This window comes from Acanthochromis polyacanthus, chromosome 12, assembly GCF_021347895.1.
Source record: "Acanthochromis polyacanthus isolate Apoly-LR-REF ecotype Palm Island chromosome 12, KAUST_Apoly_ChrSc, whole genome shotgun sequence".
In the NCBI taxonomy this organism is placed as follows: Eukaryota; Metazoa; Chordata; class Actinopteri; family Pomacentridae; genus Acanthochromis; species Acanthochromis polyacanthus.
In genome coordinates this window covers 18,292,828-18,352,229 of record NC_067124.1, presented here as the reverse complement: position 1 = coordinate 18,352,229, position 59,402 = coordinate 18,292,828, and the positions used below count along the sequence as shown (strand labels likewise).

Sequence of the window (59,402 nt, the reverse complement as noted above, 5' to 3'; positions counted from 1 at the left end):
TGAGCACTTCTCCTTTGCAGAGATAATCCATCCCACCTCACAGGTGTGCCATATCAAGATGCTGATTAGACACCATGATTAGTGCACAGGTGTGCCTTAGACTGCCCACAATAAAAGGTCACTCTGAAAGGTGCAGTTTTATCACACAGCACAATGCCACAGATATGGCAAGATTTGAGGGAGTGTGCAATTGGCATGCTGACAGCAGGAATGTCAACCAGAGCTGTTGCTGGTGTATTGAATGTTCATTTCTCTACCATAAGCCGTCTCCAAAGGCGTTTCAGAGAATTTGGCAGTACATCCAACCAGCCTCACAACCGCAGATCACATGTGAACCAGTTAATAAGTTAATTTGATAGACACGTTCACTTACTTTAAAGCCCTACATTTATTTGTCGTCATCTTCGCCTTTTACCACCAACATCAGTGGAGCACCACATCACCTTTAGATGAAGCTCATAGAACTTCAATGCAGACTGAGAACAGAGTTTTGGGATGCTGCAATTGCGACTTTTACCACCTCTTCCCAACTGCTTTGATGCTAACAAGTATTTTCAATCATGAATCTGAACAGGATCAGGCACAAATACTGCATCAGTTATGACAGTATCCATTCTGTTTTACGTGTTTCTACTGCACAGTATCTTAAGGATCAATGGACTGACTTCTGGAAAACGGTATCCATCAATCTGGCTCAAAAATCAAGTAGATGAGCATTTTAGGTATACATAATATGAAATATATTTCAGCTGGGGATAGGTACAAAGAAATACATGTGCATTTTAATAGATGTGCTTGCTTTTGTATTTGTTTTTTGCAGAGATTCATCAATGCAGGAGGATGGTGAGTTCAGGGTAAGTAGGGATCTACATAATGTGTGCAGGGCCCGACAGCATCACCTCAATAACTTCAACCAGCCACATGTTTATGATAAAGCCATTCTGTTTAAAGTATTTTTAAACAATACGTTACAGGTTTCACTTCAATGTTTCTTGCTTTACATGAAACCATAATAGGAAATGATTTGTTGGTTTTTCTATGTGTAATTTTGTCAGACACCAACTTTTAAATTAGTCAGGCAAATTCCCGTAATAATAGTGTTGGGTTTTTACCTTGCTATTTAATTTTATTCGGTGAATTAGTATTTTAGATATATTTGTAGGGTTTGAATCATAATATTTAAATTACTCTGGTAGTTTTGAAGATTCAATAATACTTGGTAATTGGTAATGGTAATTTATTTTTCCACTAAAAAGCACTTTGGTTTATTATTTATCAAAGGTTGTTAATGAACATGGAAGGTGAAGATTAGTTGCTGCGATTGCTGCTCCAGTCCCTGATAAAGTTGGCTTCAAAGTCTGCCACAGATTAAGGATTTCATTTTAAATTACAAAATATTACATTAAAAATTCCATTGCTCATTTTGACTGGAGCATTGGTCTGAGAAACTTCCAAGTATTTGAAAGAAATTCAGGGTTGTAATGTTTTAATCCAGTTGCGATAGTCCTGATAAAAGGCCAAGAACTTTATGAAATACACAGGTATATTTGTTTTTTGTTGAATCTGACTTTTTTGTTAAATTTTTAGATTGTGGTTTGTGGTGCGGTTGGTGGATTGCATTACACCTACAACTGTGGATCAGTCAACAAAATTTGAGAAGTTTACTTAAAGACAGAATTTATTAACAAGCTGTTGAATTGCAAACAATAGTAATTCAGGGATTTTAACAAATGCCCCAACATCTACCTTTGTCACGTTGCTGCCTTGTGTAGATATCAACACTTGCTTATCAAGCCTATTACTGAACAAGTAGATTATCTTTCCACCAACATCTACCTCAGTTTCTGTTCAATCTCATTTTGCTGGTCCACCACGAAACCCAAACTCTGCAGGTCCCATCCTGACACTACCTCAGCCCATTTCCTGTTAGTCATTTGTCTTGTCTCAGAGTCTTCCAGGGTAGTGATGAATGTCACCACAGCAGAATGACTGGGGCTGTCTTGCTGCATTTGCTCTGAACCAACAGAACCAGAGCTAATACTATGTGTTCTTGTGGGACCAAAAATGTCTTCCTCCGTCTGTACTTTTCCAGTAAACTGACTCAGATGAAGAGCTTCACTTTTTTCACTTCCAGAGTCAAAATCTGACTTACCAAGTAGCCCAGCACAGATTAGGTCCCTGCATCTAGCTGGATGAGCAGACCTGTCTGATTCTGACCCTCTGATGTGTTCAACATGATCTCTTTCTGATCCTTTACCGTTAACAGAACCACCTACTTGCGCTAGTGTCTTCTCTGACATGGCGTCCACTGCTACTGATTCATTAACACGGTTAATCTGTTCTGACCAAAACGCAGCGTCTAACTTATCCAACTGTAGCCGGCTCTTTCTGGACTTTACAACACCAGGAAAACCAGGGGAGTCACTTTCAACGATAGTGGAGCCAGAATCTATCCCAGCTAATGTCTCCCATCCGCTGCTATACAGACTATCATGGGCATTTGAATCCCAAACAGAACCAAGTCTTGCGATACTAGACGCACTTCTAGCATTATCGGGGGAAAAGCTGTCTTCACTAACTGCAATATACCTGGTGCCATGTCTAACACCATCGCTGCTCTTCTCATGCTGGACTGCACTGTTGGCAGCACTGCAACTAATTTTCTCACGATCATCACAAAGTTTAATTCTAGGAGTCATAGCTGTGGAAACATCTTCAGCAGAGTTGCGATTGCTTGTCTTGTGTGTAATATCGTAAGTGGAATTTGTTGTACTAATAGTGGTATTACTAAGACTCCTTCTTGAAGCGTTAGCACCACTGTTGTCACTGAATAAACCGATCACAGAAACATTTTTAGAATATGGGACCTCCTCCCTCACCTGAGCAGGTTCATTTTCATTTGGTCGACTGTCATCTGACATAATGGTGCTGTCTGTGGCCAGTTCTTTCAGCTGGCTGTCTGCCTTTTCCATAATGAACAGTTTTGTCTCATTCATTTCGCCCTCCTTGTCTTTCTTTTCCCACTGGCTGACCTCAGCCAGCTTCCAGTCTTCTTTCTCAGGAAGGATATCGTCTTCTTCCTCAATATGAGAAATCTTGAATTGCCTTGGGAATGTTTGGACTTCTTTACGGTGCACATCTACTCTTTCTTTCCTGTTGTCTTCTTGATCCAATGTTTTCTTTTCCTGGTGTGCTTGAACAGATACCGTCATCTTTGTTTGCTCTTCCCCCTTTGATTCAATGAACCATCCTGGACTACTAACTGTATTCTTGATTGCTGTGAAGAATAACAAGAAAGCTACAGTCATAGTGTAATTTGATACATGGTGTTGATTTTCAGTACTAGATGTAGTTTTATACATTTGTCTCATAAATAAATGGATTTAATGGCTACACTGTGTATTACAGAATTTTCTATACTGTAAGTATGGTTATTCCTTCCCTACTTATTGTTGATGTCAAGTGTTACTGTCTTAGCTGCCAGCTGACATGGTGTGATTAAATTCTTTAATCTGATGACATTCTCGGAACTTACAGTCTTCCATGTCACTGCACGTAGAATCACAGCAGGAACATACTGAGGGTGAGGCTTCCAGCTCCTCCCACCTGCACACACAAAAAACACAGCAGTCCTGTCTATAAGTAAATAAACTAAATAAACTGTTTGATTTATAATAATAGTGCTAAATATGGAGCAAGAACTATACTCAAAAGACATGCAGAGACTAGTCAGATACCATTTAACATAAATCCAGTCCTCAGTATGGCTCTACATATAATATTGCGACTAGCATTTATAAATGTAGTGTTTTGTAGACATTACTGTCAGAGTCCATAAGAAATCTAATCTTTTTGAACCTCAGCATGTAGCTGGTATGTTTTTGAATGATAACTGGTTTGGAATTCTACATTTGTGCAACAGTTTTTGTTGACAGCTACAAATTTCTCTAATTTAATTTCATAAATATCCCATTATTTTCAGTCAAGTCAGTGCCTGAGACCTCTATTATTTCCCTGAGAAGCTTAGGCAAGTCGTTTGTGTCAAAGTAACATCCCTGTGAATGTTCAGACCCAAGATTTTCCATCAGAGCATTACATTGTGACAAGATAATCAATGTAATTCATTAACATGCCAGTGGTTTTAATGTTGTAGCTAACTGGTGTATGTTGGCATCTTAGATTAAAATACCAGCCATGTTAATGAGTTTTTAAAAATAATATTGGTTGCTAACCTGCCAGCATGCTTGTTGTAGTTGCAGGACTTTGCATTGTGGGAAGTGGTGAGACCAACAGACACTGAACAGTGGAGATACTGCACCTATACGAAGAAACAAACAGCAGGTGATTTTTACTACTAGACGCTCTTCATGGACACTTTTCTTCTTGGATGTCACAGAAGAATACCACAAATGGGTCAGTCATGGTTCTTTGCAATTTCAAGTTATTTTTAATGTAAAAAAGAAGTTCATTAAAGCAAGTGCAGCAGCAGTGTTAGTGTAGTTAGTAGATTTAGGTAATTGCAACACTTTAATTTTGAAAGACAAATGTTATAAGCGCCCCCCCCCCCCCTTGAAATACTATTTGGAAACATTTCATTAATCTTAATTGTTATGCACATGACTGATTTTTTTTCCTATAATGGCAGATGGAAAAAATAACTGTCAAACTGAAAGCATATCTTAAAAGCATAAAGATCTCGATGACCTGTTTTTTATTTTGCTTGTCAAGCAAGAAAAAATGCTTACAAGAGGTAATTTCTGCTAAAAAGTACAAATCTTAGCTTCCAAGGATGTGCACACTTTTTTCCCCACAGAGGAATACTCCATCTATTGATATTTTTGTTAAATAAGGAGCTATAAGTCAAAGACACAAAGCCCTTCCCACTACTCTAGAACCAGTACATCTTGAAGTCACTTACAAGCCCACTGTGGGACAAGAGATGGAAAGCACAAGATAATCTATGTCACACTGTGCCCATGTTACAGTCTGGTAGCTGTTTAGGAGGTACTACAGAAAACATGATGTCTTTCTCATTGAGTAATAGACTGGATGTGTTTTTTGACTGCTTGGATAAACTACAAATACCTCTTACATTTATACTACTATAGACTACAGCTCATCCCAACTATAATGTGAAATGAGATCTGCTCAGTCAAGAGTAAAATCAAAATTAGTTGTGATCTTTCATCAAATTAAAGAGGACTTTGATCTTACCTCAGATACTGGTTTAAAGAGAAAGGAATCCACAGAGAACTTTAGCATGTTGACCTCACTGGAGAGGAACTGGGAGCTGCTGCCTTCTCTCCTGCTGTCTGTCATGCAGCTGCAATCAAAGCACACAAACTCAAGCAAACACGTGAAGTGGCAAACCAAGCAATGTAACAAATGTGTATATCCTACTAGAAACACACCCATAGTTAGCAATAATATCCACTTTGGGCATGCTGTTTGGATCCTTAGAGCTTGAAGCATAGCAAGAATCCACATAAAGCCTCTCTCCATTCAACAGAGCCCCTGTCTGGACCAGAAAATACACAGGTTCCCCTAAAGAGAACCAGTGACCTGCAGGGAGGGGTTCCCACTGGGCTGTAAAAACACACACATACAAACAGAAAATAAATTAAATCCTTTGTCTGCTGTTGCATTTGCTGTTGTATTATCTATTGTAAATGAGAGAATTATGCTCAAACATTTTGCTATTTAACAATTCAGACTTTTGATTGCATAGTTACAGTTCATGTTTTCTAAAAGCAGTTTTAAATGCATTTACGATATTCTAGCAAACGTCTTCAAGTTCAATAGGAAATCCTTTAAATATGAGGTCAAATATCTGACAGCATCCATTCTCTATACACCGCTTTATCCTCACTCGGGTCGCAGGGGGTGCTGGAGCCTATCCCAGCTGACTCGGGCGAAGGCAGGGGACGCCCTGGACAGGTCACTAGTCTGTCACCGGGCTACATATACAGACAAACAATCACACTCACATTCACAGCTATGGACAATTTAGAGTAATCAGTTAACCTCAGCATGTTTTTGGACTGTGGGAGGAAGCCGGAGTACCCGGAGAAAACCCACGCATGCACAGGGAGAACATGCAAACTCCATGCAGAAAGATCCCAGGCTCAGGCCGGGATTTGAACCGGGGATCTTCTTTCTGCAAGGCGAAAGTGCTAACTACTACTCCACTGTGCAGTCAATTTGAAAACAGAAAGCTGTAGAACTAGAATGACTAATGTGTTGATCAAGACGGCCAAAAACGTATCACTTTAGACTTCATGTAGACTTTCTTCAGCACGTGATTTCAACTACTACAAAAAATGCAAATAGAGTTAAAAGGTAGCTTGAAGTAAACGAAGTAAAAAAAATAAAGGTGGCACTAAAACCCTTCCAAGATATTGTAAACGTGCATGATACTGTAAACATCTGCATTACCATTGCAGACAGTGATGCTGAAGATAAGTTTACTCCTCATAGTCTTCCTGAAGGTCGGATAGGGTACTTGAGGTCTGAAGCCAACTTTGTACGAGTAAAGAAACCTGAAACAGACAACAGAAACAAAGAAATAAAATCAGAAAATGTCATTTGTAAAAATTATATAGGTTATGAGTGTAATCACTTCAAGAAAATAACAGTGGATAGGAGTTGTGGTAATTACCTGTTGTAATGGCAATAGATGGGAAGATCGAGTGGTGGAACTCTGATGACATAACCTTGTGGAGGTGGAGTATAGTTCAGTGAATAGGTATACACCAGCTGACCGCCAGCAACCTGAAAATTACAGAAATGTTATAGTTTTATATAATTAGAGCTACAGGCAAAGACGATCATGCTCTCACACCTTCACAAGCATCACAACGGAGGGTTTTTATTTTGGGGTTGTAGAGGTTTTAAGGCCAGGAGTCTCTGTGCATCAGACAAAAACATACAAAACTTACAGTAAAGCATCTTGAACATGACAATGAGTTCATTGCATTACAGTGGTCTCCAACAGTCACCAGATCTCAATCCAATAGAGCACCTTTGGGATGTGGTGGAACGGGAGATCAGCATCATGGATGTTCAGCCAACAATTAACATCAAATATGGACCAAAATCTCTGAGGAATGTTTCCAACACCTTTCTGAAAGCATGCTACAAAGAATTAAGGCAGTTCTGAAGGCAAAAAGGAGTCCAACCTTTTATTAGCAACGTGTACCTAATAAAGTGGCCAGTGAATGGAGATAACTGCCATGGGCATACCAGTTAATGAAAAAAAAATAATCCAATTTGCTATCAGTTTGCTTTACATTAGACTGACCACGTCTGGTGTCAGTTTGATTAAGAGGACTATAGGCTTGTGAATGGCAGAGGCCAAAATGGTGAACTTTCTGAGATAAATACATGATTCACATGATGAGGTCGGATTTCTTCATTCAGGCTTTTCAGTGTTTCAGAAGAGTGACTGACAAATATGCTGCAGGGTTCAAATAATTGTTTTATTTAATAATTTGAATAATAGCAAATGAAAGGCAACTATTAAGTCAAAAGATGTTGAATACTCACAAGGAAAATTTGCAAGGACAAATTACCAGATTGTGTAATTTATTTATTTATTTATTTAAAAATGTTGGCTAACTTGGTGTATCAAATTCGGGCTGCATGATAGCAAATTCTTGGCTTTCAACTAAATGGATGCATCCCAGAGATCAAAAAATAACCAAAAAAACGTGAAAAGAAAAATTAATAAAACGTTTGGTGGCAAACAGGACTTAAGTAGGTCTGCTAAGGTTTGAGCAAAATCCAAAATTACCTTCAGTTACATTCAGTCACATTAGTAGTGGTGACTTTTGGCAGGTGAGTTTTTGTATGTTTACAAATAGATGTGATGGAAGAGATTACAAGAAGTAAAATAACTGGTACTGGTGATTTGTCAATTAGATCCAGTTGTGTTCTGACCTTAGATCGTCCGCCACACTCCGTGAGTTTGGAGTGGAAATAGAGGAATCTGGGGCTGATGCTGGTGGCTTCACATGAGCCCAGTCTGAAGAGGGATGGATCAGTCCAGGTGCGCAGCTGTAGGCGGTCCAGGCGCACGGAGATCGCATCGATGTCGCACCAGACCTCCACAGCTCGGTGTCCTGTCCCTCGGGTGGTCGGAGGTTGACTTGTTGCCGGTAACAGCAGCGCAGGCAGTCCGGTGGGAAGCTTCGTTTTCTGGTGTACAGGCAGAAACAGCCCCGGCCTAATGAGCGGCCCTGATGCGTGCAGGAACATGGGCAGACGGTGGAAGGACTGCAGACTCCCATCCTGTTTTACATTTACCGGGTTTATTTCTTCAGACCTTGTAGCTCGGTGAGTCGGGCCTCCCAGTATGCAATGGAATAATCTCCAAAGAAAACAGACGGACACCAGCATGGTCTGAAAAAGACAAAAACAGGAGCAACAAGAACAACAAGCGCTGGAATTCAAGTCGTGACCAGTGGAGAGTCACGTCTTGATCTGAACACGTTTCCTGTCTCATCATAATTATAACACCTGGTGCCTTACTGATTGGGCTCACACAGCCAGAGACACATCAGCTGGTTAGAGAAGTTATCAACAGGAGATTTTCAATGTGGTTTGCTGTCAATACATGAAAATAAATGTACTCAGTCACCCATGATTGTCATTCAGTTGATGTTCTCAGAGACAGTCCACATGGGAATTTCATAGAAGTATCACACAAGTGCAATAATCATGACAGCTATATGTATTACTTCACGTATATTTTCATATGTAACTTAAAAACAGATGATACAGTAATCAAAACATTAGTCAAAGAGCATAGGACAAGAAAACATTTTGCATTGAAGACAAAATGCTGTTCATTCATTGTTTAAGAATAATAACTGTCAGACCTTAAAAATCAGTCGAAAGATTTTATGTAACACACACACACACTCGTGCACACATTTCCCTAAATATTTAGTTTCACTGTTCTAGATAAATTGACTTTTAAGGTTAAAGGAAATTCTGTAACTGTAAAGTTTGTTTAGCTATCTGGAATATTCTCATTCTTGTTTTTTTTTCTTGTTCTTGTTCTTGTTCTTATTATTATTTTATTTCAGAATCAGATGATTTTATTGCTGAATAAGAAGGATTTTAATTTGATGAGGTAGTGCAGTGAAACAGTAACATTTCGATTAAAAGTGTTGCTATTTCAGAGTTTTCATAAAGTGTTACACAATAAATAAGAAACAGTGAAGAAGTGTAGCATGATTAATCAGAAGCATTGGAGAAATGTGCAAATTAGTCACCTAATGTTAGTCCTGTACAATGTTTCATAGAAATCTACGGAGCCCCTCTGGTGACATGTTAAAAAATAAATAAATTGTGGCCATGATATAGTTATAATGTGCACAGAAATACTACTTCATTCCCACGAAATAGTATGAGTTAGTATTTTGTGTGCACGTTATACCTGTTTCGTGGCCACAAATTAGTATTTCGCGCTAACAAAGTAGTATTTCGTGGGAACCAAGTAGTATTTCATTGGCACGTTATAGCTATATCGTGGCCACAATTTCCATCCATCCACTCTCTATATACCGCTTTATCCTCATTAGGGTCGCGGGGGATGCTGGAGCCTATCCCAGCTGACTCGGGCGAAGGCAGGGGACACCCAGGACAGGTCGCCAGTCTGTCGCAGGGCTACATACACAGACGAACAATCACACTCGCATTCACACCTACGGGCAATTTAGAGTGATCAATTAACCTCAGCATATTTTTGGACTGTGGGAGGAAGCCGGAGTACCCGGAGAAAACCCACGCATGCTCAGGGAGAACATGCAAACTCCATGCAGAAAGATCCCAGGCCCACCCCGAGATTCGAACCAGGGATCTTCTTACTGCAAGGCGAAAGTGCTAACCACTACTCCACTGAGCAGCCCGTGGCCACAATTTATTTATTTTTTTACCATGTCACCAGAGGGGCTCCGTAGAATGCAATGTAAACAAGAACATGAAATTTGTGAGAGAATTGTACCACTCCTATTTAAAAACTGTGCATTTGTCACAGGATGGGCAGAGGCTCAAGAGCAGACAGCAGAAGACAGCGGACAAAGGATTCAAACTTCAAAGGATTTATTTACAATACGCATTCAGTATACACAATCATAACCTTAATAGGGTGAAGGGAAATGGAATGACTAAAACACTCTGAAACTCCCCACCAGTCAGTTAGAACTGAAGAAGCCTCTTGGAAGAGAGGTGAAACATCTTCAAGAACCTAAAATATAAGTCCAGGTGATTTCTACTAAAGCTCATAGACTCATCCACCTTCCGCTTGAGGCATCCCATTCTCTGATACATAACGGTCTGGCAGCACCAAACTATCATTCTGCTATAGGCAGAAAGAAACACTCTCATTTCCATCCATCCGTTATCTGTACACCGCTTAATCCTCTGTAAGTTTGCAGGGGGCTGGAGTCTATCCCACCTGACTTAGGATGAAGTAGGGGAAACCTGGACAGGTCACCAGTCTATATCACAGGGCTACACATAGAGACAAACAATCATGCTCACATTCACATGTACGGACAATTTAGAGTTACAAATTAAACTCAGCATCTTTTGACTGGGTGGAATAGTAGTTAGCACTTTTGCCTTGCAGCAAGAAGATCTTTGGTTCAAATCCCAGGGTGGCCCTGGGATCTTTCTGCATGGAGTTTGCAAGTTCTCCCTGTGCATGCGTAGGTTTTCTCCGGGTACTCCGGCTTCCTCCCACAGTCAAAAAATATGCTGAGGTCAATTGATTATTCTAAATTGTCCATAGGTGTGAATGTGAGTGTGATTGTCTGTCTGTATATGTACCCCGGAGACAGACTGGTGACCTGTCCAGGGTGTCCCCTGCCTTCACCCGAGTCAACTGGGATAGGCTCCAGCACCCCAGCGACCCCAGTGAGGATAAAGTGGTGTATAGAGAATGGATGGATCTTTTTGGACTGGGCTGCACAGTGGATAGTGGTTAGCAATTTTGCCTTGCAGCTAGAAGATCCCCGGTTTGTGTTTTGCCCTGGGCCTGGGATCTTACTGAATGGGGTTTGCACGCTAAGGTTGATTGGTGATTCTAAATTGTCCATGGGTGTGAATGTGAGTGTGCTTGTTTTCCTCTATATGCAGCCCTGTGACAGACTGGTGTCCCCTGCCTTCACCATAAGTCAGCTGGGATAGACTTCAGCCCCTTGCTACCCTAATGAGGATTAAGCGGTGTATACATGATGGCTGGATGGATGCTTTTGGACAGTGGGAGGAAGCCAGAGTACCCAGAGAAAGCCCATGCATGCACAGGAAGAACATGCAAACTCCATGTAGAAAGATCCAGGCCAGGATGCAAACCGAATATCTTCTTCATATGAAATATATAAATGTAATACTATAAAATGAAAATTCGATGAAATAAATATTAAATTTTTACATTTATTTATGTATGAACTGTCTCATTTTTTTAAAGATTTGTGACACAACAATATTTATTAATTTTATTGGATAGTTTATTGGTAACTTATTTAACAGTTTATTTAGCATTGATTGGAACGACTTTCTAAATTATGAGGGCCTGGCTAATTTAAACAATCTGATCTGTGGCTGGAACCGGAAGTGAACGTCACTTCCTGTTCAGGCTGGAGACTTGACAGCCTCCTTAGCTCCGCCCCCTGCAGCCTGAGCTCCATTCTCCAGGCGAGGCGCAGTTCATCTCAAATGACACCGTAAGGACTTGGAGTCAAAAAAAATTAAACAAAATACGTCCGCTTAAGTCGTCTGTGTTTGAAATACTACCGAAACCAGCATTGTTTCTGGAACAGCGGCGAGCATTACCGGAGCAAACCGGACGTGCAGGTGTCGTCTTCAAGCAGCACAATGAGCGACCGGGGAATAACGGTACACCGGAGCCGGTGATTATTTAATGAGTCTCCGTTTAAGGGTTTGGCGGATGGAGTGAGTGTGTCCGTGTGCTGCTCCCTCAGCCTGTCGTTGTCCACAGGCCGGTGGTCCTGCTGAGGTGGGTGATCATTTTAGATATGCTTTGTTTAAAGATGAACACAATAGAGATGTAGGCTGTTCCCTCACCTGCATGGCTGGACTACCTAATAATCCCAGACTGATGACATGGAAATTAGGACAACTGTCCACAGTTTTCATTATTCCCTGTATTTATCTAGTTAAATGTTTACACGAGGGCGTGACTGTTGTAGGCCACTACTACTGCTACAGGTCAATGCATAGCAATTGTTCTCCATTGTCTTTTATACTATCTTTAATATTAAATACTACAAAAATTAAATGTAATGTTCACTGTTCTACGTCCTGACAGGTGCATATTGCATGAAATGCATATGATTTGCTGGAAAATGCAGGTATACACTGCATTTAATGCAGGCAGTTTCAAAAGGAACATTGTACAATATGTGCAAAAATATTCTTTTAACAAACTCTTGCTTTCTGTTGTAAACCACTTTAAACAATAGTTTCCTGTGTACCGGCGTGTTTTTATATGAAAGCCCGGGTTCATTTATTAAATGAAGCCTCCTGTTCAGCTCGTTTCTCATAAACAGCAGTGATAATCCTGGGTCAGTTAAATTATCCAGAAATAGCAGCAAACATTGTCATATCTCATTGTTAACTCCATTTCTAACCATTTCAATCAGTATTTAATGTAATGGTGTTCTTTACCTCTCACCGATCAGTGTTCAATGAGGGTCATTCACTCGATTTGCAGAAAAAATACGTACATTTTTTAATGTACAATGGAATGCTCTAAATACAAAACACAGCAGTTTTACACAACATTGATTTTTTTCAAAATTTTGTTTTACGTTTTTATGTTTTTTATGGAGTTGCTAAATCAGCACAAGACACCTCTTCTTTGCAAAGAAGGGTTTGCAAATATGTGAAATGACCCATTTCATTTTATATGTTATTAAGCCTTATTACGCCAAGCAGGAGAAGCTTCACACTGAAAAATACTTCAAAAAATACTATTTTTAATTTTTTTTTTTTTACTTTAAAATGGGTTAGTTTCCAACATACCAGAAGGGTAAACCTAAATTCTCATAATGTCACAGTATCACAATGCATGCTGACAGCTGGTCCACATTACTCTTAATATAAAACAAAGCCACTGCTTGTTTTGTATTTTGACGGGGGAAACAATTCAGTTCACTGAAATCCACCTTCTAATTATTGTTTATATATTATAGATTATTATATGTGGAATTCACAAAATGCAAATAGATGTATTAAGACACACAAGACAGAATGAAATGTAATTTTAAAAAAGAACGCTGAATCATTCTTTGTACGTAAATCCTTTCTCTACAAATAAAAAATATAACATCCAAAAAGTAGATATAGATATGTAATAGATCATCTTTTAGTTTTGCCGAAGGGATGGGTGATCTTACCAAAACATCACATGACAAACTTTTTGGGGTAGATTCATGATCCATGCTCTAAAACATATTTCTCCCCGTAGATTTAATTGCACTCATGTGATCACATTATTAGTTGTGCATATGGTAACGTAGATACAAAGCCTGCCTCATCAACTCAAGGTTAAAGGTCGTCTCACAAATGTCTGCATCCTGTTTGTAATCTGTTTTAGCTCTGACCAAAAGTGGTGATTTTTATCTCTCCTGTTTTGTTCTTTTAGGATATTGATCTTCTTTTGACACTGATGATCTGGTCAGCTGGCTCAGTGGTAAGGACAAGTTGAGATAGACTGTGGCTAGTTGGCTAACAGTGACAGATCAAAGAATGAAGTCTTTACAAAAACTGCCTGTCCAAAAAAAAAGCACTTTGATTAACTAAGCAAATAGGTAAGAGCCTTTCATTGGATAATTACTGCAGTGATTAATATGTTTCAGCTTCAACAACTTGACTAACCCTAGCTGATCCAGTGAGGAGCTTCTCATTTCTTCTTAAGACATATCCTGTGGTCATGGAAAGGATGTTGATCTGTTTCAGAAGGGTCTAATTATTGGCCTGCATCAAGCAAAGAAAACAAGTAAGGAGATTTCTGAAACTACTAAAATCAGGTCGAGAACCGTTCAAAACATCATTACAACCTGAAGGATAGTGGAGAACCATCATCTTGGAGGAGCAAATGTGGTTGGAACAAACTCTTAGATGATCGTAGGAAATCAAGAGTAGAACTCACGGCTATGTTGATTAGTGAAAGTAAGCATTTCCACACGCACAATGTGAAGGGAACTCAAGGGATTGGCACTAAACAGCTGTGTAACTCTTATAAGACCACCGATAAGTAAGGCTAATAAGAAAAAAAAGGCTTTAGTTTGATAGGGAGCATAAAGATTGGACTCTGGAGTAATGAAAGAAGGTCATGTGGTCTGATGAGTCCAGATTTATCCTGTTCCAAAGCAATGGTGGCATTAGGGTAAGAAGAGAGGCAGATAAAGTGATGCACTCATCATGGCTAGTGCCTACAAGCCTGTGGGGGTTAGAGTTATGATCTGGGGTTGGTCAGGTTCAGCACCATTATGTTCCCAAAGAAGAGGTCAGCTGATACCTGAAGATACTGAATGACCAGGTCTTTACATCAGTGGAGTCTTTCATCCCTGATGGCACGGGCATGTTCCAAGATGACGATGTCAGGATTCATGGGGCTCACATTGAGAATGAGTGGATCAGGGAGCATGAGACGTCATTTTACACATGGATTTTCCTCCACAGAGTCCAGATCTCAGCCCCACTGAGAATCTTTGAGATGTTCTGGAGAAGACTTTGTGCAGTGGTCCAACTCTCCCATCATCAATATAAGATCTTGGTAGAAAATGAATGCAACTCTGGACAGAAATAAATGCTGTGACATTGCAGAAGCTTATTAAAACGATGCCACAGCTAATGTGTGTTGTTCTCAGAGCTAAAGATGGTCCAGTGAAATATTAGATTATGCGACTTTTTTGGGGACAGGCAATTTATGACAACTTTAATGACAGTACCTCTACAATTCCCCTAAATCGCAGACCACGTGCCAAATTAGATCCTCTATCATATAAGACTGTCAGATTACCCACCCTTGGTTTACTAACTATAGGTCAAATGGATAGAATCAACCTTCTTTTTTTTGTCAAGAAGATGAGCATAGTCGTCCAGCTTTGGTTGGGAAGATCACATGCTGCTGTTCTTCTCTGTGCTGAATACTCCTTTAGATTCTGCATTTGAAGCAAACATTCAGAGGGATTTGTAATTTAAAAACGATTTTCTTGTAGTAAATACTGCACACAGCTTTTGTTATGGCTGGTTTACTTGTATCATCAGATATGTACCACAGATGTTCTTTTGTATCTCCACTTGTTGTTTCTCCAGACATCTGTTTCATAACGGACTTCTTCTGGCACATGTTTCCTGCTATGGTACATCATGTTAATAGAGTGTCTTTGTATCCAAATAAGGAGTGGATGTTTTTAAAGCAGGGATGTGATTTTTCCGCGAATTCGCGGAATTCCGCTTTTTTCAGGGATGGGAATTTACCGCGGATCCGCGGATTTCATTTATTTGAACGCTGATTTCACAAGTTTGAACACTTTATTGTCGCTGATACTCCCGCGCGATGGTAACGACGTTAACGATAGCTTGTTAACGACGATTGTAAACGGCCCAGCGATTGGAAGTCGCTGCGCCGCCGCACCCGACCCGACCCCCCCCCCCCCCCCCCCCCAAGTTTAAAACAAGTTTAGTTTTTACACACATTATCCAGGTTAGTATTCCTTATAAATTTGGGGAATTTTTTCACAATACATTTCTTAATTCTTTCTTTTTTGCTTCTTTTTCCAGGAAAAAGCACTGGAATTTACATGTCATCAGCTGGAGTGAAAGGAAATTGAAAGAGTCAAAGGAAAGAAGAGAGAAGTTTCAAATATTCATGCGCCTGTTTGAGTCAGCTGATCAAGATGAATAAAGACAGACCCAAACGGAATATCATCAAGAAAAAATATGTAAGTGGAATTTCATTCTTCTCTAAAATATATACCGTATTTTTTGGACTATAAGTCGCTCCGGAGTATAAGTCACACCAGTCAAAAAAATGCATCACGAAGAAGAAAACACACATATAAGTCGCACTGGACTATAAGTCGCATTTTTTTGGGAAATGTATTTTGCAAAATCCAAGATCAAGAATAGACATTTCATCTTGAAAGACAAGTCATAATAACACTAGAATCAAGAACAACAGGCTGAATAGGTGTACGGTATGTTAAAGCAACATATTAGCAGTTATTCAGATACACTATAGCATAAAAACATTACAGGGAGGATGAATAAGAGGATTAAAAACGTCGTGAGTCCAAAAAGCAAGATACCATTAAGCAAGTTTACCAAACTCTCGATCTCACTCCAAATCACTAAATTCAATGAATTCTTCATCCTCGGTGTCACTTCTGAACAACTCCGCCAACTCCGGAGGAAGATGAAGCACCGCTTCCTCTTCTGCGTTGCTGTCGTCAGACTTGGCATCAGTTCCAGTTCCAATTAATCCAACCTTTCTGAATCCCGACAGGATGGTTTCAGTTCTCACTGAAGTCCATGCTTTGTCGATCCATCCAATGACTTGCAGGAAAGTTGCATGCGCCATGCAACATCCTCCAGGTTTCCGTGAAGTAATGTTTACTCCTTGGTCATGGCGGTCAGTGTGAAATGACATTTAAGAACATGTGAAATTATATGTTTTAATATATACAAGTCACATCTGAGTATAAGTCGCAAGACCCGCCAAACTATGAAAAAAGTATGCCTTATAATCCACAAAATGTGGTAGATGTTGGAGAATCAAAAATTGTTCTGTCTGTCTGAAAGGCCACAATTGAAGTCAAAGTCAGTAGCCCGGCTGTGTTCCGTAGCAGTCAGTCTTTGTAGCCTCTACTTCAGTGATGCAGATGGACAGATTCTCCTTAACAGGATTAATGGAGTTACACTCAGTGGCAGAGGTGCAAAGGATAAAAAAAAGACAACTTGTGGGAGAAGTTAAACTCTTTCTTTCTCTACTTTCACGTCTTCAAAAGCTGGACCAATAACTGTGTAAAGTGGGTGTGATTGTCAGGTTGTCGGTGTTGTAAATGTGTTCGTGGACCCTGGGATACGTACGCTCATTACTGAGTCCATCAGCCATCACAGCTTTTACAGAAAAGTCCAGCATGCACTGAGTTTGAGGATGACTTTAATATACTGTGAGAAAGAACCTTCCCCAGCTGATAATTTCAGTAATGCTGATGTGTTTGTGGTTTTACAGGACATCAGTGACGGAATGCCGTGGTGTGAAGAACGTCTGGTTCGCAAAGTTCTTTTCCTCTCCCTCAGGGAATTCAGAGACAAGCACCGTGCCACACACAAACACATGACCCACAAACGCACACACAAAGGCACACTGAAAAAAACGCTCTTACACGCTCCACAAAATGCACTGAAGCTACCTAACACAGACACACAGAAAAACACACGCACGAGAAAGATTGCGCACACACAACATAAAGTCACCTGCAGACGACCAAACGCACACACACAGAAAAACACAAACAATGCACAAAATACGCACATTTCAAAACACCTACACCCTCAAGAACGCACAAAGAAAGGGCAAGAAACTGACTTGTCACATGATTCAGACCAAACAAAAAGCAAATGTCCTCACACACTGCAGAACATGCAAACACCATCAAAGCTGTATGCAGGGAAAGTTTCACATGGAGTACAGCAAACACATCTTCAGCATCCACATATTTTCCAGAAGAATTCTTTATCAACCAGGACTCTACGCTCACACACAACTCAAAATGCGCTGCTGATGCTGAACTCGAAATACACAGAATCTGTGAAACACACACATACGAATCAGCACAAACACTCAGTGAGAAACACCTACGCACCTAAAAATACACAGACGCTGCTGAACGCTTCCGTCCCAGCCAGGACTTTGAGGTCACACACTCCCACAAGACTCAGCGGTCAGTACCATCAACACTGTTTTGCTCGTCCTTAGCTATGAGTGTGCTATTAGTTATCCTGGAGGGATGTCTCTATTGTGAAAGATCTTACCAGCTTGTCTTTTTTCACGTTCATCAGTCAGAATAACATTGTACACAGTAGTGTTCGGTCATTCAGACATTTAAACAGTTTTATTTGACGATCGAATTAGAAATAACACACCTTCATAGTCACTGATAATAGTTCATTGCACAGAAAATTGTGTGTACACAATTATAGTAAGTTTGATTGAGATTGTTTTTGTTTTTGCTCCCATTTTTTATGAGATGAACTCAAAGATCTAAAACTTTTTCCACATACACAATATCACCATTTCTCTCAAATATTGTTCACAAATCTGTCTAAATCTGTGATAGTGAGCACTTCTCCTTTGCTGAGATAATCCATCCCACCTCACAGGTGTGTCACATCAAGATGCTGATTAGACACCATGATTAGTGCACAGGTGTGCCTTAGACTGCCCACAATAAAAGGCCACTCTGAAAGGTGCAGTTTTATCACACAGCACAATGCCACAGATGTGGCAAGATTTGAGGGAGCGTGCAATTGGCATGCTGACAGCAGGAATGTCAACCAGAGCTGTTGCTGGTGTATTGAATGTTCATTTCTCTACCATAAGCCGTCTCCAAAGGCGTTTCAGAGAATTTGGCAGTACATCCAACCAGCCTCACAGCCGCAGACCACGTGTAACCACACCAGCCCAGGACCTCCACATCCAGCATATTCACCTCCAAGATGGTCTGAGACCAGCCACTCTGACAGCTACTGAAACAATGGGTTTGCATAACAAAGGAATTTCTGCACAAACTGTCAGAAAGCGTCTCAGGGAAGCTCATCTGCATGCTCGTCGTCCTCATCGGGGTCTCCGCCTGACTCCAGTTCGTCGTGGTAACCGACTTGAGTGGGCAAATGCTCACATTCGATGGCATCTGGCACGTTGGAGAGGTGTTCTCTTCACGGATGAATCCCGGTTTACACTGTTCAGGGCAGATGGCAGACAGCGTGTGTGGCGTCGTGTGGGTGAGCAGTTTTCTGATGTCAGTGTTGTGGATGGAGTGGCCCATGGTGGCGGTGGGGTTATGGTATGGGCAGGCGTCTGTTATGGACGAAGAACACAGGTGCATTTTATTGATGGCATTTTGAATGCACAGAGATATCGTGACGAGATCCTGAGGCCCATTGTTGTGCCATACATCCAAGAACATCACCTCATGTTGCAGCAGGATAATGCACGGCCCCATGTTGCAAGGATCTGTACACAATTGTTGGAAGCTGAAAACGTCCCAGTTCTTGCATGGCCAGCATACTCACCAGACATGTCACCCATTGAGCATGTTTGGGATGCTCTGGATCGGCGTATACGACAGCGTGTACCAGTTCCCGCCAATATCCCCACCCCCCCTTTCAGAGTGGCGGCATGGATCAGTGGGTAGAGTGGCCTTTTGTAACTGTGTGAATGGGTGAATGTGACGTATCATGTAAAGCGCTTTGGATAAAAGCGCTATATAAATACAACCTTTTACCATTTACCTTTTATTGTGGACAGTCTAAGGCACACCTGTGCACTAATCATGGTGTCTAATCACCATCTTGATATGGAACACCTGTGAGGTGGGATGGATTATCTCAGCAAAGGAGAAGTGCTCACTATCACAGATTTAGACAGATTTGTGAACAATATTTGAGAGAAATGGAGATAGTGTGTACGTGGAAAAAGTTTTAGATCTTTGAGTTCATCTCATAAAAAATGGGAGCAAAAACAAAAGTGTTGCGTTTATATTTTTGTTGAGTGTATTAAGACTGTAATGCTATTCCTAGTATGTCATACATTTATTTGTTAATGTTGCTTTAATTTATGACATTGTAGGTATGGATCATTTTTCATGGTGATACTGCGTTATGTAACTAAACTTCTAATTGTTCTCTTAAGGCTCTCTGGTTAACAAAATCAGCCAGCCTCAGTCCCTTCTGCCGACCAGTTCGAGCTGGAGGTGGTCCTTACAAACACGCACTCAGCATCGCCGCCCTGCCAGGATCAATTGTGATAAAGACGACCCTGCCAGCAAGAAGTAAGCTCTAGTGTGTTTTTGCGTGTGTGTTTTCATGTTCATGACAAAAAAAACTCTGTACTGTGCTCCCAGTGGCAGTACACAGGCAATAAGTTAATGGGTAGCCCTGTGGTGCAACACTTAGCGCTAATGTCTTCCAGTGAGGAGATTCTGGGTTCAAACATACTAGCTGGCTGTGGACTATTTGTGTTCTACATACACCTATTTTCTCTGGATGCTCAAAGCTTCCTCCCAAAAGCAAAGGAGATTTTTTTCCCAAAGTATGCCTGTGTTTACTGCAGTGATGGAGCTGACCAGCTTCAGTCAAATCATATGCATCTGAAAAGCAGAAAAAATGCAATGGACTTTGAATTAGAGACTTAACATTGACCTGTATGGCAGACATATAGGTCAGTGGTGGTGTTACTGCTCTTGTAACACATTTGATGTCGACAAAGTGTAAGAGGGCAACTTCATGTCAGTATAAGCACCCAAATTTTTACTGATTGCACTGATCCGCTTAAATGCAACCTCAGCTGTGCGACTTAACCCACCACATAGCAGGCTTGTTTGAAGGTCTAATCAACAGAATCAAGCTGCTTTTTTGTCAGGATGATGAGCATAGTCATTCAGCTTTAGTTGTGATGGTTGCATGCTGACAGTCTTTCAGTGCTGAATATTCCTTCAGATACATTCAAAGCATGCATGCAAAAGGATCTACAGGTTACCCAGGACAACAACGTTTTGTTCTGTTGTCCTGCTTTGGTCACAACGTTCTTGCAGTAAATATTGCAAACAGGTTGTGTGTGTTTGCATGTTCGTTCCTGTGTGCATGACAAGTTAACACCTGAAGAAAACCTGTACTGTGCTTCCATTTACAACATACTATTGTTTTCAACTTTCAAATTTTTTTCCACCCTCCACATGGCAGCCTTTTTTGAAGCCAGTTTTTCAGCTGAAAGCGATGTCACAACATAAGAGTCCTTCAATAAATCCTTCCTTCATGAAGGGTATGATGTTCATTTATTTTGTTGAAAATGTTTGAGGGAAGTGTTTGCTCTTCATGATAATTTTCATAGGTTGTTTTATGTTGTATGGTATTAGACACAGAGGGGATTCTGTTTAGTCTACCCTTACTGATAACAAAAGGGATAGACAAAATATAGTATAATGTAATGCAATTTAACAAATTGACAATTGTTTTAACAAACTACAGCCTCTAAAATGACATTAGTTTCCTGTCATACATAGAATCCTCTCTTTTATCCCCTTTACCACAGTCTGACTTGCTGGTCACTGAGTAGCTCCACTGGGGCATTTCTGATTGAGGCTTTGCACATTCACAGTAGTGATAATGATGGAAGTTGAATGAACACCTCTTACTGTAAATTCAACAAAAAAACTGAACATTATAACCTTAATAAAACTAAAATTTATTCCAGAACTGTTGTGATTGTTTGAGCTAGGTGTACATAATAAACTGGAGACTTGAAATGTATGTGTTCACGTGTGTGCACATGTGTGTGCATACACATGTGTGTGCAGACCTCGAGTGCAAGCACAGAGGAAGTTTGCCCAGTCTCCTCCAAGCTCTCCAGGGCCATCGGCGTTGACAACATCAGCACAAAGTAATCACAACCTGGCTGTGGTCACCTGTCTGACCAGACGTCGACCTAAAACTGAGGACTTCTTGTCTTTTCTCTGTCTGAGAGGTAAGCAGACACAGAGACTTCTCATGTATGATGTGATAGTTAGTAGCCTGAATGAGCTCGTCACGTGGTCACAGAATCTGTGCCAGCGCGCTACTTGGTAAACAAGAACTTTTAGTGTCACACATGCCGGTAGACAGACTGCTAATGTGGTTGTGCCTCTGTTCATACTTCAGTTGCGCCGAGGCGATCTGCTACATGGTTGGTTGCATTTTCACTCATGTCAAACACAGAAAAACACACAAGGAAACAGCAGCTGCTTACAGACTGAGCTGTAGCACCATATCTGTGATTATTCTTGAGGTGTCCACATGGACTCTGTGGACTTGGTTGGATGACCAAATTTATGTCACATGGACCTGGAAAGCATGAATTGACCTTAAGGCATTCAGTTTTTTGTTTCAGCCATACTGCATCTCCTCTTAGTTTCCCTGGCAGCAGTTTTAAAAGAGAAAATGGCTGTGTAGCTGAAAGTACGGCCTACATCTCATAAATTTAAAAAACATGTAAAAGAACATTTAATTTCAAGTTTGAGTAAATTGATTCAAACAGTTGAAACGATATAAATATTCAGTAGTTGTTTTTTTTACATTCACCGGTAATGCCAGATATCATCACTGACAGAAACACGGTGTTACTGAATGGAAGGAGCTTCTTATTAACAACAGTACACAAAGTCAAACAGCTAAATATACCATTCATTTACTAATCAGGATTGTCATGTGTGTGAGTCCACTGATGCTGCATGATGTGGAATACGACTCTACGTGATAATACTGGTTCAGTGTAGTGTCATAGTCATTGTTGTGCTTTCAACGTTTTTGTGGAAAAAAGAAGTTGCTCAGGCTGAATTTTGTAATACTTCCGATTCACAAATATGCGCTTGAATACATTTAACACACATCTTGCAAATGGGAGCAATGCACCGGCACAGTCAAACCACGAGACTGAAGCACATGATTCACATTATTTTCATCACTCAACAACTTTGAACTGATTTGCAGTGACCTTTTCCTCTCAGGGAAAAATAGACCCAAACCGTGCCAGCAAAACCTCTCCACAGTGTAACGGAGCCCCCAGATCCCCTTACTGTGGGGAACAAGGGTTTGAATTTTCCTTTTAACTCGTCAAGCGTCTGTAGGTAATTCTTTCAGAAAAAAAAAAAGGGGAGTCACACATGACTAAACGGATTTGCTTAATGGTCAAGTACTTAAAGGAGGAATTGCTGCAATCTAGGACAAGGACATGCAGAGGCAATAACGGCTTTTTCTCTTTCACCTCAGGTTCTGCAGCGTTGCCTAGCAACATGGCCTTCTTAGCGAGTAAACGAGAGAAGATGCCAGCTGACAGTCAGCTTCTTGCCTCCTGTCTGTCTACCAATCACAAGGCTGCAGCGGAGGGAAAAAACATTCGCATGCTCAACAGAACAGCAGGTACTCTTCTCATGGGGGTGTGAGATTTTTGTTTCTTTACGGGTCACATCAGTCATGGAAGTGTGTTATTTCTCCTCAAACTGTAATGACTGGGGCAACTTGAATCTCCCATTTGTGTGTTTTATAGTCCGTTAAATATGAAGACATTTTCACCTGTTGAACTAGTTTTATAAGCCGGCCCCTTCACTGCCTGCTGCTTCCATCCGTTTTATTTACTTTGCAGAGCTGCTTCTGCTAACTGTAAAATGTCTCAGCCACATGCAAAGCACACCAAATCAGCTGTTGGCTCAGAGTGAACACATGCACTCCCAGCATTTGAGGAATAAACACCTAGTGAATTATTTTTGTCATTAATGTCCCTCACAGCAACAGGAGGATCCTATGTGTTAATATGTTGTGCAGCTGATGTGGCTAACGTTACAATTAGCTTTGATTAAATGCCCACAGGTCAGAGCTATGTGAAAATTGTAATGCTGAGGGATATCCAGAGATGATGTTAACTTTAAAAACTGATTTGAATCTAGTAAACAAGCATTGAGTTGTTTATGTTGCTTGTTGTGCTTCAGTGCAACCAGAACTGAGCTGATGTCTGCTTCTATCCTGCCCTCTGCATGCATACACTACATTTTAATATTGCTGAATTACTAATAAAGCTGATCTCATTTCCATATTTTTCCCTTTCTGTTGTCAGACAATGGGACTAGAATGAAAGCCCAATAAGACTATATATTAGCCGACAGCCATTTCCCAAGCTGTGGCTCTGCACCACTAAATGATTAATTTTATATTCACACTGTCATTTGACAAACACGCTCTAAACATGATTTAACAAGAAAAACACTCAGAGAGTGCAGTACTCTGCCAAGGCTGCTCAGTTGTATGATTTCCAACGGATAAGTCCACAAGAGTGGATTTGTAGTAGGATCGTCAGCAGGCAGCTGATGTAGTGTTCACTTGTTGTCATAGTTACAGTGACACTGTGCCGCTATCTCTCAATAATAGAGAAATCTTTAACAAATCCGTGGATCCAGACTAGAAGCTGCATCACTGCCAAATTCAAATCACTTGGTCCTTGTGTCATTTCTGACCTTCCCTGAAAATTTCATCTAAATCTGCTGGTTCCTTGGTGAGTAATGTTGTGCACTGCACAGACAGACAGACAGACAGACAGATTAACAGACGGACAAACATGCGGCAATCGTCACATAACTCCACCGCATTCTTTGGCGGAGTAAAAATCATGCCTGGCTGTGAATTCAGCTATTTGTCCATGTACAATGATCACAATAGAAAGTCATTCATGTACGCCAGCTGTCATGTGGTGAAGTGTTTTTCTTCAGGCTGTCAATCACAGAGCATCTTCTTCAGGGCGGGGTTGAGGATAGCAGCAGGTCAGTGGTTTCAGAGCTACTGACACTGAAACGCTGCATTAAAAACAGGGTTAAAACCAGGGGTTATACAGTCATCGTGACATGAATCACCTTTCCAGTATTTTGATCTGAGAAATTATGAAATAATTAATCCATCTGTCAGTCTTTGTAGCTGTGTATCTTTTTATTGCCCTACAGTGCAGCAAAGCTCCAGGTGTATGAGCGGGAGGCCTGCTGGCTCTGCAGTGGTCAACTCTCTCTGCCCTCTAACAGCCCGGGCACAGAGAAGAAAAGAGCGAGAGGAAAGAGAGAAGAAACAGCAGAGGAGGAGGAGGGAGGGGATAAATGAAGAAAGGCGTAAAGGGGCTGAGAGACACCTTCTGAGACCTCGCCAGCTCTCCCTACAGGTCAGGAGGGCTAACAAGGTCTGATCATCCTTTTTGCATGCTTTACTATTTGAAAGATATCTGGCTGTACCATTAATGGAATGAAGATTATACACTTATATACTGTACATGCAGGTCAGTTGGCTGTAGAACAGAGAGGGTCGCTCTCCTTTGGCTGTTTTAGCCATGCAAGGTCAGTGACGAGGATCCAAGGTGTTAGACTCGTAGTTTTTGTGTGTTGGAGCGTGTTGTGATTAATAAGTCAGACTTTTACAGTCATATCACTATCTTCATGGTCGAAAACAGCTGGCCCAATTACAGTTTTATGGAGGCAACAGCTTAACAAATGGAGAGAATTTTCTCCATGAAATTGAAACCTTGTTTAAATGAGACAGAGTGGCACAAGAAACTGGACAAGAAAAAAACAACTGCAGACTGTGTTTGTGGTATGCGTGTTTTGTATAAAATCGGTTCCAGTTTAGCTAACATTACCACCAACAAATAAAGAATGACAGGTTTGGAATGGATAAAGTTGGTTCCTCTTGAGAACTACAAAAAAATAGGAGAACCTGATGCTTTAGCTAAGACAACATCATTAGTGGGTGCAACATTATTGAAAAGAAAGGACAGAGTTCAGATTTTCTGAATAAATACCTTTTATATGCCTTTCATGCACTTGTTCACATTTATGCAACATCCATATTTTGATCATGTAACGCTGGTGGACTGAACTAAATATTTGCAATAAGATGCTGAAAGCTGGTGGAATTGTTGGCTCGATCACAATGTGGGAGAGAAAAAGCAAACTCCACCACTGCCCTTTTCTCCACCTCTCGCCTTACATTACATGGCGCTCACTAAACCCACCCTTACTCTCAAACAGTAAAAAAACTGCCTTTGTGAGTCTAAGTCCAAATCTGGTAGTGGTACGGAGTGGGCGAGATTGACTTATGAAAGAAAGAAAGAAAGAAAGACCAGCAGTCCTGGATGCCACCTCTAACTGCAGCCAAATGTACTGTCATGAATCTGTAGTTTGCATCACACAGAGTGACGGAAAGTAAAGAAGTCAGTATCAATACTTCCTGAGAATTAATGAAATGATGGAGTTAGGGAAGTTCCACGCTTGCTCCCTTAGTTGCTTTTGAAAGTAAAGAAGTTCTTGTACAGTCCTTTCCATTCTTGATTGTATTATAAACCCACAGGTGTATTGTGTTGGCATGTTTTAACACAAAGCATTTTTTAATCCCGTAAATCAAGTTGATTTGTAGGCAAAAGCATTAACGGAAGTACATATATTTAGACGCTCCGTGTTTTTGGACAATCTGCCTACGACTGTAGAGGAACGGAGCGAAATTTGTCTCAGTATTATTTGTGTGAACAAATTGATCTGTTCATAAGGTCTTTACGTTACTGTCTGAAGCTCTATGAGATGACTTATGTTATGAGTTGGCCTGCTAAATGAATTGTGGCATAAACATAAATGGGCATAACTCCTATATTATATATTAAATATTGTGCTTTTTGGCATGTTTCTTCCTGCTGTAACCTACAAGATACTTGATATTTTAGCATAACAACCATTGACAGTTGTTTGGTATTCCACAAAACATTTAGAGCAAGACTAGCTGCTGTTGAGAAGGACTAAGGCTGCATAAAGACTATGGTGGCAGATGTTCTCGTCTATATGTCAGACTCAAACCAGGGCAACCTATGAATAACTAAAATGTACATCTTCAAATCTAGTATAGATTTCACTTGGTTCAAAGTAGAGTCGACATTTCTTTTTTGTTAACTGCACATGATGGAATTACTCTGGCATATTCCCTCAAATCTGCTATGTATCTACTGTAAAAACAGATTATATGAAGCATATCAGTAAACCCTACAGCAGTAAAGTATTCATTTCACACCCTAAAACCCATGAAACATCAATGGGGGACTCAAAGTACTTGTGTGCTGTAATACATGGGATATCTGCAATAAAATAAAGTCAGTAAGCATCTTGTTAGTGTGTTTTAATGTACAGTATATTCTTGTCTAATGAAGTTTTCAAATATGATAAAAAGTGTTTTCATATAACATTTGTATCATTAATGCCAACTTTAATCTAAAAAGCCATACATGTCTTATTGAAAAAAACACTCATACAGACTGTGTGCTCTTACTTTGAAATGTGGAAATTGTGTTGTCAGCTTGCTTTCCAAAAAAAGCAGAGTGGTACTGGTTGATTTTCACTGAGACTGGTGGAAACTTTGTTTTAGAACTTGTGCGTGTAAAGCACAGGCAGAACTGAGACCCACAAATGTAAAACTGAGTTCCAAAATAGTTTTTCGATTTACAAATAGAAAAATTTGGTTGTTGTTCCTGTTTGAAAGTTGTAAATACTAGGAAGATAGTCATAAATTCTTCATTTTATTTGTAAATTAAGTGAATTTTTACAGATAGTTTTTATTTGTGCAGAGTTTTTTGTATACAAAAGTAGACATATAAACAACATATAGGACTTTTGATTGTAATACTTAAATCCATATGCATTAAACTCATCACTTCTAGGTTGTTGTGTTGTCATTTATCATTGTCATTTTGTTTTACATGAGAATGTTCTCAGTAAGCATTGTGGCCACACCTAACCAGTCTTATTAGATTTGTATGTTCTACCCAACATATTTCTTTTTACTCTGAAATGAATTACCTTACACAAGGTAAATATACTACAACTGCATTTCTTTAAAACACACTACTTTATCCATTGACAGAACTGTGGTTGTAACATTTTTCTGATAATGTAATTGCTCTCTGACTGTAATTAAATCACAAGTTTTTTTCTATTGTAGGTTGCCATGCTGACTAGATTCTCTGAACAAAGGACCTCCTGTGTCAGACCAGTCACTCCATTGAAGCCTAGACCAGAGGCTGGCAGCAAACAATCACCAAGACCCTGCACAACGCCTAGCAATACTCGTAAATCAAGATGCCATCCCAAAAGCAGACCCCAGGAAACCTGCAAGAAACACGTCTCCCTACATCGCAACCACCAGATGCCTCACAGTCAGCACCTTTCTCTTCACCACCAAACAGTCTGCAACTACTATAGCAACCCCAAGACCTTCAGTAATCTCCAGAACTCAGGAAGAACTTCACACCAGGCTCCAGCTCAAACACCAATGACTAATGACTTAGTTATCAGACAGGTAAGCGAGAACCATGCGGCCCTGAGGCTGTCTAGAAGGAGGAGAGGCCTCCCACCAGACACCAGCACTACCCTTCCAAATCGGGCTCCTTTGGACATCAACCCATTAAAGAAGTGCAGGACATTACAGTGCAAAGACAATGATGGTTCGCTGGAGAATGACGGCCATGTTGGTCAGATCCCACAAAAAGAGCCTAGCTGTGGTAAAGATGTTAGAGAGGACTATGTGAGCCATATGGGTAAACTCAGTGGTAGTCATGACATAGAATGTATACAAGACAGATGTCATCATGTTGAAGAAGTGAAACTAGAGAGTTTTAGTGAAGACTTAAAGGATAAAGAAAAAGTAACTATGGAGCCCCCTCAAAAAAGGGTAAGCTTTACTAATGTTATCACAGACTATGACCTCACTCCTGTAAGTGAAGTAATTTGCAAACATGTTAGAGAAAAAACTCTTCAAAAGAAACAGCTGATTACAATCTCAAAGCCAGTTATGGAAACTCATGATTCTGGGATTGTTGCCAGAGCTGCTACTGCTAGAACCAGTGCTGCTAAAGCTGCTATCAACTCAGTGACATCTACATATATATACACTGACCCTGCAAAGTACACTGCTAAGGGTTCTAACAAAGGTACGAGCAAGGACATTACCAAGTGTACTTCACCAGCCAGCAGTAACTGTATTCATAATTTAAAAGGTGCTGCAAAAAACTCTTCCAGAGGTACCACCAAGGACTTGACCAAGGACAATGGAGCTGCCAGTAGCTATTGCAACATTTCCAAAGGTTCTACAAAGGTGCTTACCCAGACCAAGTCTACTACCTCAGCTATAAGGACCAGGTCCAGTCCTAGAATCCTCCCAAAGCGTTAACCTCCTAAATTACACATGAAAACTTTACAGATTGATTATTCTCTACACTGAGATTTTATGTTTAAGACAATTAGAAATTTTTTTTAAACAACACTGAATACTTTGCCAATGCATGATGATGCTTGTTGGCCGGTTAGATAGCTGGTTGGATAGTGATGTGTTCTCTGCTTTTGTCAATGACTGTGGGATAATTTTATTTCTGTAAAAGTGAAATAAAGGGAAAAAACTAAGTGATTCCTATCGGCACACTCTTTATAGAAGAGTGTATTCTTGAGTGAGTTCTCATGCTTCCATGCTGTATCAAAAATACTAACTTGGTGTTGTTTTTTATTATTACATGGAAAATGCACTAGTTTTAATAAAGCACATAGTGTAATCTAAGTCAGTCTGCTGAACAGTTTTCAGTAGGTCATCTGGAGAAAGCTGTGCTACATACACTGACATGTCATCGCTCTAGTGCTTTTTGGCAGGCCTTTAGCATTAAGGTTACACTACAATCAAACACCATTTTTACATTGCATCATTTGTTACTCCATTCATCCCTTAGTTTCACAAGGACATTGCATATTTGGGGGCTTGTCCGGGTGTTGTTTCTCTAACACTGATGATGTACAGGTGAAGAAATGAAGCTCAGCTGATACTGGCTCAGTTGCTCAATGAAAGGTTTATTATTACAAAGGAAACCAGCATCAATCAAACATCCCAGGTTATGCTTGAGAGAATTCTCAGCCAAATGGATCTCTTCCCGTATCAGTGCTAGGAACACACTTTTATAGGTTTATAGGTTCATACATAGGTCACATATGACTTCCTTCTAATGAGTAACTTGTTCTTCCTGATGTGATCACCCCACTTTCCTTACAAAAGCTTATTCATTTATACATATAAATGTTCCCCTGACATTTACAAACCAGACAACCTTATGTTTCCTCTCAGATTTATTTCCACCAGACACTATATCACATCACATTTTGTTGATCAGATACTACACAGGATTTTTTTTGAAAGGGTCCAGGAAACTGATCATCCATTTTTTAGTATTTTGTATCTTGGTTGTCACAGTGAGTATTGGTATCTGTTTTCATGCTTAGCCTTTGGTACGTTCACAGCATCCTCAGACAGACAGGTGAGGGTCGAGCTGAACTGCATCAGCTCCGTCATCGGGCAGTCTTTTGTTATTTTAAGCAGGACTTCAGGAACATTTGTAGAGTGTTGGTATTGTTAGCCCAACTTTATTAATCTCCAGAGGGAAATTCTGTTAGGCTAAATGTTAGTTGGTGTGTATCATCACAGTCAGGACTAGTCGGTCAGTACTCATCCTGATATGTTTGTGGTGAGCGTGCTGACCAGAGCAAAGGCACATGATTGCAATCCTACTACAAATCCTACTACACCGCTGTGGACTTATCAGGACTTACCCATCGGAAATGATGGAAATGATACAAGGATCAACTGATTAAATTGTGTGTGTGTGTGTGTGTGTGTGGGGGGGGGGGGGTTGGGTCCCATCAATTCCTGCCACCTGTTACATATTTAAGTTTTGTGATTCGATATCCATACATAACGCACACATGCATAACACCTGTGCTCAGGGCAAGGTCATTTTGTTTGTGGGTACATCTATATTAAATGGCCTCATTCTATGTTGCCATGATTTCTGATAACTAATTAATAAATGCTGTATTTCTAAAAAAGAAAAGAAGAGAAAAAGTTACATTTCTGACAATGACATATGGGGGAATAAACTGTCTTGGTGAAGTACTGGCTCTGTTAGTGTTTTTCTTCTTAGCACCCTTGTTTATCTAATGTTTTACACATTTATACATTAAAATCATTCATATTAGAGAAGATGAGCTTGCATAATAGCTTTATTATTTACTATGCAAATTTCTTTTTTGGTCAATTAAATAAAATGTGGAAGTCGAGGGTTGAGTATGACAAAATCCGATTTCTGGTGGGCTTGTCTTTGATTTTGACGGACACCGGACATTACCTTTAAACGCTTCTTTACAACATTTGCACTTCCTTAAACCAGGCTACGGCTATTGATGGTATCTGTACCCCGAGTTTTGCCTTTCAGGCAGCTAAGCCTATCGGGTAGCCTTCTGGTCGGTCGGTGCAGCAGTATTTAGTTATGTATTTATCATTGGTCATGCCAGATGTAAACCACCGTATGTAAAAGGGATGAAACCCCAGAGCCTCCTGTGTAGGACTGGTCGGACTGTGCAGACTCAGTGGAGCGGGGAGGTGCCTGCGAAGCTAAATTGAGGACGAAACAACACGGATATGCACTAAACAGGCCACAAACTAGCTGTCCGGGGAAGTGTTCTGCAGTTTAAGTTAACATTTTGTATGAGAGAGATTTTATATGAGAGAGAGAGAGAGAACAGAACAGAAGCAGACACAGAGAGGAATCATGTTTGAGAACTTCAAAGAAAGACTTCACCTGGTGCAGCAGGACTTCACAACGGGGTTAGTCTGTTTTCTTTTGACGTTAATCTCTGCTAAAGCTAACACTGGTTGTTTCTAATCCCAGATGTAATCAACCATGGGACCGTTGAATATTGTCGTGATGCAGCTTTTATACGTAATTTTAGCTAACTGCAGACTTTATTAGCGGCTGTGGCTAAAGCTAATATTAGCGCTAATTCTGCTTTAGCTCTCCCTGTAAACCACTGTAACGTCAATATGTAGGGCGTACTTTATTATGTTTTCTCTCAATATCCTTCCAGAGTTATATTGAGGTTTAGTTTAATTAGTTGTTGATGTAGTTGATACTGTTTAGTTTTGGTGTGTTGACGTCCCTAGCTAGCCGTCCTAGGCTAGCTTAGGCTGGTTGTTGCAGCTGATGATCATGTGATGTTGTCTGGAAAACAAATTTTAGAAATTCGTTTTCTCTCACCAGAATAGGCAGTATGTGACCAAATTAAAATGAAAATGGAAAAGCTGCTCGGCGTTTAAACTTTCAAAGTCGCAACTTCATATACCGTGGACAATATTTTGAATTCTTTGAAAATTAAAATAGAGACGTCGTATTTTTCTTTTTGATAACATAAAAGCATTGGGACTTGTCAATGTGTTACAAATGCAACACGCTGAGGTGTCTGTTTGGCTTATTGTACCTGAGTATTGTCTACTGTAGGACAAATTAAGTTTTTGAAAATGGAATGTTAAACGGCAGTTCCTTTTACCAATCAGAAAAAAAAAAACATTTTCGTTTTACAAGGACTTTAGTATTGCTTGTATGAGTGGGTTATTCTGTCTCAAATCATCTGTGGCCTTTACCTCAGCCATCTCTGAAATGGAAACTTTTTTTATAACAAACTATGGATATTTAAAATGGTGTCCTTGAAATATTAGATTGATATATCTAGATATAGAAAAGTCTGAGTTGTAGGAATCAGTAGCACCTCAAACTACCATGATACATGTTACATGCATGGTCAGGTGTATATGAACTTTTCACAACTGTATATATTCAGCTTGGTTGTCATGGAGCAACATGTAGTACGAATCAAGTTTGACTTAGCTCTGCTTTCTTTGTAAAAGTCAGCTGGACAAAAACTGTATAACTTTGGTTTTCTGCTTCAGACTCTGCACGTTCATATGAAAGAGGGCATTTATCGCATCATGTGAAGCTGCTTCAGTCAATACGTTGTTTAAATAGAGGACTATGAGGAAATATATAAATTTCTAAAGTTTAAAAGCACTGCACCTGCAAATTATGCAGTGAAGGAATACTTGTAAAAAATGAAACTGTTAATTATATGTTAATATATTTATTTTGCCAGTTTATTTCTAACGGACAGCTGCACAGTAGAGTTGTTACACTTTAAACTCCAAGTATTTAAACATATATGCAGGATGTCGCTTTCATTTTGGACCAAGTCAAAGTGAAAATAATGCTACTGATTGAATATTCTCTATTGTACATGTAAAGAGAGTAATCAGTTTTCTAATCTGTGTTCTGTCAGCTGCAGTACCAGCATCTAAACAGACTTGGCAACAAATAAGGACCAAACAAAAAACTGATTTATGCGATTTCTGTGTGACCAGGTCAATACATGTTGGGTTCCGTGGCAGCATGATTCATACACTTTTGTAACTACAGGGCTTTATTCAGTGGGATTATTAATGGACAGCTCAACAGGTTTGCAGATATATTATTTTCTCAGCAGAGAACGTGTGTTGCTCATCTGAGAGTTGTCAAAAAACAGTATGTTTAAAGCTTCTGAAAGTCGATTTAAATCCAAAACTCTGAACATAACCTCCTCCTGACCATGTTAGTCACACAGCTAGTCCTTCAGGCTACTAAACACTTCTGTAGACTTGCTAAAATTGCAAATTTATTTTTCTCTGTCTGTCACGCTAATTCTTTTTTTACCACTTTTTCTTTTCTTGGCTTCCTCCTTCCAGGTTCAAGACACTTGGAGACAAATCAAAAGATGCCAAAATAAAGAGAAGACCCAGGTAAGTGGAAAACTGCTTTGTGTCCATTTATAAAGGTATTACTAGCAAAACATGGCCCGTATCATTTTTAACAGATCTTGTTGCATTAAATTTACTTATTTGTTTGAGCGATCTCTGCTGTCTGTGAATTTCCTGTCACATGTGGGTACAGGAGTTCTCAGAGCACACTAAGAGCCGTCCTCAAGAACTCAGTGGGACTGTAGAAAATAACGCTAGAGGCCATCTTAAAGCCAACTGCACATTTTAGCATCAAGTGCAGCATTTACCAAGAAGGTGCTCTGTCCCTCCTGCTGCTCTGCATCGGCCTGAATCCCCTAAGACAGATCATCACAAATGGTGGCTTCAGATTTCAGTTTGGAAGTAGAATGACCATCAGCCTCCGCCTCTACATGGATGACATCAGCATGTGATAGCAGGACATGAGTCATTTATGACGAGGATTTTTCATTAATGAGGATTACTAACAGCACTCTCCTCTGTTTACTGGGAAATTGATTAATTGAGATCAACAGCAGTTTGTCTCCTGCAGCTCCATCTGCTGTTCTTCCTCATTTTCTTGTTATTCCTCTGTTCATTGGGACATTCAGTAAGGCAAAAACATTCTCATATGTTAGTTTTCAACATGAAGACAACATAGAAGCAACTTGTAACTTTGCACATATAATGACATTATATAGACCCCTGTGTGCATCAGTTTTTGTGGTTCCACTAATTGAGACCATACCATTTTTGAAATGCCAAAAACTTAAACCTTGACTTGCCATTCCTGCCACAGATGAAATTCTGAAAATGTTAGAGGCCTCAAAATTGATGAAATGTCATCAAAAATAGGAAATATGGGTCATCCCTATATATGCACATACAGGAACTTTCTGGAGCCCCAGCACCAGCCTTTTTGCTCTTTCTTTATATTTCCACATCTAATGGCTAGAGTCATTTATTCATTTGGATTTGCTGAAAGCAATTTTGTCTGTTTCCTCGTCAAATCCCAAATTTCTGGAGATCCTAAGCCTTCAAAATGGCTTCCGAGATGCACTGTTTTGTTTGTGGGTGAAAATACAATAATTTCAGGGTGGGAACGTGTATGAAATTCAACCAAACTATTTTAGAAAACTTTTGGGTCCCATATAACCATTAAGTAAATTCTGTCTGAATCAATGTGAACTGATGCACTGTGAGCGTTCAGGCCATAGGTCCCTGCAGCTGTTGCAGTGTTCCAAATCTTTGAGGAATACTGTGCACCATCTATTGTACCTACAATACCAACTAACTATGTTTCCTGGGCAAACTCTGTGTTTGTCTCTGTATGTCTGAAAATAAAATATGAGATTCCTGCTAAACTGAGTGCAGCGATGCCACGAATTATCATGTTATTACTTCTAACACATTGTGTGATTCTGTTGTTTGTTGTTCAGGTTTGAAGAAAACCTTCCTCATTTCAGCACTGGACTGGAAATTCTTAACAGGTCTCCACACACACACACACACACACACACACACACACACACACACACCTGATGTACATAAAGAGTGTGTTTATGTATGTAGAATTTGTTTCTCTAGGTATGAAGAGAGATGGTTTCTGCTCCACAAAAGAACTAAAGACTGTGCTCAGGCTGCAGAGGTATGTAGCGTTTTTCCCTATGGCCTTGTTAGAGGTACAATGTCACATCTTTAGATTCCTTTAATTCCATTAATGGCATCTTCTGAGGTTGGGGTGTATCTGTGTTAGTGGATGATTGAATGTCATATGTGCATAGCCACATTTTTAAAGCATACAGCTAACAAAAATGAACTCTATCCCATGAGGTCTCCCTCCAAATCCACTCCTCCAAAACACTTGAGTTCAAATTGTCTGAGAACACTGGTAGTGGGAGGAGCATTTCTTCATGTCTAAACACACACGATTAAGCTACATCACACATTCAAAAGTCCTGTTCAAAGCCAATAAAGACTAACATAAGATAAATGTCATCAAACGACATGAGCTCACAATTAGACTAGTGCTGTGTGATAGGGCTGCAGGTGTTAGTCAGAATAATCGAGAACGTTGGCACTCGTCATGTGCTGACATCACTATTTAATGCATATTCTTTTAACTTCAGTTTATGAAAAAAAAAATCTTTTTCTTCAGTGTCACTGCAAAATTGTTGTAACATACTGTCAGTTTTCGGCAGATAAAAAAAATGCTGGAGAGTCCAACGTGGTTAAATGAAAAGTTTTGAAAAACCCAAAACTTTTGGAGTATAAAAGTAGTTTAGAATATTCTAAAATTTAAAAAAAAAATGTTTGTAACTGTGGAGGGTTTTGATAGCATTTAAACACGGTGCCACGCAGGAACACCTAGAGAAAATACATGGGCACTATTCAGCATGGAGGCACTGCTTCTTTATGTCCACATATTTTAATACAGCTGGAATCCCAACACTTTGCTGATATTTATGTTGGTTTTTTTTATGTCTGTTGTCAAACCATTAAGGACTATGTATGAAATAGTTAGTGCTATCAGGTAGAGCTGAAATAATGAATTGGTCAGTATGTGGAAAGTGTTGCCAGTTAATTGTCTCGTGAAGTTGCTAACTGCCAGCTTGTGCAGATTTTCTGCTTTTTAAGTTTTAACTTGTACATGGAACGTCTTTAGGCCTTGGGAGAATAAGACTTCATAAGAAAAATATTTATAAAAATGCATAATACAGCCAACAACAAGAAGTTTTAAAAAATGTTGTAGAAATGGATAATATATTGATAATATAAATTGATAATATAAATACATTTTAAAAATACATTCTTAGCAACCTGACTGCATGATTTAATTATTTTGAAGCAGTAAACGGGAGCTGTTTGATAAACTGTATGTATGCTCAGCGGTTTTTACTAACAGTGTTAGCTGTCATAGTAAATGAGTTGACAATGAGTCAACATTTACAGCAGCTGTTCTCTGTGCTCCGTCTCATCCTCTGTGTCTTTTCTAGGCAGCAGATGGTGACATAGTGATGGTGTCAGCGCACTGGGAAAAAAGAAGAACGGCCCTGATACAACTCCTGGAACAACTGAAAAGCTTACCAGCCTTTGTCAGTGAACTTGATGCCATCACTGCTAACATAGGTATGCAGTGTGTTTACCCCCACCAATAATGGCAAATCTTTAAGTTCATCACATAACTACTGGTCTGATGCAATCTTAAGTGAACATTTGTTGTAGCAAAGAGGTAATAAGAGAGAGACTACCCACCTAAAGAATCGTAAAATAAACCTATAGGGGAGTTCTCTCGGGTCAAAGATTTCCCATAAAACATGTCCAATCCCTCTCCCCAAAAAGCCGGCCATTCAGATTAGGATTGTGGGGTAAATATTAAGGCATTGTCGTGTCATTTAAGGGAATCCTGGGTAATCTCACAGTCAGATTAATTTCAAATTCTTGATGTTAGAAACAGTTTGAATCCATAAAAAAATAACAGTTTCTGCAAAAGAAGCATCAAGTTAACTGCTGTTGATGAGAGTCATTTTCTGTATTATTGATCATTTTAGATCTTTAATGTTTAATAAGGCGAATACAATCTGAGTAAACCTAATGTAGGGAGTTTAAATGATCAGGTAATTTATAAAGATAAAATATCATGCAGCACCTGTATTGATATGACAAATGAATTCCCCACTGAACTTAACATCCTGGCTGTGCCACATTGCAGCTGTTTACAACAATACACTTTCCTGCAGATCAGTCTCTCACTGGGATGTAGACATTTCGGCCCACTCGTTTTTGCAGAGTTGTTTGGCAGTAACCAAGCGTGGGAGGGTAGTGTCACTGGACTAAATTTTTAGAGCTGGTATGAGAAGATCAAAGTATGGTTCTTTTGCCATCAAGTGGGTTTGTTCAAACGTTGACTTCGGAGAACTGCAGGAAAAATAAAATGCTTTGCGTTGAGTAACTGTACATGGTGCATTGTTTTTGGATAATTGTATAAAACTTTCTGTGAACTTAAAAGACAGAAATCCAAGTATTGTGACTTCACTGGTTTCGTTGTGTCTCGTGTCGGTCACAGCTCATCTGGAGGGTGATTTTGAGGAGATGGAGAGCAGACTGGCATACCTGGAGACTCTGTGCTCTCAGTGTGAGCAACAGACGGTCAAACAACATCATATCAACCAACTGGAAGTCTACAAGAAACAGAAGAGGTATGAAATAATACTGCTAGTAAATTTTATTTGTTTTATGTTTGCACAAAAACATAAAGTAAGCTGTCAGAGAAATAGAATGACATAATCCTGACTGGTCTGATGATGTTTGTGTTTTAATGTGAGCTTCTTTTGTTTGTATTGTTTCAGGAAGGAGGTGGAGTCGCTGGAAGGTGAGCTGCTGTTTATGCATGTGGGTGTATGTCTGTGAACACACACACACACACACACACACACACACACACACGATGGTTGAGAGATTTCTGATCATGTAAGGTCTGTGTCTAGATTGACATCTGTATTTATATTGCGTGAAAGTAAAAATTACAGTCACAGATCAAAGAACTTAAATGTCATTGTACTTATGGTAGAATGGTGTAATACTGCAATACTTTGTGCGCTGAGCTCCATCCATATAACAGTAAACACTATAAATATTCTATTATTGCTGTACCTGACATCAGTGTGGTGCGTTCACTTCCTGATCCTGCTCACACCAAGTAGATCCTTCCTGATCCTCACCGTAAATCATCCAAAAATAATACTGCAGTCTCTCACAGACCACGTAATCATGATGCCATGAGCCAGAGTTTGACACACCTGGTCAAGACTGAAATTCCGTCACCTGTTTTACTTCTGCTATCTGTAGCAGCCTGTTAGCCTTCAGGTGACAGAAGCCAGGCTCAGCTTGCTTGTTGATGCTACCCAGCATGGCTAAATAACGAGTTGACATCATTTTCTCCAGTCAAAAGCCTGCTAATGTCAGATAGCTAACAGGTTTACATTTTCAATTAACATGTACATGTTAGTCATTTTTTGGGTGGTGAACTTTTGGTGTCCATTCTCTTTTTTAGTTGTGACTTGATATCTAAAGAGTACAAAGGACCAGGAAAAGGTCATCTGAAGTTCACATTTTTGCCCATTCTTGATGGTTGAAAGTCAGTACAATATATATATTTGATGTGAGCCTTTAAATAGTCACCTTCCTTTCAGCCAATCAGATGCTACCGTGCCTTAATGAGTCACTCGCCTGTTTTTAAAATAATTTCTTTCTGTTTACAGCTGAGCTGAATGCAGAGCATGCTCATAAGGTGGCAGAGTTGGAGCAGGCTATGCAGCAAAAACTGAGAGAACGACAGAAAGTGTATGAAGAAGCCTTTATCCAGGACATGGAGCAGTACCGGTCCACTGGATACCTGCAGCATACAGGTAGGCTACTGGCCAGTAAAAACAAGAACTGACATTTGAAAAAAAAGAAAAAAAAATCTACATGTACTTTAGCTCTCTGCCATTGTGCCATTGATCTTGAAGGCCAAGTTTATTCCCAAAGGAACACAAAGCAAAGTGAACTGATACTATTAAATGGTTTCAAATGTGTCATTATAATGAACTAACTCCTTATGTGTTGCTCAGATAACTGATTCATATTATCACACAGTGCACAGTGTGTATCTAATGTGACTGAGTGTGTGTCCTGTTTGTTGGCATTTTTCATACATGGAGCACTCGTCTAGAAACTGACTGTATGAATTTGCGCTGATGTGTTCTGATGTAATTTTTGGGGCATCCAAGAGTAAAGAAATAAGCTGTGTCACCTGCTTTGTACATAATGTGTAGAATACGTAGAGGGAATTAAATGAGACTTTCACCTCCTAAAACAAGACTTAATTGCATGTGAAAGTAATTAAGTATTTGTATGTGAATGTTTGCAGAAGCAGTAGGAGCTGATGTGTGTGTTCTGGACGAGATGACGGTGACTAATTTGTTAGACCAGGAGGCTCTGGATGACTTTCTGAACTCCACTGGTGATGACATCAGTACTGGATCATCACTGACCTCAGGTAACACGCTTAGCACATACAGTACCTGCAGAAATGTTTTGTATTGTGTGCTGTTCAAGCTGTATCTGTTATTTTCAGGCATATGGATTCTGTAAAGCGTCTTGGGACAATTTGACCTATAATTGGCACTATAGAAATAAAATTGAATTGAAATGAATTTTATGTACTTATTGTTTGTTTTTATGTTACATTGAAGGATTTAAGTTAGTTTGGCTACTACACATTATGCTGAGTACACACACACAGTCAATTCAACGTACAAATCTTCTCTCCAAGTGAGACATAAATTATTGGAGGCCCAGTTACTGGGGTCCAGGGAGATAAGTCCTATATATGCTCTCAGAACGGGAGTAAAAATCAGTGGCAAGCCAGTATAAACCTAACATCACCCTCATCCATGACTTGAAAAATGCAAAAGCCTACAGCTGATCTGTTTTCTGTGATATTGCAGCACGCAAAACTCAGATATGACGTGTCAGACTTCTGAATTAATTGACGTCCGCTGAGAGTGAAGCTTAAGTTGCTCAGTAAAATTGGTGTGTTTTCTTTAACAGGTCCAGACTTCGGGTCCTGCTCTTCTGAATCTTTGAGTCAGTCCACTCCTACAAACATCCAAACATCCAACCAGGACGCAGTGTGGCAGCAAGAAGAGGAAGTGGCCAATGGGGAGAGTGATAAGCCTGTGGTGCAGTCAGATGAGGAGGATGTTCAACCAGACATATCTTTGGTTGTTATTCAGGATGTTGGTGCAAACAAGGGCTCTGATGAGAGTGACTCTACAGGGGACCTGCCCTCTGGGTGACCTCGCAAAGTCTAGGGTTGACTGTCACCAAAGATTTTCTTTGTCAATTAGATGTCAGTCAAGGAATTAGTCGACTAATTGTCACATATTTATGATAATAAGTCATTTATCTAAATATGATAAAATATCTGAAATACTTTTCAGATGCAAAAGACAATGATTTGGGTTCCAAGGCTAAGAGAGAACATTATGACACTGTGACACAGTACAGAAAAATCCAAAACTGCAGTGAATAGTGAGCTTTTAAAATATATATACTTAGAAGTGCATGCACAAAGTAAGGCACCGCAACAAAGGCAAACTGGTAGATTAAGGAGTCTGTATGTTTTGGAAAAGCACCTCATCCTTTATAAGTCATCTCAGACATCATGGTGCTCTACCCTCATGCTGCCAGGTCACTCACTAGCCCACATGGACCCCGGTCAAAAAGAACTTCTACCTGATGTCTCTCTGCTCCACCAGTCCCAGCTGTCCAGCCTAATGACTTATCTTACGGAAACCCTGACCTTCTTGTGTTTGCTGTTTACCCTTCCTTTAATGCCTAACATTTGTAATCATCATCTAATAACCACAGGCAGCAGCCGTCTAAAGGATAATGTCTGTCCGTGACTGACTGACTATTTGTGAGGTTTTTTGTCCAACTGAAAATGGGTTGACTAAAACTCCCTATTTCAACTCACGTTGGTGCAGCGCTGGCAGCCACAACCTTGAAAACCCTTCAGTACTGGAACGCTTACTGCTGGTCCTTAAAAACACCTCTGCTGCTCTGGGTGCTGACTTGACACCACTCTCAGTTCTTGAAACATTTTGAAAGCTCTCCAAAATGTCCATCAACAGTTCTTAAACAATAAAGTCAATATATTTTCTACTTTTCGACATGAAAAACAAATCATAAATTGAGCCTAATAACTGTTAGCTTTTCCAAAACCACACAGTTCTGCCACAACATGAAAACCAGAAGCAAAATGAAATGGACAAAAGAGGGTTTTGGGGAAATGCAATGAGATGTTCAATTTCTGTGCCATATGTCAAAACAAGATTGAGAATTTGGTTAAAAAAGTGAGTTTGTTTATTTGCATTTCAATAAAGAAAAACTGCTGCGTCTAACAACAAACTGAATGCAGTGTTGAGGCTGCCTTTCTCAGTATTTGCCTGGATTTTAAAGTCAGCCACTATAATTATTTCTTACGTATTAAATCAGCTACGAACTCTAAGATTTACATAAAAACTCTTGATGAAAATAACTGGCAGAACTGCTTTTTGTGTTTTCCAATTTGTGTACAGTAGACTAAGGCTTTTCAATGGATGATGATAAAAATTTTGGCTTGGGTTTGTTAAGTTTGAGCAGAAGATTGCTGCCACTCCATCTCCTCCAACTGCACTCCTGTGGATACTAATAAATGACTGCAGGGGTCGATTCATTTAGAATTATAAATTCTTCGTGCTGCAGCCAGGTTTCATTGAGACACAGCAAGTCAATAAGATGATCAATTATCGGACCGTTAACTAACAGAGATTTAGCTGAATGTCCTTATTTGGAATTGGGTGCTTATGAACAGCTCCTCTTCTCTTAATTTTACATTTCTATCGCCTCAGTGGGGCAGTTCTGTGAAATATATGATTGTAGAGGTTAAAATGTGACGACTGTAAATATTTGGAAACATGAAATCAGTACTAATGAGATGTACTGAGGATGCATGTATACAAGAAAAAGCCCTCTGGATCAGCTTCATCATGTGACACGTTATAGAAGCTCAGTGTGCTGCCATAAGTCCTTATAGTTGGTGGGAGATGTTCTGCAGGCCTCATTCAAATCACAAGACGAACAAAAATTGTAAACAGAGCCTGCATGGATGATCATGTGGTGATGCAGCTCATGACAGGACAAAGAACTTTATTGAAGCCAAGACTTGCTGTGGAAATCTTAGCTGACCTCAAAACCCTGTTTTGTTGTAGAGTACATGAAATCTGTAAGTGGACTGACAAGCACCTTTTCTCAAATGTGTTAAAATGATTTAGTGTAGCAGTAATTTCACCACAAAATTGGTGAATTGAGCCCAGAAAACTGATGTGAAGATTTCCAAACCTGGGGCTGGACCTGTAACTGTCACAGACGGCAGCAGCATCGAGTTGAAGGTCAGCAGAAACCTGTCATCTTGAAGGCTGGTGTGAAGGTGGCTGCAGAAATACTGGTAAACAAGCTGTGTGTGTGAAGTCAGAAAGATAGAAACGAGAAAGAAAAAACAACCTAGGACAGAGCTATGTAGCTGTAAACGGGTTATAAGAGGAGAATTGGGTTTACAATGTGTGTGTAAAAAAAAAAAAAAAAAAAAAAATAGCACACGGTGTTCTAGGCAAATTGGAGAGCACATTCATGCTGGTTTGACAAATCTAAACAAGTGAAGAGAAAACAACTGGCAGGAAAAGAAAAGGATAAAATATCCCAGTGTCTCAATTTTGCATTTGCTGATCCTGGCACATTCCCGCAGCACCAGCTACCACACACAGACTGGATAAAGCTGCTTATTTAATTATACAGTATAGGCTACCACGATGCAAAGGCAGACCTGTCCAACAACAGACTCAACAGAGCTGGGACAAGGATGTCAGAGGATCAAGCGTGCGACGGGAGGACTGAGGTGGCAGAACCAGGCCAAGGATGAGATGAACTGAGCGGAAACAAACAGCCAATGTGACTGATAAAGCAGCGTCATTTAATAACAGACCAGACCAAGAGCAGTGGCAGCGCTAACAGCGATGTTGTTATGATCCCTGCTGCAGCAGCTGCCCTTTTCCCTCCTTTTCCCTCTTTCTCCCATTGTTCCTGATCCGTTTCTGTTCTGACCTGTCTCTCTTTGGGCTCCATCTGTCTGTCATCTCTCTCTCCCTGTTCACTCGCCTTCTTGCTCTCCCTGCTTCACCTGCCTGCACTCAACCTGCTGATTACTGCAATGACTGTCAGCTGCACTAATCAGCTAAGAAACATTTTTAACATTTTTTTTCCACCAAAAATGTTAGATTTACCAAAAATGTTGAAAATGTGGACATCTGAAGTTTCACTGTGAAAATATATATATTTTTTCCCACATTTTCAAACTTTAAAACGGGTCAATTTAACCTGCAGGGTGACAGGAGGGTTAAACTGATTTTGAATTTTCTTGTAAAATTTAACTCAAAACAAGCTAATTTCAAGATTGTTTGACTTAACAAGATATTTAAGATGCGTTGTCTTAAAACAAGTCCCTCCATCTTGCTGAAATGTCACTTGTTCAGTGAATTTATCTTACATCAATGGTATGAGACATTTTGACTAAAAATAAGACTTATAAACTTGGTAAGATTTTGAGTTTTTGCAGTGCATGAACAGACACAGCATGTAATTCACTTTTCCTCTTTGCTGACATCAACAGCAGGATCAGTTTTAGTGAAAGTGTTTTTTTTTTTTTTTTTTTTTTAAATCAGAGCAGTCTAAGGTCTCAAAAGAGTGCCTCTAATATGGTGGGCAAATCTCACGAGGGAACCTAAGCTTTAAGAAGCAGGGCGGAGCCACTGGGTTCTCTTTAGGAACCTCCTAATCAGGGAATGCTGACCAACAGGAGGCCTGACCGAGCCCACATGGCACACCAAAATGGCCACCAAATACACTTTAATTGGGGAAAATGATGTACCACGGTCTAGCAGATCCTTCAGGAAGAATATCTCAGAAGAAGCAGAACACTGACAGAAATTTTGTTGATAGCGGCACACCATTATTCACATTACTGACCATCATAAAGACAGCGTGGGGTTTACACCCAAGGGCTGTGAATGGTGTCATTCACTGTGAAGGGCAGGGCAGCCTCGTTTAAACAGAGCCCTTCACATGCTAAAACCAGAAAGCTAACCACTTGGGGTTTTTGGGAAATTTTTGGAAAATCTCTGAACATTTCTTGGAGGAAAAAAGAAAAGTTAAAAATGTTTCTTGAGAACATTCACATAAAAATCAACCAAAATCCAGCAAATTTTGCTGGATTTTGTTTGATTTTTATGTAAATGTTCTGAAAGAAAATTATTATTACTTTTAGGATATTTTTTGGAAGATTTTTACTCACTTTTTAAAAAATATTTACAAGAATTTTCTTGCCAAATTTGAGTGACTTTTTAAAATAAAACTTTGAAGGAAAACTTTGAAGGAATTATTGGAATTTTCTTCCTCAGGTTTTGCAAATTTTCAGAAACATTTTTACTTGGGGTGCAACGAAATGGTCAACTCACGAAACGATACAAAATACGAAATACTCATGATACGAAATAAAGATTAAAGAAAATCCCCAACAGTAGGATGTTACGCAAAAATCTCATTTTCTTTATTTTCTTCCTTATGCAGACATACAAAAATAATGCTGCATCAGTACAAAATAAATGCTCTTTGAAAAAAAATTGTAGTTTTTTCCTCTTGTTTAGTCTACAGTACAAATACAAACATAAAATCTCAATAAAAAAGTGCTTTGTTGTTGTAATAATCAGGATAACTACATTCTTAAATGTATAGGAAAACAAATAGTCCTAGGAGCTGCAGTCTGGACCTATAAATGTCTGAACTGTGAACTAGTTGTACTCGCCGCAGTATACGGTGAACTGTAGCGGCATATTTTGCACACGTTTTTGTTTTATCCGCAATCTTCTCACCGTTCTTTCGTCGTTTAAATAGGAACCCAAAATAAGTCCACACAACCGATTTATTTGACGAAGGAGCATAAGCTAATTCCTCAACCTCATCTTCCTCCGTTTTGAAGCCAGTGTTTTTGCTACGGTAGGTGAGGAGGGTCAAACATCATCGGTCTCAGTGGTGCGCGGCGCCCCTTCGCGTTTTATTTCGTGTTTTTATTTCATCTCTAATTTTCACACCTCCTTCACAGTCCTGTTTTCTGTCCACAGCTGCTGGTTGTCAGATTATTTCATCTGGCTTTAACCCCCTTGTTGTCCTCACTGATGGCACCAAAAAATATTGTTTCCTTGTCTGAGATAAAATAAATAACATGACATTTGCTGGATTTTGGTTGGTTTTTTTGAATGTTCTGAAGAAACATTTTTTCCACCAAAACATTTTGAAAAAAATGCCCCAAAATGTTGAACATGTAGACATCAGAAGTTTCACTGTGAAAATACTTTTTTAAATCACATTTTCAAACTGTAAAACGGCTCGGTTTGAGCCGCAGCACAACTTGAGGATCAATAAACACCTGCAGTATCCCTCAGCATCTGCGCTTTTCTGTGCGCATTTACGCACGAGGTGACACAGCAGTGGTGCCTTCATTAAGATGTGAAGATCAATAACATCCTGCCTCTGCTCCACACAGATTTTAGGTTTATAGGGTTTAATTATTTGTATTAAATATTCTGAACAGTGTTATTAGAAGGACTATAAGATGATTTTAGTCCAATAATTTGCTTTTCGTTGTCTGTTTCCCACTGAGATGCTTCAATCAGAGGGTGATCTGATCAGAAAAGGTTCAGGTAGCTTTGAGTCTCCGTACATTTCTGACAGCTGATGGAAACTCATGCACATACGTGGAAAAACGAAACACAGCAATGGACAATATGGATTATAGATTTAGCTCCAGATCAGGACTGGTCAAGCACAGGCGCGTGCGTGCATCATTTAAACCATGGCAACAGAAGGTGACGCGCACCTATAAAAGGCCTGCTGACCTCCAGACGTTCTCTTTTTGCATTTGGACTTTAACCGGAACTTTTGCAGAAGGACTGCTGGAAAGCAACATATTTTGAAAGAACGAAAAGACTTTGGACACTTCGACCCGAAAAGAAGACTACTGAAAACCAGAGAGAAAGACCAAACCATCAGCATGAAGGTAAGAAAATTCAATTCACGCTTTCCTCATCAGCTGATCTTCTCTAAACACTTTAAAAGCAGTTTCAGTCCAGAAATGAGAACCACTTATTGAATGTAAAGTTAATGAATTAACGCAGTGATGGCCTGCTTTATAAACAGCTTGGCTGATGCTGATGTTGTCTTGTAAAAATGTTATTTCTGCGTTTCATTGTCTAACTGTAAAGGGAAATGTGTTGATAAAATAGTTGTTTTGTTTTGGGATCATGAATTTTAGTGTAATTTAACATGGAAAGTTTGGTGGGAAATGGCTGCTGGTCCATTTTTCATAAAATGCTCCAAAAATAATCAGTTGTGTGTGAAGCATTGAACGTCCTAAGAGCCTTTTTTAAGTTTCCAATTAAAAGTTTCGTTTATTATGATGTGGATATTGATTTAAATGCTCTGAGCCCAGCAAAGTTAATGATTTGTATGTTCACTGTGACAAACGTCGAGAATCTGTATTTTATAAATGGTTGGTTGTTCTTTTACAATATTTGAACATTAGACTATTTTTAGTGCACATTAAGGACTAAAAATGGGTAAATAATTTCTGAATAACTTGGTGTCAAAATGTTTAAAAAACAAGATGGTAATAAAATGCTCCAAATATAATCCCATATATGCGAATCACTGAAGGTCCTCAGAGCCTCTTTTTAAACTTTCTGAAGCAAAATTCTGTTTATTTTATTGTGGATATTTATTTAAATGTGCTGAGAGCAGTAAAATGAATGATCTGTGTGTTAGCTAACCGAGAGAACGTCAAAGATCTCTATTTTGTTAATGGTTATTTGTTCTTTTACAATGTTTGACTGTAAAATTAGACTTTTTCTTTAAAAAAAAACTTTTGTAGTGTATATTGAGTGAGAAATTATAAATAATTTCTGTATAATTTGGCATCAAAAGTAAAAAAAAAAACAAAACAATACGGGGACGGGCCGTTTTTCATAAAATGCTCCAAATATGTATCTTTGGTAACCATGGAGACGATGGAAGCATTAGCAGGAGCGTGATGACGTCAGAACGTGCAGGTGTAAAGGGAGCAGCTTGTCTTAAAAAACTGTAAATCATGTCGACATCAAAATATTTTTATTTTTACAAACAGTAATTATTATTATTGTTATTTTACAACAACTGACACTAAATGTATGCTATTTTCACTGTATTTAAACCAGCAAAATGTAGTTCATTTACAAATATTTGCTGTTATCTACAAGAAAAAAAATGCATGCACTGAGATTGAAATCAAATGGTAACTTATTTCAAAATGGTTATTTTACAGATTTCTCCTGTTTTCTTCAATTACAGAAAGCATCTAGTGAAATAATATTCATGTACATATTGACTGTAAAAGAAAAGCAAAAAAACTAACTGATGCCTAAATCAATAGACTGTATTTTTCTTGTTATTTCAGTATTTGACTGTTTTGTTATTGTTAAAAAATAGTGGAATATTGCATTGTTCAAGTAAAAATAACAGCAAATATCTGTTTTTCTATTTTTAAACTTAATTAGAAATACAGTAGTAATAATAATAATAATAGTCATAGTTGGAGCCATTATTTATGTTTATTTTGTTTCTTTATTTGTACTATGGACTGGCCATCTATTAAGTTTTGTATTGATCTGTAGGGGGCGCTAGGGTCCTGGGTTTTAAAAGCTCCAGGTAATTAGGCCAGGTGTGTCGGATGGAGAGCAAACAGTTTTTGACCGTGCCAGCATGATAGATAATTGGTTTGTTTGTTCGTTTTACAAAGTTAAAGGAAATGGTTTACCTAATGGATAATGGTTAAACGAATTGATATATCCAAAGAAGAAATGTGTAGAGGACATTTTTGTTGGATTTGTTTGTCCAGAAGTAATATCCCGTCCGCTCCACAGCGGCCTTTAAACTGGGTTAAAGGCTGCCACAGTAATAATACTAATAACAATTATAATAACAACAATTGTTATTTGTTATCTAGTAGTAGTAAGTTATTGTTCTGTATAAAACACAGAACAATAACTAGTATTATGGCTGTAATTTTGAAATGTCTTTGTTTCTGTTTCCAGAGGACATCGGACAGCAGCTCCTCGTCGGACTGCATCAGGTACAGCACCTCCACACCTCCACCCTCCAAGCTTCCTCGCTGCTTCTCCCCCCTCCCTCCCCCTGTCTCTCCTCTTCCTCCTTCTCCTCCTCCCCCACTGACAGGCCGCTGGAGTCTCCGGATTTCGGAGCACAAGGACACACTCTTCGTCCTTCGGAGGCTCCCTCCACTCTCTCCCTCCAACACTTTTTCTGTGGAGTGGGCTCCTGTCTCTCCTCCTCCTCCTCCCCCTGTCTCTCCTCCTCCTCCTCCCCCACTGACAGGCCGCTGGAGTCTCCGGAATTCGGAGGACAAGAACAAACTCGTCTTCATCCTTCGGAGGCTCCCTCCACTCTCTCCCTCCAACACTTTTTCTGTGGAGTGGGCTTCTGACCAACCGGCAGGAGCCGCTCCAGTGAATGTTAATAACCCCTCTGCCCTACCTCCGCAGCCCCAGCAGCCGGCTGCCAAGCCTCGTGCAAAGGCAGTGGGTCCGGTTCCAAAGTGGGTCAGGAACCTTCGGGCCCTCATAAAGTTGAGGAACGGGCAACGCCGCCCCCCAAGGTAAGATCCCTGCTGGACCTTCTGCCAGGGCTACCCCCAGGTAGCCTCATTAACTTTCATTTTAGTTAAATTTATTACTAGTTTAATTTGAAATATTTTAGCAATGTGTGATTTCCTGGATGTGATCGATCAGATTTTATTGGAATGAGTCTGTTGTGATTATGTCTGATCAGATCTACTCCAGATTTATTTGAATTTAATTTGAAACCTTTTAGCAATGTGTGATTTCCTGGATGTGATCGATCAGATTTTATTGGAATGAGTCTGTTGTGATTATGTCTGATCAGATCTACTCCAGATTTATTTGAATTAATTGTCTTAGACTGGGTTTTGTGTGATTCTTTGAGCTCGGTTCTTGTCAGTGGGACTCTGGTCAGGGTGCCTGTAAGAGGTGTGAGTGGATCTGGGGGGGATGGTGTGAAACATCCAGCGGTCCCCCCCTTACAGTGAAGCTCCACTGAAAGGTGAACAGGATGCAGACATCATGTCACGGAGGAGGAACATGTGTCTGTATCCCACCCTGGACCCTCACTGGAGTCTACAGCCACAATGTTAGTGCGGCTGGATGAACCCGAGCAAAGAGCACACGGGAAGACAAGACTGAAGCTAAATTGAGAGTTTTAATGTGTCAAAGGGAGGGATCTGTTGACGGAGGAAACGGAGGGAAACTGGGAAGGGAGAGACGGAGACTGGAGACCAGCGGCTGAGCAGACAGGTGGAGTGGGGCGGTGAGGCGGCAGAGAATGGGCAGAAGGGTTAGATCCTTTGGCGGGTGGGTTTGCCAATCGTTCCAGGGGGCCAGTGTACACACGGAGATCTCCACAGCAGAGGGGGTTCCACGAGGACCAAAAAGGAGGCAGAGCAGGAGAGATCTGGGCAGCAACAGCATCGAACTAGGCACAGGAGAACACGGAGAGGGAGAGCGAGTGGGAGAGAGAAAGGATCAGGTGGAGACAGAGGTCCTGATACACAAAGATCAGAGTTCAGGGAGTCACACTGGGATATAAGGGGTGGGGGGTTAAATGTGTTATTTAAAATCAGGGTGAAGGTCTCGCCGCCTGAGGGAAGTCTCCAGAAAAAAAGGTAAGAAGTCAGTCAGGATCCTGTGAATGCTGCTGCATGAGAAGGTGAGTTTGGGATTTGTATTTTTCATCCATGCATCTCATATTTTGACATCTCAACAATGACAACGCCTCGACGAGATTCTGCCGCGTTTTTCTTTTTGGTTTCTTTCAGGCGGACGACCCCGGGACCCAAGATAGAGACGAGGACGACCCCAAGAGACGACAAAAGACGAGACAGCGAAGACGAGCGACCGAACCCCGACAGAGAAGAAGCCAGAGACGACGACCGGCCAGTGAGGAGAAGGAACGACTTTACTGAGACTTTACTGGATGCGCTGGTAATTTAGATGTGCTTGAGAAAGAGTGACCCTACAGACACTGCATGTTTACACGGGCATTTAGCATGTAGCATGTCACAGTGTGACAAAGTGTAGTTATTTATGTCAGCATCAATTGAAAAATGCATCTGTATATGTTGTTTTTTTAAAATAGGTGCTTCAGAGATGATGGGAGGCAGATCCAGGACCAGTGCATGACTCATGACACCATTCAATTAACACAAGGTAAGCTCATGAAATAAAATGGCTAATTAGATACTTTATGTTAATATGAGCATATGCAGTTATTTAGCTCAAATGTAAATAAAGGTTTTCTCTCTTTTTGCTGTCTTTAGAGCTCTCTCTCCAAGACCACCAGACTAATAAAAGATCAAATCAAGAAACAAGACCAGGACCAGCCCATGATGTGGAAGAGGGGATGATTATTATAGTGACACAGAAGGTGAGACAAAGACTAAATCTAATTTTATTGTGTTTTTATTTTGTGTGTAGTGAGTTTGGAATCACTGGTTAACCGTCCCTGTGTTTGGATTGCAGGAGGAAGTCAGAACACCCAGAGAAAAACCATGCAGTCCCAGAGAGATCATGAACAGAAAGAATGAACTGAGCAGCAGGTTGGTACCGATGTAAATTCACTGTGCTTTGAGGTAGTGAATCGTTCCGTGCTACTGCTGAATGTGAACCTCACACACACGCCTGTGATTCTTTTCTTCCATCACTGTGACTTCAAAACTGAAGAAGACAAAGAAAGAGTTGGAGGAGCCCCAAGATGACGGATCAGCGACAGAAGAACCAGGACGGGAAGATGAAGAAGATAAAGACCAGTCCAAACAAAGAAGAAGATGAACTCCTCCAGATATCACCAAAGGTAAACACCCAAATTCATTGCTTCTACAGATACAGTCATTGAGGAGACGTTGTCATGTTGCAGTGAGGGCTCCAGATAATGTGTGTCAAGCAGCACAGATCTAATTTCAGGCAAACTCTATGATAAAATGACATTTTTCTTATTACTCCAAATGAAAAGGTGACTTTGAACACTAAAACGCACCATTTCTGAGTCTGTTGGTGCAGTTAACCTTTGTAGTGTCTCTAAGTTCTGTTAGTTGTTTGTCTCCCACCTGCCTCTTTCTTAGAGGTTCTGTCTGAATTTTCAGAGTTCTTCACTGATCTAGTCTCAGTACAGACAGAGTCATTATAACAGGAGACTTAAACATCCATGTAGATGATGTGAATGACAGCTTCGACTGTATTTAGTTGACTGTTAGACCATTGGAGGATTTCCCAAGATGCTCTGAGCACCTCTCCACACCTTTCTATGTCACTGACTAGGTTTTGTCTTCTGCAGGTTTCTCTGAATCTTGGAGCTCCATGTGTCTGATCCGCTGTTTTTGGCCTCAGCGACCTCCAAAGCCTTCAACTTCTCTCCCTCCTCTTTACCCTCAAACCAACCAGAGTTTTGCTTTTATTTTTCTTCCCAGAGGGAAGTTTTTTTTGCCTTACCCCAACTGGAGGTTTTTTTCAACTTCCTGGCAACAGGAAGTTTTTTTCCTCCAGATGGGCTTGATTTGATCACACTACAAAAAGAGAGAGCCTCAAATAAAAAACAAAACAACACAACAGAACTGCATCTGTTTAAAAGTGTAACATGACGGACCCTTCATTTAATATTTGTTTTTGGAGAACATATTTTATGGCTACAAAACAATGTTAGTCTGAATCAGAAAGCCTTTATTGCCAAGTGAGTACACACAGGGAATTTGATTTGGTGCCTGGCAACAACAACAGACAGTAAGTCTGAAAAACGTGGTTTCAAGCCACTGGTTTCTCAAAAACGCCTGGACTCCATCTTAAAACTGCACAGCATTGGAACATACTGCTGGTTGTGTGATTACTTGGGGTTAATACACGAGGTAGTAAATTTGCTAAATGCACAAATGCTGCTTACAGTGGTATTAACAGATTGTACTAATTTAAAACTACACTACAAATTCTGTAGGGTTTCTATTAGAGTACTTTTACATATTTCTCACAATGGCCTTCACAAGTTAAAACAAGTCTGAGGGATATTTATTCAGGTGAATTTTTTGCCTGAAATAACAATAATGAACAATAATTAGATAACCGTTTATGTGGCTGACGTTGATATTTTAATAGACTGGACTGACAGAATTGTGTATCCACCAGTTTGATTCTCTGTCTAATTTAAAGTCGGATTCATGCTTTAATTGATGGAAAAATGAATTTAAATTGAAGTAACTGACTGAAATTAGCCTAATAATTACAGGACATCAATAATTACGCCGCCTTTATACAACCTCCACCTTGCTCATGAGCAAATATGTATTTACAAACATTTAAAAATGGAGTTTGCACCAGAAAAACAAGCTCTGTTTTCAATTCATGCAGTATTTTGTTTAACGATCTTGACTACAGTAACTGAAAATGTCACTGATGGAACAAATCTGATATTGAAGTGAATCATTTTAAAGGTGGCGCAGAAACACTGGCAGCTGTGAAGGTTTTTGAGTTTTACTGGTAATCATTTTTAATGTTCAGTGTTCTATACATCAGAATGAATATACCAAAACAAGAGTGCAATGGCTTCAACATTATTTTTCTGTGGCAGGTAGCTGATAGTAACATATAGTACAAATACTATACCTGATACTGATTGTTTAGGCCCAAACAGAAATGCTTCTCAGAACAAGGAAAAAAAAAACTTATTTCAAGGAACTTTTACTTTGAAATAAGTGAAAAAAATCTGGCAATAGAACAAGTGAAAAATGGTTTGGTAAGATTTCTTGAAATAAGATATGATGCTTAGAATATTGAGATCTCACAATTATCTGGGAAAACTTGTTTTAATCTATATTTTATCAGGATTGTCAAACTTAGGTGTCTTAAAATAATAGCAATTTTTCACTCAAAAATAGATTTCCGCTGTCATGTAACCTCCTAATTTGAGATGTTTCAACTGTAAGAATTTTCCAAAGACCTCTGGAATTTCAGAGATGAAACTCAGCTGAGTCAGAACTCTTTTCTCTACAGCAAGATTGGGACAGTGTATTTCTATGTGTTTTATTCACAGGAGAAGGACATTCAGATCCTTCACTTGAGGATGGAGCTCCTGTAATCATTTCCTGCACCTGGAAGAACCTGTTCTTTTTGAAGACAATGACTATCACTTTATGCTTAAATATTTTGTTGGACAAAAACCTTATTTTTGCTCTAACCAAATTCCTCTCCCCTCTCAGGAATGCACTCTCAGAGACATCGCTGCCTTCCACCAGATCAGATAACAAGCCATAAAAACTTTTATGACCCTGCTACAGGAGAGACTGGTACAGAGGAAGAGCCACATTCTCTTCAACTGAACTGAAACAAAAGAACACAGATTAATATTTCTGATATGTATTTTGTTCTTTCAGCTTTACCAAAATTTCTGACAGTGTTTCATCGTTAACATATCCGAAAATCATGATTCTATCTTTCACAGAAGTGGATTTATTAATTTGTGAGATTGAATCTGATTTCTCCCTTTTTATTTTCTTATCTAGGTTGAAAGAATGAATCCCTGTGTTTATTCTTTCTCATATGTATGACTTGTTATATTTGTACTGTGACATATATAGTTTAATGTCCTAAACATAAACATGTAGTTATGGATGAAATAATTAACATAATTCTATACACGTGTTTCACTTTCACACAACAGAATATGGTGAAGGAATAGACAGATCGCGTTTTAATCATTTAGTATCCCAATGTTTTAATTCCTTCTGGAGTAGTTTTCCATCTCTCTCCATCTCTCCTCTTTGAGAACAAAGAGAGTCGTATTACCACCCAGAGATTCGCTGTAACTGCCTCTCATCAGCAGTTTTAGTTTATGGCGTGCGGAACTAATTGCCGCCATACCTTTGTTTCCGTCCATGTTTTGATTAGCGCAACACCAATGGCCTGACGCGCCAGGAAACAAAGAAAAAAAAAAGTCCGCCACAGAAGCAAACTGAAGAAAAAAGCAGACTAAGAGTAAAGATTAACAGGTGAACATAAAAGACAAACCAAGACAAGGACAAGATAAGACAAAGAGGAAGATTTAGACCCTCACTAGAGCAAGGCAGCCTACGAGGTAAATTTATAGATTGTTCTTTTATGACGTGCGTAAGTGTTAATGTAAGCTGTTAATATTGTAGTGCGGGAAATGTGTATGCTAATCTGTGATGTTCTGATTGTGATGTGCTGTAGCTGAGTTGTACATACTTGCATTCCTTTTTATTTATACTCTTTATTTTTTCCTCTTAAACCCAGTTCTCACGGGTTTCTAAGGATCAAGTAAACTCAGTTTTAAACTAAAGACCTCGTGCCTCATGCCTGTTTCTGGGAGAGTGCTACAGTGAGAACTCGACTGCTTCGAGCACGAGCAGACGAGGACCGCAGTGCCAGAAGACAGAGAGCCAGGGAGAGAGGAGATGACTTCCTGTCCTAGCCTCTAATAACATCGCCTACACCGCTACTCAAGAAGCTTCAGTCTCCCTGAAGGTCCAGGTGCCACATTGGGAATTAGAACTGCAATAAGGAACAGGAAAAGAATAAATTTGTATTATATTTCCTTTATTGATCCTTATTCACTTTGTTGTTGTTGACTTTCATTGAGGATAATACTGCTCTGACCTTGATATTGTGTTCATGAATAGGGTACTGTAAATATTATCAATATTTGTAGTATCAAGATTAAGTCAGCATATAATTTACTGCATCTAAGGTGAATTAACTTTACTTAAGTAACTATTCAAAAAGGTCCATATCATAGGGTGACCATATTCTGTTTCTCTGAAAAGAGGACACACTTCCAGCTCGCACGCGAAAAATTTTCAGTCCCCCCCCCCCCCCCCCCCCCCATTTTTAGGGGTTTTCCATGGGTCAGGGGGCTTTGTGCTTCAAACTCAGTTAAACAGATATTCTGAATTTCCCAGAAAAGAACACTTTACCTGGATATACAGAAAAATAGCCCAAAACACTCACAAACAGTTGCTTTATAAATAATATATTCATTAATTTAAAGCAATTCTCCTAAACAATATAATCAGTCACATACAAATATGGCATGCTCCAGTCTTTAATAGTTATTGACTCAAGTTGTGTAGGAACACATGTATTCAGATGTTTAACAAAATAAGAAATAATCATCTCTCTTAAGTCTGACACTTACACCTTAGTTAGGAAAAGTGAGGTAGAGTACCATTCTTCAAAATAACCTTCCAATTATCAATTATGTAAAAATAGAAATAATGCCTCAAAATATTAAACAAAAAGAAAAAAGAGAGGTAGCCTATTCTTCAATGTTCAGTTAGGCCATTCTTCAAAATAATGTGTCTAATGGCAAATGAAAAAAATATAGAAATAATGCCTCAAGTCAACAGTCCTTTTTTCCTTCTTTTTCCTTCTCTTATTAGCTACAGAGACATAAGTCCCAGCTTTGCAGACTGTACATTCTGCCTCCCATTTGACACGACCCGGACGAAAACAGGGGTACTTTTTTCGCATTTCATCAGTGAAATGACATTTGCGTTTCGGTATTTTCTTTCGGTTCGAGTGTTCTCTCGCAGTGTGCCTACCTGCCTGTCAGCCTGCGAGGAGTGAGTGAGTGAGTGTGGAGCGTTCCGGGGTTCGGCTCAAACTCCGCCTCTCAGGGCGTGTTTCCAAAAGAACCATTCAACGTGAATGGTAACCGGCTCATTAATATTTATGTCCGTCGGATTACCAGCCAATCACGAAGCGCGTTCATCAGCCGGCTCATTAATATTTATGTCCGGCTCATTAATATTTATGAAAAGGGAAAGTGCCGTATCCGTAGGCCACAGGCTACGGGTATGGGTCCGTATCTGTAGACACTACCATGATAAATACTCTGGTCTGTGACGCGCTCAAGCTAGGCAAGATCAAAAACCCGGACATTTGAAGGACTTTATAAACCCCGGCCGGACAGCCCGGACAGCCTCTCAAAAGAGGACATGTCCGGGCAAAAGAGGACGTATGGTCACCCTACCATATCAGTGTTCATGTTGTTTCGTTGTTACCTCTGGCGATTTAAAGGTTAAATCAGAAGTTTCATGTGACTATAACAAATCGGTTTAATACCACAATTTTCACAGTCAACGTATTTCCTTTAACAATAATCAACTAAGCTTTGTTGTCTTTGCTCAACGTAAGTATCACAGTATGAGGCAATTCCTCAACTGTAAGAAATAGTTAATTGTAATAATAATAAAAAGAGGGTAAAATAAAAAAAAAAGGTTCACGTAAACCAGCAATGTCAGAGTTTGAGTTTTCTCCTGAAACTGGTGAAGATGGTGATGACAAGCAGCAATGTAGCACAAGTGAGCAACCACAAGCAACTAAAGGCAAAGGAGCTGATAGTCCAACAGCACAAGAGCTGCAAAGGGTACAACGAACACGCAAGTTGACAGAGCGGGGTCAAGAGCTGCATGATGAGCAAGTGAGAAGATTTGCAAATCGCTTCACTGTGTGCTATGACAAGTGGAAGGCTATTGCAAAGGATGCCAAGCAGGCACTGCATGAACAATGCTCAAGGGACCAGTTGCATGAACACATCACAAAGGTAACTCAGGCCTCACGTAATCCGAATGTTGTTTATGACGATTTAAGACGCCATGACATTCCTCACAATGACACACGTCGCAGAGTGGACACCTGTGAAGCGGTAACAAGGACCATCATTGAGACTGCAAAAAGACATTTGAACACAGAAAAGCGTGATGAAGATGTGAAAGAGACAGAATCTGTATTTAAGTCTCCATCCTCAGACAAATCAAGTATCAGATCTCACAACACTAAGTCATCTGCTCATTCTGGAAGTCGCTCAAGGATCACATCCAGACATTCAAGCCTGTCGTCCGCCAGAAGACAAGATGCAGCTGCTGAAGTCGCCGCCAGTGAGGCAACTTTAGAGGTGCTTCTGGAACAAGAAGGTCACATTAAGGAAATTCAAAGACTTGAAGCTGAAGCTGCCGATCTACGAGCAAAACAAGAGGCTGAAAACGCTGAAAGAGAAAGAGTATTAGAAGCGAAGCGCAGACAGTTAGAGCGGTTGGAAACAATTAAGAACATAAAAGCTGCTAAAGCAAGACAGCAAGTATATGAGCAGAGTATATGTTCAGAGGAAGAAATAGATGAGTTACTCCATGAGCATGTCCCTGTAATAAAAAGAGAGGAAATAAAACATAAAGATAACCTACCACAACATCGCTTCCCACCTCAAGATTTAACATCTCTAAGACAAGAAGACAGCACAACAGCTCTTGTTAGAGCTTTTGCAGAATCCATCAGCGCAAGTCGCCTTCCTGTACCTGAGCCGACAACTTTCAGCGGTGATCCACTCCAATTCAATGACTGGAAGGTTTCCTTTCAAACCCTCATAGACAGGAAAAACATACCTGCTGAAGAGAAGATCTATTATCTGCGAAAATACATCGATGGACCTGCCAAGAAGGCCATAGAGAGCTACTTCCTGCTGAGTACAGAGTCAGCCTATAATGCAGCATGGACTATTCTGCAGGAGAGATATGGCAATCCATTCCTTATTGCCAAGGCCTTCAGAGACAAGCTCGACGCTTGGCCAAGGATAAGTTCTAAAGGCAATATCAAACTTCAAGAATTTGCTGACTTTCTGCGTAGCTGTGAAGCTGCCATGTCTCAGGTTAGGGGTCTTGAAGTCCTTAACGATTGCAATGAAAATCAGAAGATGCTTGCTAAACTTCCAGACTGGCTGACCTCAAGATGGAATAGAAAGGTCATAGAAGTGGAAGAACAAAGTCACACCTTTCCAAGTTTCAGTCAGTTCGTGGAGTTCCTCACACGCGAAGCCAAAATTGCTTGCAATCCAATAACATCTCTCCATGCTCTAAAACCAAGTGAAAGTGAAAGGACAAAGCTTTCAAAGAACAGAGCTCCTGGAGCAAAGGTGCTAGCAACCAGCTCAAATGAAAAGGCTGCCACTACCAATTGTGGATATTGTGAGAGGGCAGGTCACAGTCTGCAGGAGTGTCGTAAATTTATGGATGAGACAATCACTGAGCGAGTAAAGTTTGTTCAAGAAAAGAAATTATGCTTCGGATACCTGAAGTCTGGCCATCGCTCAAGGGACTGTGACAGCAGAAATACCTGTGATATATGTGAGAAAAGGCATCCAACTTGTCTCCACGACAATTGCACCAAAGAAAAAAGGACATCAGCTAGAACTGACAGAGTAAGAAACAGTCATAAGCCAGGAGAAAGAAATGTGGACAGCCCACAAGACAGAACAGTAAGAACAGCATATGAAGCAACATCTAATAGAGTCATCCAGCATGTTAAAGACACTCACACATCCTCTATCATTCCTGTGTGGGTGTCAGCTGCAAGTGAGCCAAACCGTGAAGTTCTTGTGTATGCACTCCTTGATACACGGAGCGACACAACGTTTATCCTGGAAGAAACAGCAAAGGCATTACACACAAGAAACGAACCAGTTCACTTAAAGCTCTCCACAATGTCCTCAAGAAATGCAGTAGTGTCCTGCAAGAAACTGACTGGTTTACAAGTAAGAGGATTCTACTCAGATAGAATAATTCCTCTGTCAGTGACCTACTCAAGAGAATTCATCCCTGCAAACAGAGACCACATTCCCACACCGGAAACTGCTAAGGTATGGCCTCATCTTGAACACATTGCAGATGACATTGCTCCTCAGCAAAGCTGTGATGTCGGCCTGCTAATTGGCTACAATTGTCCTCAAGCTCTTGTTCCACGACAGGTGGTGTCTGGTGAAGAAAATCAGCCCTATGCATTGAGAACAGACTTGGGCTGGAGTGTGGTTGGTTATGGGAACCCATGCATCAACTATGGAGACCCTATAGGAGTCAGTCATCGGGTAATTGTGAAGCAAGTGGTTCCAGATCCTCAGTTCTCTTCAGACCTCACACATGAAGTGCACTACGTCTGTAGAACACAGATCAAGGAATTAGTTTCACCAGCAGAAATTGTCAGAGTGCTAGAATCTGACTTTGTTGAAAGAATGTCAGAAGATGGAAACATCTCTCAAGAAGATGTCAGATTCCTGGCAAAGATGAAAGGAGGCATCAGACTCAAGGATGATGGCCATTTTGAAATGCCACTTCC

The 59,402-nt window shown here is 39.9% G+C and overlaps 3 protein-coding genes across 6 annotated transcripts in view; 2 read left to right on the top strand and 1 right to left on the bottom strand.

Moving 5' to 3' along the window:
• Nucleotides 1-4,688: 4,688 nt before the first annotated feature.
• Nucleotides 4,689-8,803, bottom strand: LOC127536391 (zona pellucida sperm-binding protein 3-like). The gene is made up of 5 exons (XM_051956525.1): nt 7,939-8,803; nt 6,659-6,771; nt 6,436-6,539; nt 5,412-5,586; nt 4,689-5,323 (listed from the first exon to the last, which is right to left on the bottom strand). Exons 1-5 carry the CDS (start codon nt 8,395-8,397, stop codon nt 5,188-5,190), a joined length of 987 nt encoding a protein of 328 aa, XP_051812485.1. The 5' UTR covers nt 8,398-8,803; the 3' UTR covers nt 4,689-5,187.
• Nucleotides 8,804-31,077: 22,274 nt separating this feature from the next.
• Nucleotides 31,078-41,438, top strand: LOC110968425 (dysbindin-A-like). Its single transcript, XM_022218310.2, has 10 exons — nt 31,078-31,503; nt 33,448-33,501; nt 34,917-34,967; nt 35,065-35,125; nt 36,474-36,606; nt 37,544-37,676; nt 37,827-37,849; nt 38,739-38,885; nt 39,389-39,517; nt 40,072-41,438. The coding sequence occupies exons 1-10, from the start codon at nt 31,400-31,402 to the stop codon at nt 40,317-40,319; spliced, it is 1,083 nt and encodes a 360-aa protein (XP_022074002.1). The 5' UTR covers nt 31,078-31,399; the 3' UTR covers nt 40,320-41,438.
• Nucleotides 41,439-48,326: 6,888 nt separating this feature from the next.
• The window catches only part of LOC110968427 (gamma-glutamylcyclotransferase-like), a 22,276-nt gene continuing 11,200 nt past the window's right edge, over nt 48,327-59,402 (top strand). Inside the window, exons 1-7 of one of the 4 annotated variants that reach the window (XR_007945530.1) lie at nt 48,327-48,820; nt 50,057-50,222; nt 50,377-50,447; nt 50,558-50,664; nt 50,760-50,836; nt 50,961-51,090; nt 51,571-59,402. The exon at nt 51,571-59,402 is cut by the window's right edge and continues 1,221 nt beyond it. Coding sequence is in view for 1 of the 4 variants with exons in the window: in XM_051957112.1 (XP_051813072.1) it covers nt 56,536-59,402 (2,867 nt within the window). In the remaining 3 variants the exon portion in view is untranslated. Of the gene's footprint in view, nt 50,223-50,376; nt 50,448-50,557; nt 50,665-50,759; nt 50,837-50,960; nt 51,091-51,570 lie in introns of all 4 variants that reach the window. The other 3 variants (XM_051957114.1, XM_051957113.1, XM_051957112.1) reach the window with 3 other exon arrangements.

What these genes read in the sequence shown, in the direction of transcription:
- LOC127536391 (XM_051956525.1), bottom strand. Translation starts at nt 8,397, where the DNA reads ATGCTGGTGTCCGTCTGTTTTCTTTGGAGATTATTCCATTGCATACTG. An exon ending in AGTGTGGCGGACGATCTAAG is followed by an intron (nt 6,772 to 7,938) that starts GTCAGAACACAA and finishes TGTAATTTTCAG; the next exon opens with GTTGCTGGCGGTCAGCTGGT. An exon ending in GATATTATTGCTAACTATGG is followed by an intron (nt 5,324 to 5,411) that starts GTGTGTTTCTAG and finishes CTTTGATTGCAG; the next exon opens with CTGCATGACAGACAGCAGGA.
- LOC110968425 (XM_022218310.2), top strand. Translation starts at nt 31,400, where the DNA reads ATGAGAGAGAGAGAGAGAACAGAACAGAAGCAGACACAGAGAGGAATC. An exon ending in GTCTACAAGAAACAGAAGAG is followed by an intron (nt 37,677 to 37,826) that starts GTATGAAATAAT and finishes GTATTGTTTCAG; the next exon opens with GAAGGAGGTGGAGTCGCTGG. An exon ending in TGGATACCTGCAGCATACAG is followed by an intron (nt 38,886 to 39,388) that starts GTAGGCTACTGG and finishes GAATGTTTGCAG; the next exon opens with AAGCAGTAGGAGCTGATGTG.